Source organism: Cryptomeria japonica, chromosome 2 (genome assembly GCF_030272615.1).
Source record: "Cryptomeria japonica chromosome 2, Sugi_1.0, whole genome shotgun sequence".
NCBI classification, from domain to species: Eukaryota; Viridiplantae; Streptophyta; class Pinopsida; order Cupressales; family Cupressaceae; genus Cryptomeria; species Cryptomeria japonica.
Genome location: NC_081406.1, coordinates 203,505,978 through 203,578,066, shown reverse-complemented (window position 1 = coordinate 203,578,066; position 72,089 = coordinate 203,505,978). Strand labels below are relative to the sequence as shown.

Genomic DNA, 72,089 nt, shown 5'->3' with positions numbered 1-72,089 from the left:
GGGCCTAGTGCATGTGAAGTGCTCTAAAATCCACACCTGCAGAAGTGTGCATGTCATCAAACTGAACCCCTGTCCAAATACGTACTCCTCAAGGTCGTGATAGAGATGCGCAAGCATGCTCCGACCCCAAGCATACACTCTCCTGTGTCTCTCCATCGCTCTGATACACCATGTGAGACCCCCATGCATGTGTGTCCCTCGCCCATTAGGGCAGACGGCTAGTGCTATGATGGCTATCATAAGGCGTCTCAGAAGGGGTACCTCCCCTGTAGGATGTAAGAGCCAGCTGACCATGATGCGACCTCTCATCTCGCTCGGCATGACTCTCCCTATGCAATACACCTACTCTCTCTGATGATCCTCCACTGACCGATCGGTCGCGTATGTAACGGTCGCTCCTCTGATAGGAAGACGAAGTATACGGTACACATCTTCGAGTGTGACTGTCAGCTCTCCTACTGGAAGATGAAATGTGCATGTGTCAGGATCCCATCGCTCCATCAATGCCATCAGCATCGCAGGATGGAACCGAATGGCCGGCATGAGGATCACATACCATAATCCTACTATCGACAGTGTGTCTCTCTCTGACTGAGTAAGCCGCGGAATCTAATCTCGTAAACTGCAAAGAATATGTCCCGCTGTATGCTCTCTCATGTACGGAAGGCCCTGCAACACAAGAACATAACCGTAATCAGTACTCAATCATCAAAATCGCTAATGCAAACTGTCGAACATCGTGTGCTAGTCCTGAAACCCCTCGCCAAGCCCTGATTGGGGACCATAGTGTCCTGTCAGGGACCATGGCGCCCTGTCAGGGACCATGGCACCCTGAGGGGACCATGGTGCCCTGTCAGGGACCATGGCGCCCTGAAGGGACCATGGCGCCCTTGTTAGGGACCATGGTGCCCTGGGGGGACCAGGGCGCCCCATAGGGACCATGGCGCCCTGGGTGGGCCCCAATCAGCCTTCAGGGCCGCATACAATCACAGAAAAGTCAAACATGCGAAAAATCAAAAGTCAAACGTTCAGTCAACTCACCTCGTCTAGTGGCTCATTGTCAATCACGGCCTGGCGCAGGATCTCGATCCTCGTGGGACGCTCCGGTCGTCGTGAAGGCATGATGATGGCTATGTGGGCTCCGCTGCACTGAATAGTATTATGAAATCGACAAAGTGACAAATACAAGTGTCACTTTCGAGGTATATGCTCTTGTTTGTTTATTCTTACTTTTTGAAACCCTAATTTTCCTCTACCATTCATTTTATCATAACTTGGGTTTGGGAGATGCGATTTTCAAGCCGTTTGTTGCGTTGGAATCGTATTTTCCTTCCCCTACTCTCGGGATGTTCCAAAAAGTACTCTGATGAAGCCTATTTAGTGAACACCCCTCATCAATACTACCTTACACAATTTGTCGTAAGTAAACATGCTACCCTGTTTCACCTCCCTAATAAGCAAGTCGAAACAGGGGGGGGCATATAGCTACTCACAGATTTCATCACTTTCCCTAGTAAGCATTAGGTGATTTTGTGATCTAACGTGTGTTTTGTAGGGTGCGGTTCCTAACTGTGTACTGCAGATAGCGCTGGGGGCTTCGTCCGACAACTTATGGATATATCCTTTTTCAAATAATGTTTACTTTCTGTACTTTAGCTTGCATATGCACGTAGTACTCATATGACCGCTAAAGTGGGGGCTAAATGTAGCGTCATAAATTGTACGCACTTGCTAAAGCAGTACAATTTAACACCTAGTTTAGCACCCGCCTTGGCGCAGTTGCACTTTGCATTGCATTTCCCCTTTAGCACTTAATTAATCGAATTAATTAGGTCTAAAGGTCCTATTTCATCATTCTCTACATCATAAAGTTGGGCCCTTTCACTAAAGCGCGCCCTTCGCATTTTATTCCTCCAATACATCACTTAATCAAAAACCCTAATTAGGCCCTATTCTGAGCTTGGGGGCTTAATTTCGGGGGTCAAAACATCTCGAAATCACCTGTAACTTCGGGATTCTCTCTAAAATCATCATATCTGACGGCCCTGAAAATTTGGTGAAAAGTTGTCGGGACTGTGGCGCCCGGAGTGCACACGGTCCCGGACATTTTTCCCGAAATTTTACGAGCGCGATCCAATCATAAAATAAAGCTTAACCCCAAGAAATTGGCGGGATATTCAATCTCTAGGTCGGCCAAAAGACGAAATTGTGACCTAGGGTTTCATACATAAGAGCTCTCTTTCTTCATTTGAAAGGATCCGATTTTTGTTTTCAGGAACTTCATATGCAGCGAAAGAGCAAATCTTTGAAGACTTCAACATCTTACAACATCCCTCTATCAAGCATTTATCAATTCCATTCATCCATTTAGGGCTTGGAAGACATTGAAGAACAATAGGAGATTACCGACTGAAGATTGGCTTGTACCCCTCCCTTGAGGGTTGGGTATGATTTCATGTTGTTTTCATGTCTTTGCATAAGCTTCAATACATCATTTATTCATGCTTTAGGTCACTTTGCATCTTGATTTAGAGCATTTACGTTATCATTTACAAGCAATTAGGGTTTACTTTCTAGGTTGCTCTAGTTTGCTTTCTTGCATTTTAGGACCTTGCACACACACTAGGTCTGCACACACAATACATTTTACAAAACAACTTGGCTATTCGTGGAGGTGGAAATCACCGAAGCGGGGGTTTGACTAAGGCAAAACCCTATATAGCCGCCCATACACCCTTTTTCAGATATCATTGCAGGTTTCGAGATTCAGACGACGCCGCGGGATATAGATCCGGAGAGAGAAGGTTGAGACAACACTCTGTATCAAATTGCAGAGCAGAAGACTGGGACAGGGGCGCTGGGTGCCCTAGTCCCTGGGACAGAGGCGCTGGGCGCCCTGGTCCTCCGGACAGACAGCTTTCAGACAGCTTCCCGACAGTGTTTCAGAGTGCAGAACAACAGTTTCTGGTGCAGTTTTCAGGACAGTGGCGCCCGCGCCCCCGTCCCGAACATTTTCAGTCCGATTTTGACTCCGGGTACACATCTGCATTCTTATTTCATCCTTGTATTTACAGCTATTCATTGTTTAATCTCAATTCTGCAATCTTGTTATTAGTTCATACTTGCATTTTGGGATTAGGGTTTGAACTTGCATTACTTGATCTTACAATTTCAACAAGGGAATAGAAATCCTAATAGATATCCCGTGGCTCTCTCTTTCACAAAAAGAAGTAGCCAATTGTGCGATATCTCTAGGCTCTTTCGTATTTCGTAATGTGTGTCAAAAGGTAGGATTAGGGCATGATTAACCTAGTCTCGCTTTTTCTCCCACACACTTGTATTAGCTAATAATTATTTATTTAATTATTAGTCTATTATACTCTACACTTAAGCTAAACTTGGGCATTTAATAATATTGTAGGTATTTAATAATTATTAAATATGCATTATCGCTTTAGGGTTTCTTTAGGGTTGCACATATTTAGGGTTGCACACCTTTAGGGTTGCTATTATCCTTTTACAAGGATTGTATTGTACTTTTTCATTAATTGATTCCCTCTCTGAATGATAATCTTCTTCTTCAGAGCCATTATTGTGTTTTTGCCTCCAATCTTCTTTTGTGACAAGTATTTTGCTAACAGGTGTTCTTGGGATCTCTAAAGTTATATTTTCTCAACTTCTTCATGGTATCAGAGCCTACATCTGCTGCTACTTGTTTTTTATTTTTTCAGAAGATTTTTGGAGGTTAGGGTTTTGATTTTTTCAGAGCTTTTTTATTGGATCTAGGGTAGTTATTTTGTTTCTGATCATTTTGGGCTCAAACGAACTTCATTGTTGAGCTAAGAACGCCCCAAAACTCCCCATTTCCATATAAAACTTGTCAAATTTTGATAAATTTGGGTTTTGGACATTTTTTTGGTTTTGCCTTTTTTTTGTATGAATTTCGAGAAATTCGTTAGAAAAATCATAAAAATAATAATCTTAGAGCATTTTGGGCCAAAAAAGGCCTCATCGTTGGCTTCCAAAGGGCGTTTCCAATCATTTTGATATATAATTCGACCAATTTCAGTGACAAGGGCATCTGGGCCATGATTTTTCCATTGGCACGCTTTATGAGACACAAAAACCAATATGGTTGTACCTGCAAATGTGTCAGAAAATTTTTGTCAATTTTTTTCTTTACCCTCTTTACACCCTTAAAGAGGGGTTTTTTTTCTTTTTTTTCTTTTTTCTTTTGGTCATAACTTGGTCATACGAAGGCGTTTTTTCAAAAACTTCATATCATTGGAAAGCTCTTTTCGAGCTCTCTTCAGATCTAGAGGTTTGATTTTCTGATTTTTCTTTTTTGATGGTGCTTTTTGTTGTCAAAGCTAGAAGTTCCTTTTTGCACTCCAGGAGACATAACTTGATTATCCGAACTCCATTTTTCAAAAACTTTATATCATTGGAAAGATTGTTCTGTGCACTTTCCAATCATATGAGTTTTCTTTCTAGATTCTACTCGAGGTACATTTTATTCAGTTTTCTTCTTTTCAGCACGCTGGTGAATATCTTGGATGTTTCAGGTCTTGGGATCTCTTTCTTTGAGTAGGATGTCTTGTCTTTGGTTGTTCTTTCTGTATTTTCAGCCTTATGTCTCTTTTGATCATTATAGACATTTTTTTGTAAGCATTTTCTTTATACAAACATACTAAGATAAAGTGCCACTATGGTTCGTTGGATCAACTCTTCAGGCTTTGGTGTTTTATGCCATCTGTATCTTCGAGTTCAGTTGTTTGCCTCTGTTTGTCATTTGATTCTAGTAGTGTTATTTGAGGGCACTCATGCAGATTATAGTCTTCTCTACCTGATCATCTTCTATTTCAGTGGAGGTTCTTCAGATTGACAGTTATTCTTCGACAGTGTTTGCAGGTTCTTCATGCTTCAATGATTCTTCTGCTCTTCTCTTGTTCCTATCTTTTTGGAACATTCTTGTTTGGAGGCTTTTTCAATCCTTCACTTGCTTTTTCCATCTCTTTTTGGACTAGAGTTTTTTTCCCACGTTGTTTTCTCTATTTCTTTGGTTCAAAGAGATTTGGTTGTGATTGGGTACTTCATCAGGATTTGTTGTCGGGACCCAAATTTTTGCCTTCATCATGTAGTTGCATTTTTTGCTTCATGCATTTAGTATTTTAGCTACTCCCTAAGTTCATCTTAAGGGGGGGTGTTAGAGTTATCTTGTATTAGCTAATAATTATTTATTTAATTATTAGTCTATTATACTCTATGCTTAAGCTAAACTTAGGCATTTAATAATATTGTAGATATTTAATAATTATTAAATATACATTATCCCTTTAGGGTTTCTTTAGGGTTGCACATATTTAGGGTTGCACACCTTTAGGGTTGTTATTATCCTTTTATAAGGATTGTATTGTACTTTTTCATTAATTGATTCCCTCTCTGAATGATAATCTTCTTCTTTAGAGCCATTATTGTGTTTTTGCCTCCAATCTTCTCTTGTGACAGGTATTTTGCTAACAGGTGTTCTTGGGATCTCCAAAGTTGTATTTTCTCAACTTCTTCGCAAAGGATAAGGATACAATCAGTAAGAAAATCAATACTATCAATCTCTATTATCCCGTGTTTAGGAATTTGTGGAAAGTCTTCATGGAACATTGCCAGATGAAAAGTGGAGCTTGATAGTGTCTCAATCATTGGACAAGCCTTTAAGGATAATATGTACATAAATGTTTTTATCCATAAGCAATTGAAGAAATTATGGCTACAAGACAACATTTGGAGATTATAATAGCTAAACTTCCTCACTTAGAGGATACAAGGAAGTTTAAGACTTTAGTCAAGAACTTGATAATAAAATTAAAATATACAAAAACTCCAGATGTAGAAGAATTGCATTATGTAGTGGAAGTTTTGGACAGCACTTTTTGAATAAGATAGCAAATTTTTGAGGTGATAACACTTCAAATTTTGAATAGAATTACAGTGTAAAAATAGTTGACTGTTGGCTAGAAAATAAGTTATAATTTCAGTTATTGGTCAGATAAACTTTAGTTTTGGTAGGGGGTTAAATGTGGAAGTCAAGGCCATGTTCTTTTTTATTTATCACACCCAAAGGACTCTAGTAACTTTTGATTGAAGTGCAACAAACAAAAGTAATGAAAAACCCACATTTTTGTGCAAACCCATAGAGGAAGAAAACAACAGTTAGCAACAAATAAAAATGATGATGAAGGCTGTACTTTTCTCCAAATTTGGCCACCAAATCAATTGAAAACAACTTAGATGGATTTTGGGGAGCTATAGTTTTAGTTTAGAAGTAGTTTTATGCAATTTTTTGGTTATTTTTAATAAATTTCAAGCTCTTTTTTCGCCCAAAAACCCTAGTTTCGAGTTTGCAAAATTACATTTGTAAGCTCTATATAAACCTATCTTTTGATTGTAATAAGGATTGGATATTTTTTACAAACATTCTAATGATATATTAATGTAATTTTGATCTAAGAATTCTATCGAAGCTTGTGAAGTGTGGATAAATTTTATTCATATTTCAATATTTTAATTTGTATTAACTATCCAAATAGTTCAATAGATGATATTGTTGATTGTTTAATATTTTGAAAGTGAAGGATAACCAAATCACATTAAATTTCAAGGGACGTATTAAGAATTTCATCCTGCATGTGCACATGAGTAATCATGGTTGTGTAGTTTGATGAATTATAAAACTCATCATGATATTTCATTCCTTAATGATTCCATCATATTTTCATGGATTGTGTTGATCTAGTTTATGCAAATGCAATTTCTATCATCGTGGTTTAGTCATCCATGCTTTGAATTATTTATTGGTTGACATTGTCCAATAGATTTTTCTTTGAAGTTTTCTCTCTAAGCCTCATCTTTTTTAATTTATTCATGATCTTGAGTAATGCAGGATTTTAGAAAAGCTTTGTTGTTAAACTCCAAGTTGTAGATTGCAATAAGATAATTACTTCTGAGGAGATTATTACAGTGTAAACAAGACATTATTTTTATGCTCCCACCTTATAAGGTTGGAAATCTATAGGCCTCCTTAGATATTCCACATTTGTTCCCACTAATCTACCATACACAACTAAGACCTGACCTTCCAAAACCTTGGAGCCAAGTTTACTTCACTTAGCAAGAGAGGATTTCTGACAATATTTTTCTTGTCATTGTCTGTGCTAACACCTTGGTCAAATGAATCGGTGCTAGAATGAGGGCTTTCTACTTGAAAAGTTAGAAAACATTGTGTCATTAGCTTTTGAAAGATACATGAGGCTCTTATGACCTCCTGTTGAAAAAATAGAGTTCCTTGAACTCTCCTAGCATAAAAAAAATAAGGGCTGATGTAATGGAGTAAAAATTAGGGTTTCCACCACAAGAAGGATGAAAATCGCTAATTTTACTTAGAGACCATTAAATTGGGGAAAGATGGGAATTAGATAGATGTAAACCTAATAAATATAGATTCTGATCTAATTCCTGGGGAGTTTTTAAGTTTTACTCTTCTTTCCCTAGAGTTGAATTGAATTGTTGAAGATGCTAAAATTAGGGCAAATGGGTTGGAATTAAAGTAATTATGTGCAAATAGTGAGCTACAGTCATTGGATCGAGCCACAAACCTGGATTTGAGGAATATAAGAGTATTCAAACTTGTTCCCAGAAGGAGTTCCTGATTTGTCGAGATCAAGATGGTGGTTGGTCTAGTCCTCTGCACTTTTCGCACTCCAATGGGGGATTAGTTCATCACTGTAAATAAAGCCAATTCTAAAAATCGTAGCTTCGTACCTATTCCTGTGCACACTAGAGAAGGGAAATAGGATTTGGGTAAGTAAAACCCTGATTTAGGACTTAACCTTGAATGAAATATATCAAATACTAAAATAAACAATGGAAAGATATACCTCAAATCTGTAATGACTGATAATGATGCTTTGCTTTTTGAATGTAATCACATATGTTGTATGAAATGACACGAACATGAAAAAACCCTAATCACACATACATTCTTGCATATGAATGATGTAATTTTCTCTACAATGGTTGAATGAAGAATATGCAACCTTCAAGATCTCTGGAAATGCTTGAACACTTGAATACTTGATTGCTGGATGAAACTGCTAGGATATGGAGGCTTCCCCTTTTGAAATGAATTGATTAATCTCTTCATATATGAGATCCTAAGGAAATTTACTAATTAGGCCGATCTCCAATGGTCATATAGAGCCACCAATTTCATTTCACGCCAGAGAGATAGGTCCCATCCTCCACTTGAAAAATGGGCCCCATTGAGGGAGACCAGGTGCTAGTGCCCTAGTCCTCCTCAATCAAGGACCAAAATTTAGGCCCAAAGAGGAGGACTCCCCTCTAGAGATTCATTTGATAGATGTATATTGCATCAAAATTGGAGTTAAGTGTTAGACAGTTCAAATAATCAAAAGACAACTGAGAGTGGGGGGGGGTGAATCAGTTGTCATTGATTATAGGAACCATTATCAATTTAAACTTTAATACCGGAACCCAAAACATTAATACTGGAATAGTAGTTAAACCAATTAAGAATAAACAATAATCACAAAATAAAAGCCATCCACATAACACCAAGATTTGTACGTGGAAAACCATGGTGGGAAGCCTACCCACAGTCAGATAATACTTTTGCAATAAGTATGTGAATTACAATTGAGGGGCCTACACATGCAGGAAGGCCAATAGCCTAGAGCGCATTGCTCATCACAAAAGGAGCCTCATTGACTACATATAAATCCAAACTACAATCTGAAGAAGTGTTGAACTGCAAAAGATAGCATCTCCTATGCCTAAGTACAGTTTCGGTTAAACTCAATACCGGAGGACTAAATCCTCTAACATAAACCCAATTCGATTTCTAATGATCGACCAACTCCTTTGCCTACATGATATTACATTATTCGCACATTTCATTCCTTGACCATGACCTCTTACAATAACCATGATGATCTACAATGAGATCTTACATCTATATATACAAACCCTCGACCCTAAATAATCAGGTCGGCCACCAGATAATAAATCAATTACATAATTACAAGCCATGTTGGCCTTAGACCAAATGAATAATATCAACACATAAGACATCCTGGAAATACATCAATAGGTCCTATCCACATGTTTCAATAAAGTTGGTCCATAACCTAGATCAACCGGGACCAAGAATAGGTCCACACACCACAACAATGATTCTTCATCCACCAAGTCTTGAACATGATCACCAACAACATCCTAAAACTCCATCAGAAGCTACACCAACACCACTTATGAAATTTATCAAAGATCTCTATCAAAAGCTTTGTCGATGAAACCCTTGCCGGAACCAAAAACCAATCTCCTAAGAAAGCAGGATATCAACCGATCACCAGACCAAAACCAACTGACCAATTATGAGCATGAGTATCATGAACAAGCCAATTACATCACCAGACTATACCGGATCATCTCAGATAACCAGAAAGGTGTCGGTAAAGCATCCAAACAACTAGTGTGGAATTAATGACAAAACATCAATGCAACACATAATCAATTCCACCAAATGGTCAACAATCTCCCCCTTTGGCATTGATGGAAACACTAGATGTGAAAAATATCTAAGTACCAAGAAATGCCAAACAAGTCTCCCCCAATGGAAGACATGCAACAATCTCCCATAGATAGCTCTGAAAATCAATATCTCTCCCCCTTTATTTTTCTTTTTTCATATCAATATCACTCCCCCTTTGACATCAATGCCAGAAATTTGACAGAAATATCAAAGCAAAAACATAAGCCTCTGAATCACAAATTTGACTACTCCCCCTGAGCAGTAGCATCCCACATCAGTACCAGAATGAATAGTATCTTTGATAATGCATGCCAGACTGATGCCAAACCGCATCAATCGAGTCTCTACCGAAGGGGCAGAAACTCCCAATTTGTCTCTCAGGTACTCAAATTATTCCTTGTACAAAGGTTTAGTGAAAATATTTGCAATCTTCTCTTTAGTGTTCACATAAACTAGTCTAACTTCATTTTCTTCCACCTTCTCCTTCAAAAAGTTATACTTGCTAGATATGTGCTTTGTTTTGGAATCAAATACCGGTTTCTTTGATATATCAATAGAAGCAGAGTTGTCACAGTGAATAACTACCAGTGCATCACAATCCACCTTTATATCCTTCAACATTTGCTTCATCCATAAAACTTGTGTACAGTTAGTAGCAGCAGCAACATACTCAACTTCAGCGATAGATAAAGAAGTACATGACTGTTTCTTGTTGATCCATGAAACCAACTTCTTTCCAAGAAAGAAAGCTCCACCAGAAGCACTTTTTCGGTCATCAACATCTCTAGCCCAATCGACATCTATATATGAACATAAAGTAAAGTTATCATCCTTAGGGTACCACAAACCATATTCTAATGTACCTTGCAAGTATCTAAAAATCCTTTTCACCGCCATCCCATAATTTTCTCTAGGATCACTCTGAAATCTTGAAATAATACAAACAACATTCATAATGTCAGGCCTAGTCTGAGTCAAATAAAGCAGACCTCCAATCATAGATTTGTATCTTGTAGGATTTATTGGTGAAAAAACATCTTTTCTTGTCAATTTCTCACTGGTAACCATAGGAGTACTTACCGGTTTAGAATCTCCCATACAAAATTTCTTCAACAATTCCTTAGCATATTTAGTTTGACAAATGAAAATACCTTTGTCGGTCTGAGTAATCTGTAAACCTAAGAAAAAATTCATCTCACCAATCATAGACATCTCAAATTATTTCTCCATATTCTTAGAAAATTCTATGCATAACTTATCTTCACCTCCAAAAATAATGTCATCAACAAATACTTCAATAATTAATATATCATCATCAATGATTTAATAATATAAATTACTATCAGCATTGCCCTTAGTAAAACCAAGATTCAAAAGATATTTATCCAACCTTGCATACCAAGCTCTAGGTGCTTGTTTTAATCCATATAAAGCTTTCCTTAACCTGGAAACCATATATGTATCATCTGATAGTGAAAAACCATCAAGTTGCTCAATATAAACTTCCTCATCAAGATACCCATTAAAAAATGCACATTTAACATCCATCTAATAAACCTTATAGTTTTTATAAGCAACATAGACAAGAAATAATCTTACAGCTTCAATCCTAGCTACATGTGCAAAAGTCTCTCCATAATCAATTCCTTCCTTCTGAGAATATCCTTTACAAACCAATCTAGCCTTATTCCTTATAACTTGACCATCCTCATTCAATTTATTCCTAAAAACCCATTTAGTTCCAATAACATTTTTATTTTTAGGCCGGGGAACCAAGCTCCATGTGTTATTTTTCTCAATTTGATCTAATTCTTCTTCCATAACTTTCATTCAATATTCATCTTTACATGCCTCAATTACAGATACCGGTTCAACTTGTGAAATTAAACATACCTCATTAGTTACCAGTCTTCTTCTTATCATCACTCCATTTCTCTTATCCCCAATAATTTGATCTTCTGAATGATTCAATCTCACATACCTAGGAGTCTTCTGACTTTCTATTCCTCTTCCCTGTTCTTCAGTTACTGTAGAATTCTCTGATGTTGCTAGAGTAACTAGTTCAACTCTATATTCCGGTAAAGGTGCTACCGGTTTATATATAATCATTTCCACTACCGGTTCCTTCTCATAAACTTTGATTTGATTTATGTTAAGCTCATCTACTTTGACATTAGCACTCTCCACAATTCTATGCAATCTCTTGTTATAACATCTATATGCTTTGCTTTCATTAGAATAACCAAGAAATATTTCTTTATCACATCTAGGATCAAATTTTCCAATAATATCATCTCTCATGATATAACATTTACTACCAAAAATTCTGAAATACTTAACTGTAGGTGTATTGCCAAACCATAATTCATAAGGCGTCTTACCAGTTTCTCCTTTGATATGTACTTTGTTGAATGTATAAACCATTGTGATCACTGCTTCTCTCCAGTAGATATGAGGTAGACTAGCTTCCATCATCATTGTTCTAGCAACATCCAAGATAGTTCTGTTCTTCCTTTCCATAACTCCATTCTGCTGAGGTGTCTGGGGTGCAGAAAATTGTCTTCTTATACCATGTTTGTCACAAAATTTATTAAACTCATCGGATGTAAATTCTCCACCATGATCTGATCTCAAACATTTAATCTTCAATCCTATTTCAGTTTCCACTTTAGCCTTAAATATTTTAAACTTTTCAAATGATTTAGATTTTTCTCTTAGAAAAGTAACCCACATCATTCTAAAATAATCATCAATGATTAGCATGAAATATCTATCACCTTGAAAAACTTTTAACTCTAGCAGGTCCACACAAATCGGTATGAATAAGATCAAGAACATCATTTGATTTATCTTGTATACTCCTGTAATCACATAAATCTGTCCACTTAATTAAAATGAATATTTAGTATTTATTTGATTATTTAACCATCAATCAATAATTAATTAAATTAATATATTTAATTAATTCATCTTAACCCTCTTCTCCTTTTAATTAAATAAACTATTCAATTTATTTGATTTAATTCACTTAACCAAATTCAGACCATTAATTAAATAAATAAATCATATTTATTTAATTAAATCTTCTCTCACATTTAAATAAATTAATATTTATTTAAATTCTCCTAAAATCCCACCTCTCACATTTAAATAAATTAACATTTATTTAAATCACCTTTATCCTCTACCCACTTGCATTTTCCTACAAATGCAAGTTGCACAACTATTTTAAATAAATCATTTATTTAAATCACCTTTATCCTCCACCCACTTGCATTTTCTTACAAATGCAAGTTGCACAATTATTTTAAATAAATAATTTATTTAAATCATCTTTATCCTCCACCCACTTGTATTTTCCTACAAAAGCAAGTTGCACAACTATTTTAAATAAATTATTTATTTGAAATCCTATTTATCCTCACCCACTTGAAACCTTTAATGGTTTCCCTTAAAGTCTTCAAACTTGATGGCTTTAAAGTCTTCAAACTTGATGGCTTCCTTCTATAGTCTTCTTAAGCCTTTAATGGTTTCCCTTAAAGTCTTCAAACTTAATGGCTTCCCTTAAAGTCTTCTTAAGACTTTAATGGTTTTCCTCAAAGTCTTCAAGCATTTTAATGCTTTATCTTCCTTTTTCTCATTTAAATAAATTAATATTTATTTGAATATTTATCCAAATGCAAATTACACCATTTAATTGAAATAAATGATTTTATTTTAATTGAAAATACCAAAATTCCTCCCACTTGCATTTTCCTACAAAATCCACTTGCATGCCTAAACCCCTTCTAGATTCTTCTAAACCCTTCCTAATTAACCTAATCCATCCTCTAAATATTGTCACATTCCTAAGCAAATTGGAGTCACTTCTCAAAGACTCCAAAGTCTTTGAAAAACAATTAATGTTTTGTGTGTTCAACAAATTAACCTCTAAAGTCTTCCAAACCACTTATGGCTCTTACATGACCATTAATGGTTAATTCCACTTGCACCCATGGTTAAGGACTTTGACCCCTAACTTAACCCTCATGTAACCCATGTGTCTCTTCAAAGCATTTAATTCTTTGACTAGGGTAACCATCATGTCCCCTCAAGCATTTAATGCTCCTTATCACTCCTCTCAAGCCTCCTCATGGTGACACTTGTCAACATGGGATTGGGTTGAAAGTCTCACATGGATTGAATATCTTTCAATCCTAACCCTTGTTAAGATTACTCAATCTTAACCCTTCATTTCCCCATTTCTTCTATAAATAGAACCCTTCTCCTCAAGCAAAAAGAAGCATTAGAGTATTGTTGTTATACTGGCATTAGCATAGAGCTTTCTCATAGCATCACTATCTACACTTGCATAGCATTTGATTAGCATATTCAACTATCTTGAATCTCCATATGGCATCCATGCCTAGTGCTAAAAGCTGAGAGCTACACTCATTTGGGACTTGGAGAGGAGAGGAACAAGGGAGGAGCAACTATGAACATCTTGATTAGCTATTTTATTCTATGTTTATATGCTTTCTATTTCATGCTTAATATCTCTCTTGATATGCCTGTTTAGGATAATCTTTTGTTGCTAACACTAACATTTGTTTCTTGTGCTCTTGTGTGTGTTGCCATCAAACAGATTTTCTAATCCTTTTTGCAGAGCATCATTTGGTGAACCCGACGTGAATCCAAACACTAAAAAGATCAACTTTTTTTTTTAACCAATAACATGTTTGAATGTTGAAAATGTCACACAGGTTGTGCTTTTGACAATGTTTTGGCGCGTTTGACATTATTTTGGCGCTATTCACCCTGTTTCAGTGCTTTTGCCTTCTCTGTCTTTCCCTTTCTTTTAGTGCGTTTGTGTTAAATAGCGCCTCTGTTCAAACACAGACCAGCGCTATTGTAACAGAACGTTGTACAAATCACCTTGTAACAAAAAAAAAAACCAAAAAAAAAATTAGGCTTGTAGAAGCTCACCAAATAGGTGGATTTTACTAACTATTTTTCTCTTTTGTGCAGATTTAAATTAGATTAAAAAGTAGATTTATATTTTTTACTAACTTGTTTTTAAAAATGAATTCACTTTTTATTTTGGTTTAAAATTAACTTCACATTTCAAATTTGGGCTTTTAAAAAAAGAATCACACATTTGTTTGGGGCTCTGAAAAAGAATTTCATTGTTCCAAGGTAAAAAGAACCACAAACTTATACAAAACAACTTTATTTCTTGCAAGTTAGGAAACAAACTTCGTTTTGGTGCTTAAAATCAACAAAACAAAATTTATTTTCTTGCATCAACTTAAAACAAATTTACAATCAACACTTTGTTTTGGGCGATCTAAAAAGAACAAGCCATTTTTCCTTCAAGCTCAAAAACAATTTTACTTCAAGCAAGACGTGTTTTCAATTCAGTTGACTAGGATTTCAAAGTTCCTAGTTTACAAAATATTTTGCCTTTGAAGTTAAAAAGAACACCATGACTGTTGGAGCAACATCTCCAAATAGTTAGATCACATTGCAATGACAGATTAAAAAGAACAAGTGTTTTTCATGCTTGGCACACTTGTGCAAAGAGTTGGTCGAGTGGTCCTACTTCTAACACACACTATCCTCTCCCTTGGCTTTCGTGGTCCTAGGTGCAAGAGAAAAGTGTTAGTAACACTCAAAATTTTATCTTTTTAAGAGAGGCCTGCCAAGAGACACATCACTCTTGGGAACGACCTCACGCGGTAAATCCTTCGAGCCGCTATAGAAATCGGGTGAGAGCGAAAGCTGTAGCCTTGGGTATAGCTGTTCCTACAGTGTAACTGGCCGAAAGGACAAATGGGCCCCACCACCAGTTACAAGGCTCTTAAGTGAGTCACTGCAGAATGAACTTATGTCCAAAAACATCGAACATGTCTAAACACCTTTAAGTAGTAGCCCACCTGTTCTATTGATTGAGGATATTTGTGATATAATTTATTGCAAGAGCATAGATGGTTTTGCTCCCAAGATACTCACCATACATATTTCCTTGAGTAGAAACATAGCTTTTTGAAAAGTCACTGGTGGCTTGATAAAAGTGGTGACTCCCCCATCATAGGGATCATCTATTTGTTATGCTCGCGCAAGACTTAGTATATCACATCCTTACCTGCCACGACAGGATTCATAAGGTATGTAGTACCAAAGTCGAAGAAATATCAAGATGTGGGCTAAATTTATCACAACTGGCCATTTGACCTTAGGGATAAAAAGTGTTTGAAGTGTGTTCATTTTAAAGACCAAGTACAAATTAAGCCGACTTCAGGCTTTGAAAATACACCTTAAAATACATCTAAAGGAAGGGTCATATACAAGTCCAAGGATTGGGTTGATCTAGACCCATACTCATTTGTGCCTTTTAGGCAACATTCTTGTGTTTGTGTGCTTGCTTTGTTTTCTTGTCAAAGAAAAATCAGAAAATCACTTCCCAAAAACAAAGTATTCATCCAACCAAACATTTGTCAAAACAACCAAAAACATCAAAAACAAGGTACAAACAACAAAGAGTCAAATTTTATGACCATTCTTCACATCTTGCGAAAGAAGAAGCGTCATCAGAATATCAACTTGAAAAGAAGACCATTGAGCTCAAAGGCTTTGATCAAAAGGAGGAAATTCTTCTATATAAATAGACAAATCTTTGTCTCACATAGAGTCTTTCTGCGTCACATGCATCTCTACCTTCAAGGAAAAACAAACGAATTTGATTTTGAATCATTGAACCGTAGAGCTTTTATGCAATATAGAGCTCTGAGTTATCACAAAAACCAAGGAGGAAAGATTAATCCCAACTTCTTCCCAAATGTCTATATCACATACAACGCAGCTCGAGAAATACCACCAACACTCGAAAGGGAAGAGATAGAGTTTGTCCCATTTGTAACACAAAGTTTTTATTGAAGTTGAAAACATTTTCATCCATCATCTCACTCATACATCATCACTTCATCATCAATCCGTCCCAACTCTCAAAACATTAAGAGGTTCTTGTCCCAAGTTCTCTTTTAGATATTGCTTGAAATCAAACACATCACATCACTTTTTAGATTGTTTCTACATCTAGGATAAGCTCATCCTAAGAGACACATCTACGCAGGTTAAAACTAGTTCATGAGTGAATCCTCTCATTACTAGGTAGTTAAATCTATAACACATCTCAGATTTCTCTACACCTTATCACATCAAAACTTATCAAACAAACAAGCAATTCAAAGAAGGAATTTCGGTTACATCCACCTTAAAGGTGCTAGAGATCCACGTGCAACACAATTCACCAACCATCGATCTCTCATTTCATCAAAAACTCATCATCATTTTCACACAACTTCAACAAAAAACTTATAAACAAAATGGCCCAAACCCGATCACAGTCCAGGCAACGAGAAATAGAAAGGGAAGAAGAAGAAGAGGAAAATCTCAATGAATTTCAAGAAGCACTTGGAGGAAATGCAGATGACGAAAACCCAAGTACTCCCACTCCTGCAACAATAGAAAGGGCTCAACATAACCCTCTCTTTAATAGACTTTTTGACGAAATACTCAGGAGCAATGCGGATGCTCACTTCTTAAGACTCGCTCAAGAAGGAGCAAAACTCCCCTCTAACTTTGATCTTGCCCAATTAAGACAAGCATTAGAAAGACAAAGTCGCCATGAAGAGGAAAGAGGTAGAGATCCCATCAGATATAACATTCCTCGAAGTAACCCACCACCTCCTCCTCCAAATGAAATGGAGATGTTGCGGCAACAAGTCAAGAATCTCGCCCAACAGCTTCATAGTGGTGTTAAGACTAACCAATTCTCACTCAATGACATCTGTCCCTATCCTTTTGATAGGAATCTTTACATGCCACCATTTCCACGAGGATTTGAAACACCCAAATTTGAAAAATATAGAGGAAAGGGAGATCCCCGTGATCATGTCAGAGAATTTCATTCCGCTTGTCTCGAAGTAGCATATGAAGACACATACCTAATGCGCCTTTTTCCCCAAAGCTTGGGAGGAACAACCACATCATGGTTTTCCCGACTACCAGGTGGCATTAGAACATTTGAGGAACTTATCCAAAAATTCCTCGCTCATTACTCTCATAACATTGAACGCGACATCACCATGGCTGATCTGTGCAACACCAAACAAAAACCAGGTGAACTATTCTTAGTATTCCTGCAACGATGACACCAAATGTCTAGCAGATGTTCTCTTCAGTTACCTAAACAAGAACTAGTGGAAATATTCATTTCCAACTTAAACGAAGAAATGGAATTTCACCTGGATGTCAAAGACATAGACTCTTTTAATGATATGATCACCAAGGGTTTGAAATGTGAACGGGCACTCATCAAGAAAGGACTCATCAAAATCTTTAATGAACCAAAAGATGGTCCTCGCCCGCGCTTCAATAGTGATAAACCAAGCTTCTAGAACAAAAACAAGAATATCGTCAACAATGGGGTTGTGGATGCCCGGACTATCCAAAATGTACAACCTGTGGTTCGGTTTGCTAGACAAAATCCTCCACCTCAGAATAACATAAATATTCCTTCCAATCAAGGTCACATCACATCTCACGATGAACCTAGACCTCATTAGCAAAAACAGAAACACACATACACTCCCTTAGGGGAACCCATTGAAATTGTCATGCGACAACTCATTTCTCAAAATTTGGTCACTCTACCTAAACTATCAAACTATGAGCCTCAGGTCAAACCGGCATGGTGGAGAGATACTGAACACTGTGAATTCCATCAAGGGAGAGGACACAAGACAAGTAATTGTCACCGATTGAAAGATCTCATTCAGGATCTTATTGATCGAGGAGAAATTGAAATTGAAGGACATGACCCAAAAACAACCAATAATGATCATCTGATGTTCAAAAATCCACTTCCATCACAAGATCAAAGGGGTCCTTCCACTTCTAGGCGAGGCATTGATACCACTGATTATACACAGGCTACGTATAATTACACTGTAAATCATCTGTATGATGTCAATGAACAAGTTGCAACTATAACCTTCAAAAATCCCAACTCAAATTGAAATGTTGTTACGCGTCGTGACAAAGTTACCATAAAGGCAGCTCCACAAGGCACCACCTCCATCCCAAAGCAGTACAATCTTGTGGATCAATTAGACAAAACCCCTGCACTTATATCCATTTTAGAGCTTTTGCGTCTATCGCCATCTCATAAAACCATCTTGGATCAAGCACTCCAAGAGGCGTCAGTCCCTACAAACCTGAATATAGACCAATTTCAAGCAATGGTTGGAAGTCTAAAGTCATCACCTTGTCTCACTTTTTCTAAAAGTGACAACTCTTCCTTCCAGCAACCTCATAACGCTTCGCTACACATTGAAGGCTTTATCAACCAACACAGGATCAAGCGAGTCTTGATCGATAATGGAGCAGGCCTGAACATTTGTACACTACAGTTGGTCACAGCATTGGGCTATGCGGTAGAATCAGTGGATCCTCGTAAGAAGATCACAATCAAAGCCTGTGACGATGCAGAGCGTTCATCCAAAGGAGCTGTGGTACTACCAATCCGCGTGGGCCCTGCGGTAAAACACATCATCTGTCAGGTTCTGGACCTTCCTCTGCCATACAATCTATTATTAGGAAGACCTTGGATACATGCCATACAAACCATTCCATCTACCTACCATCAATGTATCAAGTTCCCACATAATGGTGTAGAGATCACAATTCTGGGCGATGCAAACCCCTTTGCATTTTGCCATAATATCAGCCATCAACCAGAGATTACTGTTCCTAATAATAGAGAAGCCATTTCCTCCACATCATATATAAGTCCAGCCTCTCGTGCCAGTTCGAACACCACTATACCAAAGCAAGAAAAGCTTAAGATGAAAATAGCAGAGGAAGGTCCCGGGGAATACAACTTGAGTCAACTCTTTTGTGTGGGACAGATGCCCACTTCTCGTAGAACACATGGTAAACCACAACAGTTACTCCAGCAACCACTAATCACGCCCGCATGTGCTTTGATACCTTTTATCCTTGGAAAGAGTCAAGAAGAAGAAACCCAAGATGAGGACTTAGCAAAATGGATCTATAAAGATCCCATCACCACTGATCTACCACAAGTTAAACTTCCTATGGATCAGTATGGCAAAGGTCTCCTCATTATGCAACGAATGGGATATGATGGTCAGAGTGCTTTGGGATATTGCAAACAAGGACGACATGAACCTCTGCTGCTAGAATTAAAGCCCAAAGGTAATACAGGCCTAGGCTTTGAGAAAGAAATCTTTCCTAAACTCAGATTCAAAGGAAAACCCAGCAAACCATTATGTCAACCTACTGCAAAAAGGACACCTTTCATCATTAAAGCAGCCTCAAGCACCATCCTGACTGCCCCATCGAGGCTCACAACCCCAACACAACCATCTACAATACCAATCATCCCACCAATCAAACCAGTAATCCCATTCGCAGCAGCCATTACATCCATAGTACCATTAGCAGCAATAATTGTATCAGAACCCGCAGCAACATCTATGGTACCAACAGTTCCCGTAGAAGCCACTGAGTCAACACTGCCGATACTTCCTGTGCCAGATTCTTTTATCCCCATCAAACTTCCTGTAGCACCGATCACTACAAAGGTACATCAACCAATCACACCTACGGTGTTTAACTCAAAAGACATCCCAGTATGGTATAGCAATCGGATGCTAGAAAGTGATTCAGAGATCGACTCACATGAATGGGAATTTGATTCGGTACAGCTTAATACTTCAGATGAGGAAGACACATCACCACCTCCACCACGCAAAGACATCCCTGTTTACGGAGAAGCACAGATAAAGACCACTTGGGTTCCTGAACTGGAAACATCTTCCACAAACCCTATGTCTCATCCTACGCCTAATTCTGACAGGGAGAGTACCATTAATGACCTTCACCATAATGTCTTGACCCTCACTGATACATCTAACACACTTAACCTAATCGATGAAGTAATGCCCATTATCCACCCTGAACTCATTGAATAGAACCAACCAATTCCTCCATGTCTTGACTTCTTCCAAAACGATGAGGCCATCATTGACTTTTTGGAATTAAGGGATAACCTACCAAGCGGGGATCACAAAGCTAGATTCGCCATTGAACTTAATAGCGCAACATACTTCGGGGTGGATGCCAAACCTTTCAGCTGCAAAAATATAACTATAAAACATGGATCTTCTAGTGAAAACCACACTGTGGCATTGTTTGATCCCACAAAAGTAAAAAGAAAGAGCGTATCCAATGGTGAAAACCTCTCTGAGGCGCCTGAGGATGAAGGGTTTGACATTCTCCCTGCTAATGCACAATAGGAACGATCAACGATTCTCATCAAGGAAACCAAAGAATACAATGTGGGTACTCCTGAAAATCCTCATATTGTACATCTAACATCTCTTCTCACTCCAGAGGAACAACCTAAGTTTTTAGAGTTCTTCCAGAAGCATCAGATCAACTTTGCATGGTCATATGCAGACATGCCTGGGCTTGATCCTGATTTAGTCATGCATCACCTCACAGTAGCAGAAGGAGCCAAACCTGTCAAGCAGAAGCTTCGCAAGATGCATCCCCAGATTGCAGTACTAGTCAAAATAGAACTAAAGAAACTCCTAGATGTTGGTTTCATTAGACCAATTGATTATGCAGAATGGATATCCAACATTGTTCCTGTCAGCAAACCAAAAGGGGGCATCCGCATTTGTACTGACTTCAGAGATCTGAATAAGGCATGTCCTAAGGATGACTTCCCCCTACCAAATATCGACATCATAGTGGATCTGACAATAGGACATGCCATGCTTTCACTCATGGATGGCTTTTCAGGATACAATCAAATAAAGATCGCACCAGAGGACCAACATAAGATAGCCTTCACATGTCCATGGGGCACATATTGCTGGAATGTAATGCCCTTCGGTCTAAAGAATGCAGGAGCAACCTATCAAAGAGCAATGACCACCATCTTCCATGACATGATGCATACCATGATGGAAGATTATGTTGATGACTTACTAGCAAAATCACTCACCAGAGAAGGGCATCTCCACATCTTAGATAAAATCTTTGATAGACTGGAACAATACTATGTTCGACTCAACCCAAAGAAATGTGTCTTTGGAGTGACCTCCGGGAAGCTTCTAGGATACATTGTCTCAAGCAAAGGTATTGAGGTCGACCCAGCAAAGGTAAAAGCAATCATGGACATGCCACCTCCAAAGAATATCAGTCAGCTAAGGACATTACAAGGACGACTTCAATCCATCCGAAGAGTCATTGCACAATTGGCTGATAAGTGTCACTCATTCACACACCTGCTACACAAGAACATCCACTTTCATTGGGATGCCCGATGCCAGCAAGCATTTCAGACACTTAAATACTATCTCATGAAACCACCATTGCTGATCCCACCAGATCCAAGTAGACTATTGTTACTCTATATCTCAGCAACAAGTACAACATTGGGTGTACTACTGGCACAACATAATGCAGAAGGAAAAGAGTGTGTTGTTTACTACATCTTTCGCATACTGGTGGGCTATGAACTCAATTACACACCTATTGAGCGAGCTTGCTTAGCAGTAATCTTAGCAGCCACTAAACTAAGGCACTATCTGTTAACACACAAAGTACAACTCATTGCAAGGATTGATCCACTCAAGTATTTACTTAACAAAGCAGCATTGACAGGCCGCTTGGCCAGATGGGTGATGATTCTAAGTGAATTTTACATTGAGTACGTGGACCGTAAAGCTATCAAAGGTCAAGTTATTGCAGATCAGTTGGCCGATGCACCACTCATAGGTGATCATCCTCTCATTTCCAATTTTTCAGATGAAGAGATATTCATGATCACAACAGCACAACCATGGAAACTATATTTTGATGGTTCATACACTAGGCACGGCTTGGGGGCAGGCATTCTATTTATCACACCTCAGGGTGATAGCATCCTGAAGTCTTATAGGCTCACATTTCCATGCACAAACAACATAGCAGAGTATGAGGCCTTGATCATAGGACTCAGGTTAGTCATACAATGGAAATTACAAGAATTGCAAGTATATGGCGATTCCCAACTAGTCATTCGACAAGCAATAGATGAATATCAGACCAAAGATGATAAACTCATGCCCTATAAGCAAATGGTGGACACTCTAAAGACATCATTTACTACTATCACTTTTGAGTAGATACCAAGAGATCAGAATCGAGCTGCTGACGCTATAGCTACCATCGCATCTCTCCTAGATCTTCCACAAAATTCAACATGCTACGAGTTCTTGGTAGAACAGCTTTGGATCCCTGCTTATGATATCCCTGAATCCAAGATGATATGTCGCCTTGTTGGTTCTGAATCCCCATGGTATGGTGAGTTCTACACCTATCTCCACGATCACACCCTTCCTCCCAACCAATCAAATCACCAACGTAAAACCTTCATTCGCCAAACTGCTCGATATACCATTATTGCTGAAACCCTATACCGATGCAGTCTTGATGGTACTCTCCTTCGATGTCTGGAACAAGATGAGATAACAAAGGCTTTGGAAGAGGTACATGAAGGAATTTGCGGGACTCACTCAAGTGGTCCGTCACTAGCCAATAAACTCATGCGAGTTGGATATTATTGGCCATCTATGGAAAAGGATTCCTACTACTTTGTCAGAAAATGCAAGAAATGTCAAGTTCATGGCGACCTGATACATGCACTGGCCCAGGAACTGCAACCAATCACGACACCATGGCCTTTCTGTCAATGGGGCCTTGACCTTGTGGGTAAGATTCATCCATCTTCATCCAATGGCCATAAATTCATTATTACCGCCACCGAATATTTCACAAAGTGGATCGAAGCTGTTCCACTTACCCAAGTCACCGGCAAGCAGATCACCTCATTCATCCTCAACTACATCATCTGCCGGTATGGTGTACCCATGTCCATCATCACAGATAACGATCTTCCTTTCAAAAATCAAGATGTCCGCGAACTCTATGAGAAATTTCATATCCAACACCGCTTTTCCACTCCTTATTACCCACAAGGCAATGGTCAAGCCGAAGCATCCAATAAAAACATATTAAGAATTCTAAAGAAGACAGTCAATGATGCCGGCCGTGACTGGCATGTTCAACTAAATCCGGTACTATGGGCATATCGAACTAGCATTCGAACCCCTACAGGTGCAACTCCTTATACATTGGTCTATGGTGCAGAAGCTATCTTGCCTATAGAGGTTGAGATACCATCATTACGGGTTTCCTTGCACAATCTCATCGATGACGAAGCCTACAGAGTATCCCATCTTCAGGACTTAGAGTTACTTGATGAGAAACGACAAGCTGCATACAATCACCTCAAAGCCTATCAACAACGCATGAGTAGAAGCTACAATCACCGAGTTAGATCTCGTACATTTGAGGTAGGTGATCTTGTTCTACGAGAGAATCCTCACAACCAACCACACAGAGAACATCAGGGAAAGTTTGAATCAAACTGGCTGGGCCCATATGTTGTCATTGTTGTATTCGGGTCCGGGGCATATCAGTTGGCTACATCAGAAGGAGAACCGCTCGCAGATCCAATTAACAACATGCACCTCAAATGGTTTTATACCTAAGCTGTACAGAGCATCAGGCTCCCCTGCATATCAGAAAATACCAAAAACATTCAGAAAAATGTCCTAAAGAAATACAAAAACATTCAAAAAGTAAAGAAAAATCATGCATCCAAATGGTGAACAACCACTCCGGTGGCACCTTGGGTAAGTGCGATGGTGAAAACCTGGCAAACAGATGCCACTCATAAAGACAATGGCTCTAGTATCTTTCAGGCTCATTGCGATCACATACATACACACATCCATCCATCCAAACCATGGCTTGTTATTTGATCTGTAATCAAAGATAGTACTTCATGCGTCTTGCATCCCACTTTTTCATAGTCATGTCTACACTTGGGGGCAATACCCTTAAAAAATCTAGATGATGGAAGTGGATTCTACATTATTGGTGATTCATTGACAAAAACATTCAAAAAGGTCTCACAAAATCCAAAAATATTCAAAAAACGTCTCACAAAATCCAAAAACATCAAAAAACATAAAAAATAAAACAAAAACATGGCAACACATTGTACATACTCCTCCGTGCAGATGCAAAACAAACATTGACACAATACTCACATAATGACCACTTATCAATTGACCACACAATCAACATCAACAATCAAACTGTCTTCAACAAGGATGTATCCTTCCTTACCAAAACAAAGACAAAAGTGACATTTTCTTTGACAAGAAAATTATGTTAAGCTATCAAATACTTGGTTGATTTGTGAGTACAATCATTCGTTTATCTGTATCAGGATTTTGCAGCATTGTTTTGTATTGTTTGTGCATTATTTTTGATGAAGTACTGGGGCATGTACTAATGGTGTCTACATGGGAAGTTCACCAAGCTACGTGATCTTATGCAAAATGCAGTCATAGATCACTACGGCTTGCTGACTACAGCGTATACCTCGACCATATGAGCATGAACTATTACCAAGGATCCTTATTCTTTATTCTTTATGTATATACTGTTTGTTTGCAGGTACAATGCTCTTTCTTTAGTTCCTCCTACCTCATCCAAACTAGATAAAGGTTTTATCTCTTATTACGGTATACACTTGTCTCAGGATATGATCAGCCTAAGATCAAGGAGGACGATCCAAGTCATGCATGAAAGGAGATAATCCTCGTCTGTTCTGCAAGCAATACTCAGGTCAACTTGATCCATTATATCAAGTTGCTTGTATTAACTTGCTATATCAAAATCCATGTAAGAAATACTCTGGTCATCTTGAATCTTTATGTCAAGTTGCTTGTATTTTCTTACAACATTTTAAAGCTCAATGATGAAAAATAAAGCACCATGGATCATCATTCCATCTCATTTGTATATATTGCATTCCGTTGCATTCCATCCATCCATACATTCATAAATAGCTGCATATCATTCATACATAGTAATGACAATGGATACTCTATTTTCCTCTTCTTCCATAGGAATGTAATAGGTCCTCCATTTCTTCTATCTAACATTGGACCCCCCCAACCCTCCCCATCTCGATAATCACCATCACATACCCTACATCATGTCCCAATCAACCTAATCAAGCCACGTTCATCACCATCCATCTCTAAATAGGAGGGATTATGTTTCCTATCCTAAGTCATCCAATAAGTCAAGAAAGTTACTCTATCTGCATAGGTACATCAACTCACGCACACCTAGACTATCAACAGATACTCTGATCAAGTATCTTTGGGTCTCAACAGGTAAATGATTATGGCAAACCTAGACTACAACAGGCATTTATCATAATGACCTAGTCTCAACGGGGCTGCTATGATTCACCACAATCATCCATCCCACGCACACACTATCAATTGATCAACCAATCAAACACAATCCAATGGACAATTACATCAATTGTCTAAGTCTCAACGAGTATTTTGCTTTAGATACCTTGACTTCATCGAGCAATTACATCAATTGTCTAAGTCACCAACAGGTCACTTTGATTCACTTACTCAGACTTTATCATGTCTAAGCAAACAACTGACATCAACTGTCACGCTTTGACTTGATCGGAGCAATTAAACCGATTGCATCAGATTGTCCAACCAATTTTGATCAATTGTATAGCATCAATCCAAACCCCACACTACAACTGCTATGTATCTCTTGCATGACCTCAGGGTACTTGCTGGCTTCTTGTTTCTTCATATTCACTCCATTTTCTCCCATTCTTTCATCATTAGTTCTAATTTCTTCTATTCTACCTCCCCTCCACTTTTCATTCTTTTTCGAGAGATCGCCCGATTTTTCAAAAAAATTTGGCCCATCTCTCGAGGGGGCATACCACCCATTAAATTTACATTTTATGGGGCATTTCTTCACACCTATTTTTCTTTCTTTGAAACGATGCGATAAACTGCACCGTCTCAAAGAGGGGCAAATGTAATCACATAAATCTGTCCACTTAATTAAAATGAATATTTAGTATTTATTTGATTATTTAACCATCAATCAATAATAAATTAAATTAATATATTAAATTAATTCATCTTAACCCTCTTCTCCTGTTAATTAAATAAACTATTCAATTTATTTGATTTAATTGACTTAACCAAATTCAGACCATTAATTAAATAAATAAATCATATTTATTTAATTAAATTTTCTCTCACATTTAAATAAATTAATATTTATTTAAATTCCCCCAAAATCCCACCTCTCACATTTAAATAAATTAACATTTATTTAAATCACCTTTATCCTCTACCCACTTGCATTTTCCTACAAATGCAAGTTGCACAACTATTTTAAATAAATCATTTATTTAAATCACCTTTATCCTCCACCCACTTGCATTTTCCTACAAATGCAAGTTGCACAATTATTTTAAATAAATAATTTATTTAAATCACCTTTATCCTCCACCCACTTGTATTTTCCTACAAAAGCAAGTTGCACAACTATTTTAAATAAAATTTAAAATCCTATTTATCCTCACCCACTTGAAACCTTTAATGGTTTCCCTTAAAGTCTTCAAACTTGATGGCTTCCTTCTATAGTCTTCTTAAGCCTTTAATGGTTTCCCTTAAAGTCTTCAAACTTAATGGTTTCCCTTAAAGTCTTCTTAAGACTTTAATGGTTTTCCTTAAAGTCTTCAAGTCTTTAATGGTTTCCCTCAAAGTCTTCAAGCATTTTAATGCTTTATCTTCCTTTTTCTCATTTAAATAAATTAATATTTATTTGAATATTTATCCAAATGCAAATTACACCATTTAATTGAAATAAATGATTTTATTTTAATTGAAAATACCAAAATTCCTCCCACTTGCATTTTCCTACAAAATCCACTTGCATGCCTAAACCCCTTCTAGATTCTTCTAAACCCTTCCTAATTAACCTAATCCATCCCCTAAATATTGTCACATTCCTAAGCAAATTGGATTCACTTCTCAAAGACTCCAAAGTCTTTGAAAAATAATTAATACTTTGTGTGTTCAACAAATTAACCTCTAAAGTCTTCCAAACCACTTATGGCTCTTACACGACCATTAATGGTTAATTCCACTTGCACCCATGGTTAAGGACTTTGACCCCTAACTTAACCCTCATGTAACCCATGTGTCTCTTCAAAGCATTTATTTCTTTGACTAGGGTAACCATCATGTCCCCTCAAGCATTTAATGCTCCTTATCACTCCTCTCGAGCCTCCTCATGGTGACACTTGTCAACATGGGATTGGGTTGAAAGTCTCACATGGATTGAATATCTTTCAATCCTAACCCTTGTTAAGATTACTCAATCTTAACCCTTCATTTCCCCATTTCTTCTATAAATAGAACCCTTCTCCTCAAGCAAAAAGAAGCATTAGAGTATTGTTGTTATACTGGCATTAGCATAGAGCTTCTCATAGCATCACTATCTACACTTGCATAGCATTTGCTTATCATATTCAACTATCTTGAATCTCCATATGGCATCCATGGCTAGTGCTAAAAGCTGAGAGCTACACTCATTTGGGACTTGGAGAGGAGAGGAACAAGGGAGGAGCAACTATGAGCATCTTGATTAGCTATTTTATTCTATGTTTATATGCTTTCTATTTCATGCTTAATATCTCTCTTGATATGCCTGTTTAGGATAATCTTTTGTTGCTAACACTAACATTTGTTTCTTGTGCTCTTGTGTGTGTTGCCATCAAATAGATTTTCTAATCCTTTTTGCAGAGCATCAACTCCTAAAAGAGGTTTTGACCTGTTTACCCATTTGACATTCTTTACATACCGAATTATAGGGCTTCATAATCTTAAGTATATCCCTAACTTTCTTAGTTGAACCGATCTTCACAATGTAATCAAAATTCATATGACACAACCTTTTATACCATAGACAACTCTCATCAATCTATGTAATCAAACATGTCTTCTCACCAGAGTTCAAATTAAATATATTACCTTTTGTCTGTGTACTGGATGCAATGTCTAAGCCAGATCTGTTAATGATTTTGCATTTTCCATCCTTGAACTGTAATTTAAATCCCTTGTCTACCAATTGTCCTACACTCAAAAGATTGTCCCTCAAACCTTCAACACAATAAACATTGTCAGTATTGTTCTTACCATCCAATGATATAGTTCCTTTTCCTTTGATCATACATGCTTTGTCATCTCCAAATCTAACTAGACCACCATCAAATTCTTGTAAAGACAGAAACTTCCCTTTATCTCCAGTCATATGATGTGAACAACCACTATCAATTACCCATTCATCCTTGTCTTCAATTTTAGCAGCAAGTGCCTTCTCTTTAGGTAAATTCTCTTCCAGTGCCGGATCATCTTCCTCGATAGTCAGGAATACCCATTCCATCCCATTGTTGGTCCACTAGCAGAGTCTTCTGTCGGTTCATCATCAGAATCAATAATGCCTTCCTCATCCGTTATGTAGCATGATTTGTCTCCATTTTTCTTGTACTTGTACTTGTTCTGATATCTATGGTTAGGCTTAAATGATCTTCTAACTCTTTCTTCAAATCTTGAATTCCTTTTAGGACATCTAGATACAAAATGACCAATTTTATTACATGCAAAACATTTAAAAGGTGCTTTTCCTTCATACTTACTTCCTCTCGATCCTTTAGGTACTCTTCTAGAAAATAGCGCTTCAAGTTTCTCAAACTCATCATCTTCTCTTTTCATATCTTCTAATTTCTTTGCATATAAAGCTTTCCAGTCTTGCTTACCGATTGTAGATGTAGATGCATGAAAAGCAGGTCTAGTCTTCACAACTCCAGGAGGTCCAAATTATTCAAGCTCAAAAGCAGATAGTTTCCCAACCAAAGTATCTTTGTTGATAGATGTATTAGCCATTGTTCTCAACTCATTAATAACAATAGCCTTCATTTTGTAAATCGGTGGTAGGGCTCTGAGGACTTTAGAAACAATTTCATCTTCGCTCAGAGTTCCATCACAACATTGAATTCCCATAACAATCTCATTTACCCTTTCCATGAATGCAGTAATCCTTTCATCTTCTTCCATCTATAGGTTTTCATATCTCACCCGGTAACCATAAAGTTTAGCAATTTTCACTGTAGGGTCACCTTCATTAAGAGTCTCCAACTTATCCCATATAGCCTTTCCAAATGATTTGTTTGTTAATCCCATTATTTGTTGATCAAAAAGTGCACACAAGAGGGCTTCTCTTGCTCTACAATCATTCTCAAGCTCCTTGTCCAGGTTTTCCAGAGGAGGATTTCCAGATCCTAGATTATAGGGTGTGACACCATTCTGTGTGATCTCCCAAATCTCATTGCCAAGACATCTCAGATGAGTATCCATCTGAATCTTCCATATTGTGTAATTTGTTCCATCAAGCCTCGGAATATCCCTTTGAAAGATAGCTCCAAAAGAACTAGATGAAATTGAACTGTTAGTCGCCATAGGATCTTCCTCAAGTGGTTAAGCTTTCTGTAGAGAGGACCAAAGCTCTGATACCAATTGTTAGACAGTTCAAATAACCGGAAGACAACTGAGAGGGTGGGGGGGTGAATCAGTTATCACAGATTACAAGAACCATTAGCAATTTAAACTTTAATATCGGAACCCAAAACATTAATACCAGAATATCAGTTAAACTAATTAAGCATAAACAATAATCACAAAATAAAAGCCATCTACATAACACCAAGATTTGTACGTGGAAAACCCGGTAAAGGGAAAAACCACAGTGGGAAGCCTACCCACAGTCATATAATACTTATGCAGTAAGTATGTGAATTACAATTGAGTGGCCTGCACATGCAGGAATGCCAATAGCCTAGAGTGCATAGCTCATCACAAAAGGAACCTCATTGACTACATATAAATCCAGACTACAATCCAGAGAAGTGTTGAACTACAAAAGATAACATCTCCCATGCCTGAGTATAGTTTCAGTTAAGCTCAATACCAGAGGAATAAATCCTCTAACATAAACCCAATTCTATCTCCAATGATCGACCAACTCCTCTGCCCAAATGATATTACATTATTCACACATTACATTCCTTGACCATGACCTCTTACAATAACCATGACGATCTACAATGAGATCTTACATCTATATATACAAACCCTCGACCCTAAACAATCAAGTCGACCACCAGATAATAAATCAATTACATAATTACAAGCCATGTCGGCCTTAGACCAAATGAATAATATCAACACATAAGACATCCCATTAATACATTAATAAGTCCTATCCACACATTTCAATAAAGTTGGTCCATAACCTAGATCAATCGGGACCAAGAATAGGTCCACACGCCACAACAATGATTCTCCATCCGCCAAGTCTCGAACATGATCACCAACAACATCCTAAAACTCCATCAGAAGATGCACCAACACCACTTATGCAATTCATCAAAGATCTCTATCAAAAGCTCTACCAGAGAAACCCTCGCCAAAACCAGAAACCAATCTCCTAAGCAAGCAGGATATCAACCGATCACCAGACCAAAACCAACTGACCAAATATGAGCACGAGTATCATGAACAAGACAATTCCATCACCAGACTATACTAGAGCCTACCAGGCCATTCTGGATCCAAGTTAACTAGAAACCACTTAACCTACCGAGACCAAAAAGGTGTTGATAAAGCATCCAAACAACTAGTGTTGGCATCAATGACAAAACATCAATGCAACACATAATCAATTCCACCAAATGGCCAACATTAAGACACTGAACGAACCTAGATAGGAGATGAGAGGGAGACATGCTAAAGTAGGGACACAAACATAAGGTTTAAATTGGCCCGATGACAATTTACAATGCTACATTTGATAAAATCCAAAGATGAAAGTTCGTCTACACCAATCCCTCTACCTCATAATCATAGGCAAGCTATCATAGTTCCTTCGGTTATTGTTGGCTTGATGATGATGGTATAATTGTAATAGGTTGTTTGATGACTTTATTTGTATTGTCATTGATGGCAACCATATTTGTTTAGTCATATAGGTCATCTAGACCAACCGGTATAGCCTAACTGGTAAAGGAATCAGTTAGACAACAAAATAGCTAAGTTGATGTCAACAAGTAAACATGAACAAAGCAATGATCAAGCGACTAGTATGAATGATTGGTGAAGAGTTAGACGTTGCGGTTTTATAGGAGTGTTGGAGATAGGAACATGCACGTATGTTCCAAACCGCATCAATAAATTCGATTTATTGAGCGAGATGATGGATTTGTTAGTCATGGTCAAGAAGAACAGGGACCGCTATAGCAAAGTTAGTTTGATCAGTAACTGGTAGACTTATTGTTATGTTTTTAAGTTATGAATTGTTTTTCCGACAAGAGAAAAGTGTAATGATCGGTAAAATGTAAAAGGTGACTAGATTCAATGAACCTAGGGAATTGTTCCAATGTTCTTAACTGACCTAACAAAGTTATTTATAAGGAGGTGTAAGTTGTATAATTTCATGTATCAAGAGTGAGAATTTGATCATGTGGTTGAAGGAGAAGTTAGGTATTGATGTTTAGCCAGTGATAGAAGCTAAGGAGAAGTTGATCTAATTAGGCACAGAGGTGCTAACTTTAGATCAGTTGAACTTGTTGTCTTCCTAACAACTGCAACAAGAAAATCCTCTAACAAGGTCACTCCTAACAGGGTGCGGTAGGATCCTAGCAGGTCCAAAGGTGAAATCCTCTAACCAGGTGACACATTAGCTTATGTCTATAAATCCTAGTAATGTGGGTAGCTCCTAACATGCTTTATTGTATATCTCTTAACCGGGTTAAAAAAATCTTAACAGGGTGTGCCCTTAACAGGGTGATTGTATGGCCTTAACCGATCAGATCTCTATACTGTAGTTAGAAGATCCTTGTGGGTACTAATTCCCACCTTTGTTGGGTGTTTGATTACATGGTTATATTTCTTGCATGCTTATTGATTTTCAAGTTGGTGAAAGTAGTTATCAGATTTATTAAGTTTTTGCTTGCACTGACTCTCACCCCCTCTCAATGCCTTATAAGTTTATCAATTGGTATCAGAGCCTAATTCTCTTAAGGCTTAACAACTTGGGAAGGATCTCTAAAGCTAACATGGGGAAGTTTCAATGAGTTATAGAGAGCTTTCAAACAGGCTTGCAGAATTTGAAGAAGCCCTTGATGAATTAAAGGTCAAGTACAAAGCTTCATTGGCGAAGAAGGAGAGTTGGTTGAGTAGTTGTTGGAACTCAGTGAAAGCAGTTCATTTGAGGAAGCAACCATTGATGCCTTGTCTAATGAGGTGGAAAAGGTGAATGATAAAAAGAAAACTATGAGATGAGTGTTGGAAGCCCTTACCATCAGGATGAGCCAAGAGTTGGAAGCCAGGAGGGAAACTGAAGACAAAATAAGAGATAAGGAGCATGATCTTTAAGATGAACTGGGAGATCGGTACCCTGCATGCACATCTTCATGAGACCAGAGAGGAAAAAAGAGGAAATACAAGCTGATCTAGACATGGCTATGTCTCTTAGAGAAAGTCTCACAAAGAAGAATGAGGAGCTTACCAAGGAGCTGGTTGATGCAAATGAGTTACTAGCTAAATTCAACAAGAGCACTGTTGGTCTTGATGAGCAGATTCAGACACAAAGGCATAAAGGAGATACACATGGCTTGGGATATACAACCTTTAAACAAGGAGAGCCATTTGGTACCAAGGACACCATGCATGAAGCCAAATCTGCACTAAAGACCAAGAAGAACACTGGTAAGAGAACCTACAAATCAGTATGGTTTAACAATCATAAGGTAGGTCATACTGCAAATGCTTGTAGAAGTAGATCCAATACTTTTGATGGAGATAGACCTAATGCATATGAAGGGTATAAATTGAGTGCTTTTGATAGATATTGCTTCAATTACAACAAGTATGGGCATAGAGCTATTGAGTGCAGGTCAAGAGTGAACAATCAGAGATCTTACATGGATCAAAGGTCTAATGGTGAATGGCAGAGATCTTACAATGACTGGAGGAACCCTACTTGGCAGAGACCTTATGTGAATCGGTCTAGTCCATATGAAATGGAGAATAGATGAAATGCTGGACCCTAGAGAGCATCTGGAATGGCATGTTTCCACTATCACAAACCGAGACACAATGCAAGGTTTTGTAGAGATAGAATGAACCAACTGGTTAATCAGTCTGTTGGCCATAAAGGAAAGAAGAAGGTAGATGTGGAAGAAACTAGAAGTGAGATGAATAAGATATGGAGGAGGAAAAGTGAAGAGAAACCATCAGAGGACTCCAATTCTTCACCTGGTGTGGAGAATCCCTCACCAGAAAACTAAGCTATGTATGAAGCTTAGGGGGAGCATATTGTCAGATCCATTTCCAGGCTCCCTAAATGGTGTGAGGTAAGTCAAATTTGTATGTTTGGATGCAAAATGATGTTATAAAGTGATTTTGAGATGTAACAGGTAAATTGAATGTAATATGTGAACCGGTAGCAAGTTCTAGGATTGAACAGTGATTAGGGTATGTTCAACCGGTTTAGCATTAAATGCAGTTGGTAAAAGGTAAATAAAAAGGTGTTTTATAGTCTCATTTTTCACTTAGCATTTTTGAGAGCATATTTGGAGAGCGATAGAAACATAGAAGAGCATTTGATTGCTACTTTGGCGAAGTTGATAGCGGATTGTGAAGATTTATGGAAAAGTGAATCGATGGAAGAGCATTCAGACCAAAAACCATAGTTGCGAAGAAGTCTAAAGGTATTTCTCCGTGAATCTGAATTTATGTTTGATTTTTCACAATGGCTACACCACATATTGTTGATATTACCGAAAGACCTCGACTGGACTTTAAGAGACATCCTCACAAGTCCACAGAGACAGATCCAGTTGGAGGCCTATCCAGCGTGCCCTACGGAGTTTTGCATGTTGAGGATATTTGATCATACATCCATTGCAAACTGGAGGATTTGGGCATATTTGCCATCTTTGATCAATACTTAACACTGTGTGATGAACAAGGATTGATGAAGGATGAATTCAGAAGGGTATTCGATAAGGGTTTTCACCATGCTGTAAAATTTCTAGATGATTTTGAAGAAGAGCACGTGAGATATGTTCTAAGCACGATCCACAATTAGTTTATGTGGTTGGATAGATTGCACAAGATCACAAAAGAGGCCATCCATGTTGTCACCAGATTATGGGCCACCGGTGAAGTCCCTATTTTGAGAACAATCCCGAAGGATGAGGTTATCCGACTGAAAAAGTTGAAGTGGGATGGTCGTGCCATGACAATGAATGATATAGAAGATCTAGAAGTGAAGTTTGCATTTATGGTCATTGGCTACAGAGTATACCATTCGAGCCAGATGAATAAAATTCCCAAAGCTGCTATCCACACAACATACCAGATGTTGAAAGATAATGCTGATTATGACCTAGCAGAGGACTTGAGAGCCCATTTGGTATTGAATCTTGAATCAATCAAGAAGGAAAAGTGACAAAAGTTCAAGTTTGGTCAGTTGATTATTGGATTGTTTTTCTATTTCCAAAATTACCTTCCCGGTATAGGTGATATCTAGTGGTCTGTGGATACACCAACAACCTTGCAAATCAAGAACAACATTAAGATGCTTGGCAATAAGTTCACTAAGACTATCTGGGAATACTTCAAGGAATTCTAGAAGAAAATGCATGCCATAGAGAGGATACCGGAGCATGTGGTGAAAAGTTATGAAGACTCCATTTGTTTTATGGTTGATACTGATGCTTGTCAAATGGAGGTTGCAGATCCAAGGATTTCATGGGTCATGCCTATGGGGTATGAGGTAGAAAAAGATATCTTTATTATTCATGTTGATAACCTTCTATCTAGACTAGTAGATCTAGGTGTACTTAGGTTTGACACATTCAAAGAGAAATCAATAAAGGTACATGTTGAATTGGCCAAACTAGTAGTGACCAAAAAAATTAGGAAAGAGGTTGAGGAATTTGTTGTTGCACAAGGCTTCACCAAGGAAATGATTGATGAAGCAAGAACTAGATTTGAAGCAAGGAAAGAAGGAACCTCTAGTGTCTCCACCGATAGACAAACTAGGAGTGAAAATGTCAAGAAGGAGAATCCCCCTCCTCCTCCAAAGATATAAATCAGGAGAAAAGCAAAGGAAGATAAGCCTCAAGCACCTAAAGTCTCAGAAGCTACAAGAAAAAGAAAGAAAGAATGAGCACAAAGAGTTTTTAAGGTTGTAGCAAAGGAAGAGGCAAAGGAAACAAAATCAGAAGGTGGTAAGAAAGGATTGAGGGCAAGTGGCAAGAAGTCTAGAGTAGTTGGTTCACCCACTGTCAAATTAGTTAAGCCATAGCTAACTAAACTTGCTTCTCTTGAGAACTTATTGAGGAATATAAGGAAGTATTGTATATTGATTGGTGTAAATAAGCACTATAACAATTTTGGTGAGGAAGAGTAGAAACAAGTTGAGGATTCAGTTGTTTGGTTTATGAATCAATATAACAAAGCATTGATTGAATTACAAGGACATATACTTGATTCTTTGTATAGAAAATTATAAGCTAAATGGAAGACTGCAATTAAGTACGATAAATAAATGATAGTATGTATTTATTTATTTACAACCGGAGACCTCCAAGGAGGAAATGTGGGAAATTCTTTCAGAATCAAAACCATTATTTTGTACCAAAAAGAGGTTAACGAGATTGCTTGTTGGTGAGTCCCAGTCTATGCAAGCTGAGACTGAGGAAATTTTGAAAAAAAATTTAGGACTTGAAAAAGAGGAACCAGAGAAGATAGATTCTTCTTCTGAAGAAGATCTCTCTGAAGCACTAGTAATTGAAGGTGAACTACTGGATGTGATTGAAATTGATGAGACACCGAGTGTTACTCAAACAGAGAAAGAACCAAAAGGTGGTGCCACATCAGTTCCTATTGTCATAGAAGAACAACCAGTGCTACCAGAAGTTATTCCAACTGGAAAAGATGAAGAGAAGATAGAGACACAAGATAATGCACAAATAGATGATGTGCAAACCACAGAGCCATTGGAGAAGGCAAAAGAGATGCAGAAAGATACACAAGAGAGTGTACAAATAGATGTTGTGCAAACTACAAAGCCATTGGAGAAGGCATAAGAGAAGCATAAAGAAGAAGCACAAGAGCAAAAAGTGACCCACTGGTCACTTACTTCAAAGAAAATCATTGATGATGACGAGGATGATGATCCATTAGCTATCCAAGGGCCAATAAATATGGATATGTTGAGCCCAACAAAACTGATGGAGATTGCATCTGCAATGCAATCCAAGGCCAAGACAAAGATAATAAGATCTCAGAGGAGAGAAGCTCAAACTATACAGACTGCAGTTGACATATTTTCCAGTCTATTACCAGAGACTGATATTGATAGTCTCACAACTCCCATTGAAAAACTGGACCACTTGGTCACAACAGCAGGGGAGCAAATGAAAATTCTTGGAGAGGCTTCTCTACATAATGTAGAGAAAGAATATGAAAATAAAAGAATTGAGACATTGATCAAGCCAATTGACAAAGATGGAGAAGGTCTTACTGTGAATATGGACCAAATAAAAGAAGCCTTGATGAATGGAGGTAAAATTATTTCTACAATTTGCAACTTTTCATTGTTCTTTGATGATCTTGATAAGAAGAGAAAGGAATCTCAATAGGAGCTAAAGAGTTTGAGTGAATCATTTGATCCATTAAATGATTCAGCAACAATTTTTGGTAGATCTATCATAGTAATACAACTTAAGCTTAAGGCATATGAGACAAAATAGATTAAGAGGACTACACCATTGCAGGAGTTACAAACTCATCTAGTCCCCAAAATAGAAATTTTGCAGAGAGGATACAAAGAGACAGAGGCAATTTTGACTACACCTAAAATGAGTACACTTGATGCTATGGAAGAGCTTGCATACTAGGTCCGAACATACATTGAGATTACATCTACTCTTTTGGAGACATGGGAGAATGATTTGAAAGTATTGAAGACTAATTTTGCTAATATTTTTCTCAAAATGTAATTGTAAACTTTTGAACTCTTATACATTTGGTAATGCAAATTTTGGTGGGTTGTATTCATTTGTTTCAAATGTATTTGCTTACCTTTATCATTGTTGTCAAAGGGGGAGTAGTATAAGTCACTCAAAATTTTGTAACAGCATGTAATTTCTAAGGGGGAGTTTGGCATTATGTATTTGAGTTAAGTCATGATTGTTGTAATGTGACACTAGACAAAAATTTTCGTAAGTGTTGCCATCAATACCGAAGGGGGAGATTGTTGGCTTGATGATGATGATACAGTTGTAATAGGTTGTTTGATGGCTTTATTTGTGTTTTTATTGATGAAAACCATATTTTTTTGGTCATTTAGGTCATCTAGACCAATCGGTATAGGGGTAAGTGCAAGAAGTTGTGTCCACTTTTTGGCCAAAAAGTGGAAGTTTTTTCCCTTTTTTTTAAATTTTTTTTTTTTTTGTTCCATTTGACCTAAATATTTGAGGCACATAAAGAATGAATCTTAAAAAAATTCAGTAATAGAAAATGTAGTACTCGAAGTCTACTTTCCAAATATATAATTTATTTTAATACCTAGATCTTAAAAATGAAGTTTGAATAGGCATTACTAAAACCTATAGTTTAAAAGTCACTTTTCAGGACCATACCATGCCCGTGTACGACAAGCATAATTTGACCTAAATGAATTTTTTTTTATAAATCCTTTTGGGAAAAGATCTATAACTCACTCACCTTTGATGAGAATATTTTTTTGTAATTTTTTTCTGCATATTTTTTTTTTTGTTAATTTTTTATTGGGTATAATCATTGTTTTGAAAAAATCTTGTGTAGGGCAAGCATAATTTGACCTAAACTTAACATTTTTTGATTTTTTTTTTTAAAACTGTATAGAGTTGTCTCTAGTTTGATGCCATGTAAATTTTTTTTCAAAAAACTTAGAAACAAAAAAGTTATTAAAAAATAAAAAAACCATGTTATTTCGAGTTTATAGACCTCTTTCATTAGTAATTATTTTAAAAATAAAAATATTGATCAATTTTTTTTTAAAATTACATATTTAGAATCTAGACAGTCTCTACTATAATGGGTTTTTATTGTTTAAAAAAAATCTGAAAATTTGGTGTTCAAATATATTTTTGAAGTCATTATTTTATATGAAGATTGATTTGGCCTTCAAGTTGCAAGTCTAAGCCTAAGGGTCGGTTCTCCAAGCCATTTCCCAAGCCAAAACTGAAGCTACAACTGAAGCAAAGTTGAATTTTTTAGAAAAACAGGATCTCGTTTCATTTTTAAAAATAATTAAAAAAATGTTTAGCAAACGGGATCCCGTTTTGAAAGGGGATCCTGTTTCAAAAACAAAACGGGATCCTGTTTCCCTTTTAAATTTTTTTTTTTTTTAATTTAAAAAAAACAAAACAAACAAAAAACAAACTATATATACATGAAATATGAAATTTAAGTTTAAGTCATATTTCCCTTTGTCTTTTTCATTTCTTATACTTTAAGTTATATTTTATGTATATATTAGCAGGATGTTTGAGAATGGTTTCAGATGTCTAGGAGTTATAATATATAGATTCTAGATTTTAGAAGATCTTATAAATTGTGACGTAATAGGACCTATAATGTCATAATACAACCTATTATGTCATAATAAGTCCCATTGGTACATAATAGGTCCTAATGTGTCATAATAGGTCATATTGTGTCATAATAGGTCTTATTGTGACATAATACGATCTATTACGTCATAATAGGTCCTATTGTGACATAATACGACCTATTACGTCATAATAGGTCCTATTATGTCATAAGACCCCTCAAAAGGACCTATTATGACATTATACCTCTTAATAGGAACTATTATGACTTAAGACCCCTTAGTAAGACCTATTATGTCATAATAGGTCCTATAATGTCATAAGACCCCTTAAGAGGACATGACATGTCATAATAGGTCCTATTATGTCATAAGACCCCTTAAGAGGATGCATTATTATATTATACCCCTTAGTAGGACCTATTGAAGGGTATTATGTCATAATAGGACTGATTATGACATAATAGGACCTATGATGACATAATAGGTCATATTATGTTATCATAGGTCCTATTATGACATCATAGGTCATATTATGTCATAAAATCCCTTAAGAGGAACTATTATGACTTTATACCACTTAGTAGGACTTGTTAAGAGGTATTATGTCATAATAAGACCTACTGTGACATAATAAGACCTATAATGTCATAATAAGACCTATAATGTCATAATACGACCTATTATGTCATAATAGGTCCTTTTGTTACATAATAGGTCCTTTTGTGTCATAATACCCCTTAAGAGGACCTATCATGACATTATACCTCTTACTAGGACCTATTATGACATAAGACCCCTTAGTAGGACCTATTATGACATAATAAAATCGATTATCATATAATATGACCTATTATGTCATATAAGATCCCTTAAGAGAACCTATTATGTCATAATTGGTCCTATTATGTTATAAGACCCCTTAAGAGGACCTATTATAACATTATGCCCCTCAGTAGGACCTGTTAAAGGGTATTATGTCATAAAAGGACCAATTATGACATAATATGATCTATGATGATGTAATAGGTCCTACTATGTCATCGTAGGTCCTATTATGACATCATAGGTCATATTATGTCATAAAACCCCTTAAGAGGACCTATTCTGACTTTATACCCCTTACTAGGACATGTTAAGGGGTATTATGTCGTCATAGGACCTATTGCGATATAATAGGACCTATAATGTCATAATACAACCTATTATGTCATAATAGATCTCATTGTGACATAATAGGTCCTATTATGACATAATATAACTTATTATATCATAATACGACCTATTATGTCATAATACGACCTATTATATCATAAGACCCCTTAAGATGACCTATTATGACATAAGACCTTTTAGTAGGACCTATTATGACATATGTAGAGAAATAAGTTGGTTGGAAGAGAGACATGGTATGTTTAGATAGAGTTGAGGGATATTATGTCACAACAGGACTTATTGTGACATAATAGAACCTATAATGTCATAATATGACCTATTGTGACATAATAGGTCCTATTGTGACATAATACGACCTATTATGTCATAATTGGTCCTATTATGTCATAAGACCCCTTAAGAAGACCTATTATGACATTATACCTCTTACTGGGACCTATTATGACACAAGACCCCTTAGTAGAACCTATTATGACATAATATGACAGATTATCATATAATAGGACCTATTATGTCATAATAGGTCCTATTATGTCATAATAGGTCCTATTATGTCATAAGACCCCTTAAGAGGACCTATTATGACATTATACCTCTTACTAGGACCTATTATGACATAATATCACATAATAGAACCTATTATGACATAATATCACATAATAGAACCTATTATGACATAATATCACATAATAGAACCTATTATGTCATAAGACCCCTTAAGAGGACATGTCATGTCATAATAGGTCCTATTATGTCATAAGACCCCTTAAGGGGACCTATTATGACATTATACCCCTTACTAGGACCCGTTAAAGGGTATTATGTCATAATAGGACTAATAATGACATAATAGGATCTATGATGATATAAGAGGTCCTATTATGTCATCATAGGTCCTATTATGACATCATAGGTCATATTATGTCATAATAGGACCTATGATGACATAATAGGACCTATTCTGACTTTATACCCCTTACTAGGACTTGTTAATAGGTATTATGTCATAATAGGACCTATTGTGATACAATAGGACCTATAATGTCATAATATGATCTATTATGTCATAATAGGTCCCATTGTGACATAATAGGTCCCATTATGACATAATACGACCTATTATGTCATAATACGACTTGTTATGTCACAAGACCCCCTTAAGAGGACCTATTATGACATTATACCTCTTACTAGGACCTATTATGACATAAGACCCCTTAGTAGGACCTATTATGACATATGTAGAGAAAGATAAGTTGGTTGAGAGAGAGATATGGTACTTTTAGAGAGATTTATTATGTCATAATAGGACCTATTATGACATAATATGACCTATAATGTCATAATACGATATGTTATGTCATAATAGGTCACATTGTGACATAATATAACCTATAATGTCATAATATGATTTATTATGTCATAATAGGTCACACTGTGACATAAGAGGATCTATTGTGACATAATAGGTCCTATTGTGACATAATACGACCTATTATGTCATAATAGTGTCCTATTATGTCATAAGACCCCTTAATAGGACCTATTATGACATAAGACCCCTCAGTAGGATCTATTATGACACAATAAGATTGATTATCACATATTAGGACCTATTATGTCATAATAGGTCCTATAATGTCATAAGAACCCTTAAGAGGGTCTAACATTACACCCCTTTGTAGGACCCGTTAAAGGGTATTATGTCATAATAGGACTAATAATGACATAATAAGACCTATGGTGATGTAATAGGTCCCATTATGTCATCATAGGTCTTATTATGACATCATAGGTCATATTATACCATAAAACCCCTTAAGAAGACCTATTATGACTTTATACCCCTTACTAAGACTTGTTAAGGTGTATTATGTCATAATAGGACCTATGTTATGTAGGTAGGGGGTAAGGGGAGGTGTATAGAGATAGCGAAGATAAAGAGTAAAGAGTTAAGGATGTGAGAGAGAGGTAGAGACATAGTTTTAGATTTTGGGAGAGAGGGGACAAAGTGAGATAGAAAGGAAAAAAAAGACGAAGAGAAATGTGACTTATATATAAATTTTATATTTCATGTATATAGAGCTTGTATTTTTTAGTTAAATTTTTTAAAATTTTTTTTATTTATAAAAAAATGGGATCCCGTTTTGTTTTTGAAACGGGATCCCTTTTTTTAGATCTAGGCTCGAGATCCCGAAGCTAAACGGGATCCCGTTTCAAATTTTGGCTTAGGATCCCGACGGGAAATGGGATCCCGTTTCATTTTTCATGCGTTCCGTGAGATTTGCCTTTTTTTCTAAGTGTAAAACTTCCACACTAAGTGGACACAACTTTGTGCACTTACCCATAGCCTAACCGGTAGTGGAATCAGTTAGACAACAAAACTGCTAAGTTGCTGTCAACCGGTAAACAAGAACAAAGCAATGATTAAGCAATTGGTACGAACAATTGGTGAAGAGTTAGACATTGTGGTTTTACAAGAGTGTTGGAGACATGAACATGCACCTATTTTCCAAACTGTATCAGTAGATTCGGTGTATTGAGCGAGTTATGATGAATTTTCCAGTCATAGTTTGGAAGAACAAAGAACTGGTATAGTAGAGTTAGTTTGATTGGTAACCGGTAGACTTATTGTTATGTTTTTAAGTTATTAATTGTTTTACCAATAAGAGAAAAGTGTAATGAGTGGGAAAGTGTAAAAGGTGACTAGATTCAATGAACCTAGGGAATTGTTCCAAGGTTCTTAACTGACCTAACAGAGTTCTTTATAAGGAGGTGTAAGTTGTATAATTTCATGTATCAAGAGTCAGAATTTGATCATGCAGTTGAAGGAGAAGTTAGGTATTGATGTCTAGTTGGTGATAGAAGCCGAGTAGAAGCAGATCTAATCAGGCACAAAGGTGCCAACTTCATATTAGTTGAACTTGTTGTCTTCCTAATAGTTGCAGCAAGAAAATCCTCTAACAAGGTCACTCCTAACAGGGTGCGGTAGGATCCTAGCAGGTCCGAAGGTGAAATCCTCTAGCCAGGTGACACATTAGCTTGTGTTTGTAAATCCCAATAATGTGGGTAGCTCTTAACAGGGTCAGGTCCTAATAGGCCTTATTATATAGCTCTTAACCAGGCTAAAACACTCTTAATCGGGTGTGCCCCTAATAGGGTGGTTGTATGACCTTAATAGGTCAGATCTCTATACTGTAGTTAGAAGATCCTTGTGGGTACTAATTCCCACCATGGTTTTTCCTTGTTGGGCTTCCATGATAAAAATAATTGTGTTATGGTTTGCATGCTTTATTGGGTGTTTGCTTATGTGGTTATATTTCTTGCATGCTTATTGATTTTCAGGTTGGTGAAAGTAGTTATCAGATTTATTAAGTTTTGGCTTGCACTGATTCACCACCCCTCTCAGTGCCTTATAAGTTCATTAGTTATTCCTACAACAAGAAACATTTCTCATCTGATAGCTCACATGGTCTTCTTTACCAATGCTGAGAGCTCGCCTCTCGATTTAACGTATTATCAATTATTACATGACTTATGTAAGAATGCAGAGATATTTTGCACCAATTAAATCTATGGTGAATCTTAGACAACTGAAGAACATCATAAGATGTTCAAAGAAATCTGCAATCAAAAACAAATTTAACACCAAGATGTGTATGCAGATTATTCCCATTCTCAGGGAAATTCACATATAGTTGGTATGTCAACTTGCCTCAAAATGCTATAACTAAATGGTAACACTTGGAAGATTAAATATTAAGCCAATTTAAAATCTATGTTCACCCAATTGTCATGTATCACCAATTTGTTTTTGCAAAAAGGGAGTGCTTGAAGATAGTTCATCTTGATCTCCTTTCTTCTGTTTCATTTTCTTACGTACCTTAGATGGAATTTGATCCACAAATGGTCTTGAATGTCTAGTTGGATTTATAGAAGGAGTTGGCCCTTTTGAAGAAGATGGCCATGAGATTCTCTTATCTTTTTCGATTCCTTCTTGCGACTTACTTTCAAGTAGTGGAATAGGGTCTATAGGAAATGGTTTATCCAACCATTGCCTTGTCTAATGCAATACATGCTTTTCTCTTTCTTGCATATCTTATTTATCTGAATAATGAGGGTCAACATTATAAATTGAAATATAAAATAATCTCTTTTGATTATACTATGGATGAAACACATTCTCACTATCTTTCTTCCTGACTTCATCAAAGACCCACAAATTTTCAGCCTACGAAGCTAGATCGAGGTCTAACCTGCAATAATTCCTGATAAGGACCTTATGGTCATCAACACAATTGGCTTAGTGGTCTTCAATATGTGGCACATGCTTAAAATGAGAACCTAAAACTATGTCGAATGTGCCAACTGAATCAAACCTATCCCGCTCTATCTATAAAAGTTCCGAAGAAAATTATAATAACTCTACCTCTATATTTTTGATAACTTTTATATCCATGCATGAATGTGCTCCTATCCTCACAAGAAGCTAGAAGAAAGGATTATGTTTACTCTTTATTTACTTATGAGTGTTTGCAATCTATATTGATAAATCCAAGACAATTAGTTTTTCACATGGATACCGAGCTAGCTTGTGTGGGAAAAGAGTAAGCCTAGCAACTCGAATATAGGTGAAAGCTTTGAATTGAATAAAATAGCTACCAAAATGATAAAGGGAAAAAGAACAAACCTGTGTCGCACTTGGGGCTAACTGGACACATTCTAGATGAACTTAGTTCAGCCGGACTAAGTTTGGCTGAATTAAGTCCAGTCAGACTATTCCCCTACCACGTGGCACCTAGTGGCGCGGGCATGGCGACTAAATGGCACCAAAAGTTCGATCGAACTATTAGTTACATTATCCCAATTTTGTGATTGCTTGCACTTATAATAGTTCAAAATAATTCAAAATAGTTCGACCGAACTCACATATGTGGCAGGTGATGTGGCAGCCAAATAACCTATTTTATCTGCATTTCTGAAACTTTTCACTTTTGCTCAATTTTTCTTCACGTAGAATATTTTTTTACAAAAATAAAAAAAATACACTTTTGTAGAGCTCGAAGTCACGAATCTAGATATATAATTTTTTTAGTATTTTCATTAATTTTAATATTTTTAATTAATTAAACTTTGTGAGTAGGTTTTTTAAGTTAAAAAAGAAGCTGATTAGAAATTTAAAAAAATATTAAATGATATTAAAAAATAAAAAAAATATACTTTTCACTAGATGAGAGAAACTTCTCCAAAAGGGTATAATTGTTTTTTGATAATGATAAATTTAGTAGACAAAAGGTGATGCCTAATGAAAACTACCAAATTCAGCTATGTTGGACTTCAAAATATTATTACGAGAAAAATATAAATCAATTTTTTTAAAAAAATTTTTTAGTACTGCATATTTATGTCCTCAATTTGGAAAATTAAAATAAAAATAAAAAAGTTCATTTTCATTTTGTTTTGGTGACGCCAACTAGAACCCCTAATTTTATGCATTTTTCAACAATAAAAAAATTGTCTTTGAATACATTAAAAAATGTCAGTTTTTTTTGAAAAAATTAAAAAATAATTGTAGACACATAAATCTATCCACTATTTAAATGAATATTTAGTATTTATTTAATGCACTAATATTCTTCTATTAATTAAATTTACATTTAATTAATTCATTTCAGCCTATTCTTCTATTCTGGTTAAATAAATTTCATACATTTCTTTAATTACTAACTATAGTCCAAATTATTAAATAAATTAATAAATTTATTTAATCCCCCTTTCCTCTTATTTAAATAAATTAAACATTTATTTAAAGACCCAAATCAAATCCCTATTTAAATAAATCAATATTTATTTAAAACTCCCCATCCACTTGCATTCTCCATGGATGCCAAACCCACTTGCATACTAACCTCCTTCTAGATTTTTGTAAACCCTTCTAAATTAGCCTAAACCCCCTTCTAATCACTTGCATAATTCTAATCCAAGATTAACCCTTAACCCATCATCTCAACCATTTAAGATTCTTACAAAGTCTTAATGGCTTTGCTTTTTCAACACACTAACCCACATGGGTTTTCTCCCTTTGGTCAAAACTTAACCATGGGTAAAATTTGCACAAGAGTTTACCCATTGGATAATAAGCTTACTGTTCGATAATGGATTTATCCAATAAACCAACCCACATGAGGTTACCCTCATGTCTTCTCAGGTATTAAATGCTCCTTCCCTCTCCTCTCAAGCCATCTCATGTGACACTTTTCATCATGGTATTGGGTTGAAAACCATCACATGGATCATGAATTATGCAATCTTATCCCTCCACAAACCAGATCAATCTTGACCATCCAATATCCTATTTTGCCTATAAATAGAGCCTCATTCCTCAAGCAATAGAGGAAGCATTAGAGCATTGTTACTATATTGGCATTAGCATAGATACCTAAGCTTTCTCATAGAAATACTAGTTAAGCATTGGCATAGCATTAGTATTTTATTTTCAACCATTTGAATCTCCATTTGGCATCCATGGTTAGTGCTACAAACTGAGATCTACACTCATTTGGATCTTGGAGAGGAGAGAAATAAGGGAGAGTTATCAAGCAACATGGGAGCATCTTAGGGGTTTTTCTTCCCTCTTTTCTTTTGTTTATGCTTCATTTGTGTGCTTAATCTCTTTTGATGTGCATCATAGAGGTTTTTAGTTTATTTGTTTTAGTTTTGGTTAGAAACTAACAGACTAACATTTGAGCTTTTGTTTTGTGACTATGTCCCTTTTTTCATGCATCATTTTGGTGAACCCGATGTGAATCCAACACTATGAAGTTAAAATTTTAGATAATCCTTTTGAAACTTGCAGATTTTCACGCACAGGTTGCACTTTAGTGCCTTTGTCACCTAGATTAGCACCTTTGTCACACGTTCTAGCACCTTTGTAACCTATCTTTTTTCTTAATATTTAGTGCTTTTGTTGAATATTCTAGCGCTTTTGATCTACTTTAGCACTTTTGTAGCTTGGTTTAGCACTTTTAGGTTATTATAGCGCTTATGTTCTCTATCTGGCACTTTTGTTTCCATTCTCAGTTTAGCACTTTTGTAACAAACATGGAGCTAATTTTGTAACCTCAAATAAGTTTTTAGGCTTGTGAGCCCACCATATTTGGACTAATATTTCACGGGTTTTTGCAGATACCAACGTTTGTTGCAGGGTCCAAGGAGGTAGTCTAAAATCTTAGATTTATTTCTCTTAAGTTTTCTTTTACAAAGGGGCTTAAAAAGAATTCATCTTTTATTTTTTTACAAAGGCTTAAAAAGGAACCTCACTTATCAATTGGTGCTTATAAAGAATTTCACTTGTTCTTTTGTGTTTTAAAAAGAATTCCATTTTCTTTCTTGCAAAGGGTTAAAAAAGAACCACAATCCAAACTTTCCTTTTTGCAAGTAAATCAGACTTTGGTGCATTCTAAAAGGAACAAACAACTTTTCCTTTTTCTTGCAAAAAGTTAAAAAGGAACCTCACTTATCAATTGGTGCTTAAAAATAATTTCACTTGTTCTTTGGTGTTTTAAAAAGAATCTCATCTTTGCCTTTTTGTTACAAAGGGGTTAAAAAAGAACATTTCACATCTCATTGGCAAGGTAAAAAGAACAAATCACATTGATACTTTTGCTACACGATTTTATTTTGTTGACCAAGTTTTTGCTTTCCAAAGTTTGTCAAATGAATTTTTTATGCTATATTGATTAAAAAGAACACCATGTTTGTTGGAGCAACATCTCCAAATAGCAATTAGATCACATTGCAATCAGGGATGAAAAATAACAACTTGTACATTGTGATTCAAAGGTGATAGGTATATGCTCTCCTCTTAATTGGGTGATCAAAAATCCAAACTCACTATTTACTTGCTTTCTTTCATACTTGCAATAAGATAAATCCTTTAGCAGGCCTACCCTCTCGAGAAGCCCATAAGGCCAGTGAGAGGGGAATGACCTAAGTGGCAACGACTAAAGCTAAGTAAATCCAAGCCACTATAAATAAATGTGTTTGTAAATGAAAGTTGCTAGCGACGAGTGCTACATGTTGTCATAATGATGTCACATCTTCCTTAGTGCCTATATGGTACATGAAAACTTGTAGAGCGCAACCTCTACAAGTTGGGAGACCTCCTTTAATGGAGTGGAAAACGTTGTTGATTATGACCACTCGAACAAAACCCTTACTATAAGTTACTATAAGTAATTTAGAAATAGAGGTCACACCGAGTCAATTATCCAAACATTTGTGATATCATAACTGCAAGGGTGGGGAATAATCCGTCCCCAAGACAATTACCATATATCTCCCAAGAAAATGATCCAATTGAGGAGAAATTCTCTTTGGTTCAAATTCTGGAAAAAGGCAAAAAATGGGCACACCTTAGGATTTGTCAGGGCTGTCTGAGATGACGAAGTATCAAGTGTGGGCTATTGATATTAGGAATGACCTTTTTGACAATAGTAGTCTATTTGATTTGTCTTTCGTTTGTTAAAAAAATTGTGAAAACAAAAGGGGATTTGAAAATATCCTTGAGTGGATTTGTAAAGATCCTAAACATACACATTTCATCAACAATTATCCAAAGAAAAAGAAGTGCTTATATGTACTTGTGTGCTTGTCATGTCTTCTTGTCAAAGAGATTATCAAAACAAACTAACACAAACAATTTCACACATTCTTGGGAAAGCTACTCATGCTTCGTGTTTTTAATCCTCTCAAACATGCCAAGAATTCAATCTATTAGAAAACCAAGAAGAAGCAAAGTGCAAAGAAAATCCAAAAGAGACGAAACTTCTTGTACAAAAACCGTAAGCTTTTGTTAAAACATCACACTTTCATCCATCGATATCATGATTTTGGTCATGGTTTTACCGATGACTTTGAACTAGAACCACTTGCATCCCAAGGTTTCTTTCAAAGAAGAGCTTTGTCATATCCTCACAACATCGGTCAATGTATTTCGCCATCATACATTCCACAACCTGCAATCACCTATTAGGATTTTTCAAACACCAGCTCATTTTCATCTTCCAAATCCTTCCAAATTGAACATCATCAGACATTTCGTTTCATCCTTCTCATTTCAAAAATCATCTCCAAAGTCAAATTCATAGCCCCCTAGTAGAAATTCCAAGATTCACATCCACTTCAAAATTCACATTCCAACAACATCAAAAATCCATTACTCTCAACATACAAAGGTCTTGTCCTTAGTTCTTTCAAGATATTGCTAATCATACCAACAAAATTACTCTCTAGTGTGTCTCTACATCTAGGATAAATCATCTTAAAAGACATTACTAAGCATCTAGATAGGTTAAAAATAGCTTTCAAGTGCATTCTCTCAAAGATATGTAGCTTGTGATTTGTAAAGCATACACCTTGCTACACCTCATCTCTCAATTGTTGAAACACCAAACAAGAAATTATAAAGAGGACTTTGTTGATACTCAACCTTTAGTGTAGGAGATCAAACATCCACAAAATACTTCAAACTCATCATCATCATCATCATCATCATATCATATTGAAACTAAAAAGGGGATCAACCACCCACTTTTCACCCACCTCACTTTTGCTAATGCGTGCTTCAAACATGGCTAGGACTAGGTCTCAAAGTCAGAGACAACCTCAAAATGAAATATGGGAAGAAGAAGAGGAAGACGTTAACCCTTTTTCTGAAAGAGAAGGCCCAAATACCCCTACACAAGCACAAATAGAGGAATCCAGTAGTAATCCTAGATTTAACAGACTCTTTGAGGAAATTTTCGGTGGAAATGTTGACGCCCATTTCCTAAGACTTGCTCAAGAAGGGCCAAAAATGCACCAGACTTTGACGTATTGTAACTTAGGGAGGCACCAGAACAAGCCCAACATAGCCATCGACAAGAACCAAATCAAGATGATAGGAGGGAAAGGAATACCCACAACTACGATGATAACTATCAACAAGGGAATATCTCGCCTCCTCCCACATAAATGGATATGTTAAGACAACAGATACAAGACCTCTCCCAACAAGTGAATTTAGGAAGATCACAAAAGCAATATGCTCTCGAAGATATTTGTCCCTATCCATTTGATAGGAACATGATCATGCCTCCTTTCCCACACAATTTCAAAACACAAAAATTAACAAATACAAAGGGAAAGGAGATCCAAGGGACAATGTAAGAGAATTTTACTCCGCATGCTTAGAGGTGGCATATGCCAAAATATATTTAATGCGCCTTTTCCCTCAAAGTTTAGGCAGATTGGCCATGCAATGGTTTTCACATTTGCTTGACGGAATACGAATATTTGAGGACCTAATACAAAAATTTATCACTCACCATTCACATAACATAGAATGAGATGTCTCCATGGCTGATCTATGCAATACAAAACAAAAGAATGGAAAGTTATTCTTAACATTCTTACAAAGACAAAGACAAATTTCTAGTAGACGTTCCTTCCCCATTCTAGAGGAACAATTAGTTGAAATTTCCATTTCAAACTTAAATGAAGAGATGGAATTCTACTTAGACATCGAATGTTTGGACACTTTCCAAGACATGATAGCCCGAGGTCTTAAAATCAAGAAATCCCTTATAAAAAAGAGACTTGTCAAAATCTACAAAGACAACAAGGATGGTCCATGACCAGCCTACAACAATGACAAACCCAAAATTTGGGCCAAGAACAAAAATATTGTTAACGATGGTGTTGTAGATGGAAGAACTCTCAAAATCACACAACCCATAGTCAAAATTGTAGGACAAGTAGATAATCGTAACAAGCCCACTACCAACCAAGGCAATCTCCAAAAAAATAAAGGCAATCAAGCTCCCAACACGCAACAAGAGGCACGTAAAAATAGGTACCCTACCTACAAACCCAATAAAACATACACATGCTTGAGAGAACCCCTTGAAAAGATATTACGACAACTCATATCTTTTGATCTCATCATGTTGCCTAAAACACCAAACTATGAACCACAAGGTTAAACTTTCATGGTGGAGAGATAACGAGTATTGTGAATTTCACAAGGGAAAAGGACAAAAAACAAATAGCTGCCATCGGTTAAAATATATTGTTCAAGACCTTGTTGATCGAGGTGGCATGGAGGTCGATGGCCATAATGCAAAAACTTCAAATACAAATTATACCATGTTCAAAAATCCACTCCCATCATATGAAAAAGGAGGTCCCTCCCATCAATGTAAGAACCAAGATAACATGACGAACTATACACACGCACCATATACCTATACTGTCAACAACCTTTATGAGGCCAATGAACAAGTTGAAACCATTATAATAAAAGGCAAAGATCCCGCATGCAACATTGTTACTCGCCATAGAAAGATTACCGTACAAGTGCACCATCTAGAGTGGTATACGTGCCCCAACAATATAGCCCCGTGGACCAATTAGATAAGATACTAGCACTCATTTCCATACTAGAGATTTTGCGCCTATCACCCTCACATAAAACCATCTTGGACCAATCTCTCCAAGAAGTGTCAGTTCCATCCAACCTCAATGCGGATCAATTTCAAGCCATGGTTGGAAGTCTCAAATCATCACCATGTCTCACTTTTTTTGAGAATGATGATGTGTCCTTTCAACAACCGCATAATGCCCATCTCCACATTGAGGGATTCATACATAAACACAAAATCAAGAGAGTCTTGATTGACAATGGAGATGGCGTTAACATTTGCACATTATAGTTAATCACAACATTGGGATATGCACCAAAAGTAGTAGATGCCAGAATGCAAATCATCATCAAAGCCTATGATGATGCAAAATGCTCCTCTAAAGGGTGTGTTACTCTACCAGTACGTGTAGAACTTGTGGTGAAGAATGTGGTTTGTCAAGTCTTAGACCTCCCTCTTCCATATAATCTCCTATTAGGCAGATCATGGATCCATTCCATGCAAGCAGTACCATCCACCTACCATCAATAAATCAAATTTCCACATAATGGAGTAGAGATTACTATCCTTGGTGATGCCAACCCATTCGCCTTTTGCAACAATATAAGGCATCAACCGGATATCACAGTACATAGCAAAAGAGAAGCTACCACATCATCATCCTACATCTACCCAACTTCTCTCACTAGTACACCGATCCCTACACCCAAACAGGAGAAGCTAAAAATGAAAGTAAAGGATAAAGGCCCATGAGAGTATAATATTAGTTAACTTTTATGTGTTGGCCAACTACCCCTCTCACCTAGAACTCATGGAAAACCACAAATGTCACTCAAGCCACCTGTTGTAGCTAATACTAGTACACTTGATGGATTCATCCCTGGTAGATCACAAGAACAAGAAACTATTGATGAAGACTTGGCAGGATGGATCTACATAGACCCTTCCGATACAGATAGACAACAAATCAAGATACCCACAGAGAGGTATGGTAAAGGTTTTACCATGATGCAAAAGATGGGCTATGATGACCATTATGCATTGGGATCCCACAAACAAGGTGTACAAGAGGCATTACAATCCTTGTTACAACTAAGGGATAAAAGTGGACTCGGTTTCAACCTTGGTCTAGGAGGCTCTTCTAAGCTCAATATTACAAGCAAAGAAAAGTAGACAACTTCCAAATTCATCCCTTCTAGAAGTAGGATATTGTCCATTGTAGATCAACCTACAAGATCAAAAAATCTAAGTCATGAAAGCACTTCTCAGTTGAAGTCCACACATACAACAAATAAGAAAAAGAGTTATGTTGCATGACAACCCATCACTCCAAGGATAAAAATCTTGTCCACTTCTGACACCCAAGCAACATCAACAACCCCACCAGATAAAACCCCTACAGTAGCTGTCGACAAATCTTTCACACCTGCCGACATCCCTATAATATATAGTGACAAAGTTCTACCAAGTGATTATGAGATAGATTCACATGAATACGAATGGGGTTCTTTGGCTTCACATGAATCTGAAAATGATTCTCTTGATACTCTTGTAGACAAAGGCATTGCAGGAGAGGCATGGATCAAAACCTTTTGGGATTAAGATACTTAAGATACTTCAAGGACATATAGGTCACCCCTCGAGCCCGATTATGAAGAGGATAGTACCGATGATGACCTTGATTCCTCCATCCTAACCGTAACCGACGCATCCTATGAACTCAACCTTATTAATGAGGTAATGTCGATAATCCACCTTGAACTCATTAATTGGGATCAACTCGATCCTCCGTACCTTGACACCTTCCAAAACAATGAGGCGATCGTAGACTTTCTTGAATTACGAGATAACATACCAAGTGGTGATCACAAATTTGGGTATGCTATTGAAATTAGTAGCATGACTTTCAATAGCATGACTTACTTTGGAGAGAATGCAAAACCTTTCAGTCACAAAAATATTACAATAAAAAAAGGATTCTCAAGTGAAAACCACACTGTGGCACTTTTGGATCCCAAAACATTAAAAACAAAGGATGCAAACAAAGGTGAAAACCTCTCTGAGGTTCCTGAAGATGGAAGGTTTGACATTCTCCCCTTCAGCACTAATCAGGAGAGTTGTCCATTCTTATAGAAGAGACAAAGGAAGTCAATCTGGGGGTACCAAAAAATCCACACATAATACATCTAGAAAAATCATTGACTCCAGTCGAAGATCCTGATTTTATAGAGTTCCTTCAAAAGCGACAAATCAATTTTGTATAGTCCTATACAAACATTGCAAGACTAGATCCAAAGCTAGTAATGCATCATTTGACTGTAGCAGAAGGAGATAAACTAGTAAAACAAAATCTCAATAAGATGCATCCTTAGATTGCATTGTTAGTAAAAGAAAAACTCAAAAAGCTATTAGATGTGTGTTTCATAAGACTCATTGATTATGCAGAATGGATCTCCAACATTGTACTAGTGGCAAAACCAACTGGGGGCATCCGTATTTGTATGGATTTTAAAGATCTAAACAAAGTATGTCCTAAGGATGACTTCCCTCTTCCAAACATTGATATGATCGTGGACCTCACAACAGGACATGCAATGCTATCACTCATGGATGGCTTTTCAGGATACAACAAGATCAAGATCACCTTAGAGGATCAACACAAAACAACTTTTACATGCCCATGTGGTACATACTGTTGGAATGTGATGCCACTCGGTCTCAAGAATACAGGTGCCACATATCAACAGGAAATGACTACTATATTCCATGACATGATACATACACTAATGGAAGACTATGTGGACGATTTACTAGCTAAATAATTAACAAGAGAGGGTCACCTCACTGTGCTGGACAAAATTTTCACCAGACTAGAAAAATACAATGCCCGCCTCAATCCAAAGAAGTGTGTCTTTGGAGTGACTTCCGAGAAGCTCCTAGAATATATTGTTTCAAATAAAGGAATTGAGGTTGATCCCGCAAAGGTAAAAGCAATCATGAAAATGCCACCACTTAAGAACATTGGTCAGTTGAGGACATTACAAGGGAGGCTACAATCAGTGTGTCGGTTCATTGCACAGTTGGCCGAAAAATGTCATCCCTTCACACATCTGCTCCATAAGAATGTTTGTTTTAAATGGGAAGAGAATTGTCAGCAAGCATTCCATCAGCTTAAGGACTACTTGATGACGCCACCATTATTGACACCACCATCTCTAGATAGGCCTTTTTTACTATACATATCAACTACAACTACAACCTTAGGCATATTACTAGCACAACATAATGCAAAAGGCAAAGAATGTGCAGTATACTACATCTCCAGGACACTAGTAGGGTATGAAATCAATTATACCCTTATTGGACGAGCTTTCTTATTAGTGATTTTGGTAGCCACCAAACTGAGGCATTACATGTTGACACACAAGATACAACTCATTGCCAAGATAGATCCATTCAAGTACCTACTCAATAAAGCAACATTAATAGGCCATTTGGAAAAGTGGGTTATGCTCCTCAATGAATTTGACATAGAGTATGTGGATTGAAAAGAAATTAAAGGACATGTCATTGCAGATCAGTTGGCCGAAGTGCCACTCGTAGGAGACCATCCTCTTATTTCAAATTTTCTAGATCTGGAAATCTTCACGATTATGCCAGCACAACAATGGAAGCTATATTTTGATGGGTCATACACAAGACATGGTTCAAGTGCTGACATTATTTTTATTATACCTCAAGGGGATAGCATTCCAAAATCATACATACTAAATTGTCTTGCACAAACAACATAGTAGAGTATGAAACCTTGATCACATGACTAAGAATGGTCGTACAATAGAACTTAAAGGAGCTACAAGTATATGGTGATTCACAGCTGGTCATCTGACAGGTCAATGATGAATACCAAACTAAAGATGATAAGTTCATGCCTTACAAGAAAATGGTTGATAGCTTCAAATAATTATTCATAGCTATCACCTTTGAGTAGATTCCTCAAGATGCAGATGTAATGGCTACAATAGGCTCTCTCCCCGATCTTCCACATAACTCAACACACTATGAGTTCTTAGTCAAACAACTTTGGATCCCCGCTTATGATATCCTCAAATCTGAGATGGTATGTCAGCTTATCGGTCCTGATTCCCCATGGTATGGTGAATTTTATGCTTACCTACGTGACCAAATCCTTCCACCAAACCAATTGAACAATCAATGAAAAAACTTCATATGCCAATCCGTCTGCTACACTATCTTGCCGAAACCCTATACCGATGAAGTCTCAATGGTACTCTCCTCTGATGTTTAGAGTAAGGTGAGGTGACCACAACTTTAGAAGAAGTATATGAAGGTATCTATGGGGCTCATTCAAGTGGCCCTTCATTGGCTACAAAGATTATGAGGATAGGATACTATTGACCCTCAGTAGAAGAAGATTCCTATTACTTTGTCAGGAAATGAAAGAAGTGCCAAGTACATGGATATTTGATACACACCAATGCAAGAACTGCAACCCATCGCAACACCATGGCCCTTTTGTCAGTGGGGACTTGACCTTGTGGGTAAAATCCATCCATCTTTATCCAATGGTAACAACTTCATCATTACCACCACATAATACTTCACTAAGTGGATTGAATCCATTCCACTTACCCAAGTAACCGACAAGCAGATCGCTTCATTCATCTTAAACTATATCATTTTTTTGGTATGGTGTACCCATGTCCATCATCATAGATTAACAGGCTTCCTTTCAAAAATCAGGATGTTCGCGAACTCTGTGAGAAGTTTCATATCCCACACCTGTTTCTCCACCCCATATTACCCATAAGGAAGTGGTCAAGCAAATGCCTCAAACAAGAATATCCTGAGAATCTTAAAGAAGACAAACAATGATGTTGGTCGTGATTGGCACATTTGTCTGAATCCTACACTATGGTGATATCAAACTAGCATTCAAACCCCTACAAGCGTAATCCCATACTCACTTCTATATGGAGTAGAGGCCATCCTACCTATTGAGGTTGAATTACCCTCACTACGGGTTTCCTTGCACAATTTGATTATTGATGAAGAGTATCGAGTCTCCCATCTTTAGGACTTGGGACTACTTGATGAGAAGCGACAAGCTGCCTACAATCACCTAAAAACATATCGGCAGTGCATGAGAAAAAGATACAATCCTAGTGTTAGACCTCACACATTTGGGTAGGATATCTTGTCCTCAGAGATAATCCTTGCAATCAACCAAATAGAGAACATCGAGGCAAATTTGAATCCAATTGAGTGGGTCCATATGTCATCACTGTAGTCTTCGGGTCTGGGGCATATCAGTTGGAAACTTTATAAGGAGAACCACTGGCAGATCCAATCAACAACATGCATCTCACAAAGTTTCATACATAACCTGTGCAAAGCATTGGGCTCGAAAAATCTTAGAAAATACCAAAAACATTCAGAAAAAGTCCTGAAAAAAGTACAAAAAAAGAGAAAAAAATCTAGAAAATCGTAAAGAAAAATCATTCATCCAGGTAGTGAAAACCACTTCAGTGGCGCCTTGGATAAGTACGGTGGTGAAAACCTGGCAAACAATGCCATTTGCAAAGGCTATGGATCCATTGTCTTTTAGAATTATTGCAACCACATCCATTGCATCCACTCATACATCATATCTATCATGGGTTGTTATTGATCTGCAATCAGTGTTATTGATATGCAATCAGGGTTATTACCTCATGTATCTCACATCATGCTTTCACACTAACACCTAAATGGGGGAAAATTGTCTAACCTAATTATGGGAGTGGATTCTCAATATTGGTGATTTGTCGAGTTACTCATTCGAAAAATGTCCTGAAATAATCCAAAAAAATTCATAAAACATTCAAAAATACCAAAAAAATTCAAAAAATATCCTGAAATAATGTGGAAATAATCCAAAAACATTCATAAAACATTCAAAAATACCAAAAAAATTCAAAAAATGTCATGAAATAATCCAAAAACATTCAAAAAATGTCTTGAAATAATCCAAAAATATTCATAAAACATTTAAATCAAAACAAACATCCAAAAACATCCAAAAAACATCAAAATCAATCAAAACATTGCAATAGACTTGTTCATTGTACATAAACATCGAGCTAGACACAAACAACATTTGAACTTCCTAAAAGATGACCAACTATCAGACAAACAAGCAAACATATGAGCAACACATACACAAGACTGTCTTAAACAAGGTTGCATCTTTCCTTCAAAACAAGACATGGTGACATATCTCTTTGACAAGAAGATTTTGTTTGGCTGGTAGGAATTTGGTCAGATTATTGCTTTTTGTATCAGGTTCCTATGGTGCTCTAGGATATCCACAAGTGATTAGAGTGGCCAAGATGGTTCCTGATATCTTTTCTTTGTTTTCTATTTGTGGATTGTTCCAATGAAGTTCTGGGGCACATACTAATGGTGTCTACATGGGAAGTTCACTATGCTACGAGATCCTATGGAAAAATACAAGTCATGGATCACTATGCCTTATTGACTATGGTGTATACCTCGACCATGTGTATATGACCCAGAATGGAGGGGAACTTTTCTTGTATGCCAAGATCGGTACTACCACGCTCGATGAGGAAATAAAGCATTATGAATAGCCCATGGATCACCATTTCATCTCATCTATATATATTAAATTCCAGTACATATCACACATACATTTGTTCATTCACACATTGTAAATATTTCATGTGCATGCATACACAAGGAATAGGGTTGCTATGAGAAAGCTAAGTGTCAAGACCTATCTTTTCAAAACATGACCGAGTACAATGACTAGGTACTAGGTCTCCAAACCTTCTCTCTACAAATAACCCCCCTATCCTCCCCATCCAGATCATCCACATCACATACCCTATATCATGTTCCACAAGCTGATCAAGCCAAGAACATTATAGTCCATCTAACAGAAAGGGGTTACATAGCCTATGTCACCTTGGTCATCTTGTATGCAATACTGTGTCTACCTTTAAACCCAACTATTAATTGATCAACCAATCAAACACAATCACAACAGACAATTACATCAATTGTCTAAGTCTCAACAAGTATTTTGCTTCAGATACCTTGACTTCATTAGGCAATTACATCAATTGTCTAAGTCTCATCAGGTCAATTTGACTCACTTACTAAAACTTTATCATGTCCAAGCACCCATCTGACATCAACTATCACTCTTTGACTAAACTGAGGCAATTCAATTAATTGCACCAGACTGTCCAACCAATATTGATCAATTGTATAGCATCAATCAAATGCACCACACAACATTTACATAGTATCTCTTTCATGACCTAAGGGTACTCACCGACTCATCCTTCTCGCCCAAATATACACTGCCCAACCCTACCCCTGCTTCACCCCACTCATTGTAGTGGACCTCAGGAACTTCAGAGGCTCGTCATTTCTCCATTTTAATCCCGTTTTCTTCCATTCTTTCGCCATTTAATCCAATTTCTTCTTATCTATCATCCCCCACTTCTTTCTATTTTTTGAGATATTGCCGAATTTTTCACAATTTTTTGCCCATCTCTCGAGGGGGCATACCAACCCACAAACTAATATCCCTAGGGTATTTTTCCTCATGCCTATCAGTTTTTCTTTGAAATGACACAATAAACGACACTATCTCAAAGAGGGGAAAATGTAGACACATAAATTTGTCCACTAACTAAATGAATATTTAATATTTATTTAATGCACTAATATTCCTCTATTAATTCAATTTATATTTTACTTAATTCATCTCAGCCTATTCTTCTATTCTAGTAAAATAAATTTATTTAATTACTAACTATAGTCAAAATTATTAAATAAATTAATAAATTTATTTAATCCCCCTTTCCTCTTATTTAAATAAATTAAACATTTATTTAAAGACCCAAATCAAATTCATATTTAAATAAATCAATATTTATTTAAAACTCCCCATCCACTTGCATTCTCTGACAAATGCTAGTTGCACTCACTATTTTAATTAGATAAAATATTTAATCAAAAGAGCTATTATCCTAACCCACTTGCCAAACCCACTTGCATACTAACCTCCTTCTATATTCTTCTAAGCCCTTCTAAATTAGCCTAAACCCCCTTCTAATCACTTGCATAATCCTAATCCAAGATTAACCCCCAACCCATCATCTCAACCATTTAAGACTTACAAAGTCTTAATGACTTTGCTTCTTCAACACACAAAGCCACATGGGTTTTGTCCCTTTGGTCAAAGCTTAACCATGGGTAAACTTTGCACAAGAGTTTACCCTTGGATAATAACCTTACTCTTGGATAATGGCTTTATCCAATAACCCAACCCACATGAGGTTACCCTCATGTTTTTTCAGGCATGAAATGCTCCTTCCCTTTCCTCTCAAGCCATTTCATGTTGACACTTGTCATCATGGGATTGGGTTGAAAACCATCACATGGATCATCAATCATGCAATCTTATCCCTCCACAAACCAGACCAATCTTGACCATCCAATCTTATATTTTGTCTATAAATAGAGCCTCATTCCTCAAGCAATAGAGGAAGCATTAGAGAATTGTTACTATACTGGCATTAGCACAGATACCTAAGGTTTCTCATAGAAACACTATTTAAGCATTGGTATAGCATTAGTGTTTTATTTTCAACCATATTGAATCTCCATTCAACATCCATGGTTAGTGCTAAAAATTGAGAGCTACACTCGTTTGGATCTTGGAGAGGAGAGAAACAAGGGAGAGTTATCAAGCAACATGGGAGCATCTTAGGGGGTTTTCTTCCCTCTTTTCTTTTTTTTATGCTTCATTTGTGTGCTTACTCTCTTTTGATGTGTATCTTAGAGGTTTTTAGTTCATTTGTTTTAGTTTTGGTTGGAAACTAACATACTAGCATTTGAGCTTTTATCTTGTGACTATGTCCCCTTTTCCATACATCAATAACAAACATAAATTTCATTAATATTCTTATATTTGATCAGTTTACATCATTTTAAAATTTAATTTATAAGTGTCACTTTTATGCAGTTGAAGTTAAATAGTTTTAGTTGCATTGGCCACTTCCTTTATAAAAGTGTGACACAACATTGTGCTTTTACCCCAAAACTCCTTGGCTACCTCAAGTGACAACCTCATACTAAACTCCCCTTCTAGAGACCTTATCATTTCAAACATAAAGAAGTTAGTAACAATGCAATGATCTTTCCTTCTCCTCTTCAACTGCAACTGAGGATAGTGGTTGTTTATGTGTGTCCTTGGGTTAGCAAGGGACCCTTCTCTTCTCAACCCCAGGTAAATATCCTAGACTACAAGTAAACCGCATATGAAGTCATGTAGAGTTTGGGGTCTATCTTGACTTTCTGCAATTGCTTGGCCAAATTATCGCTTATCATTCTTCCACAATCTATAAAATGCGTTCTTGCAAGAATGGTTTTCAGAAACAACAACATCAATGGGTGGAATTATTTGGCATCTAGAAGTCATTCCACTCAGTTGAGAAGAGTGACATAGTCTTGTGCATGAACATGCAAGTATGCTTGATGGATGACTTTGATTAACCCAAGTTGACTTTGCTTCTTAGATTTTTCCATCAAGATTTTATTTTTGTATTCCATGGTGTCCTTTTCAGCTTTGTAGTACTGTTCTCCTTGCTCGATAATCACATGTGCATATGAATCATGCTTTTGTATATGAAATGTATCTTCGATGGTGTAAGGAGAAATGTCTAGAACAACATCCTTCAAAGGACTATATATACTCCTTTCATATGAATTGTAAATTGTGTTAGACAGTTCAAATAACCGAAAGACAACTGAGAGGGGGGGGGGGAGGTGAATCAGTTGTCACCAGATTACTGGAACCTTAAGTAATTTAAACTTTAATACCAGAACCCAAAAGATCAATATCAGAATTCTTAAACCAAATACTGAAATAGCAGATAAACCAATTAAGCATAAACAATAATCAGAGAATAAATACCATCCACATGACACCAAGATTTATACGTGGAAAACTTGGTAAAGGGAAAAACCACGGTGGGAAGCCTACCCACAGTCAGATAATACTTCTGCAGTAAGTATGTGAATTACAATTGAGGGGTTTGCAATGGCAAGAAGGCCAACAACCTAGAGCGCACAACTCATCACAAAAGGAGTCTCACCGACTACATAGAAATCCAAACTACAATCCAAAGAAATGAATGAACTGCAAAGATAACATCTCCTATGCCTGAATACAGTTTCGGTTGAACTCAATACCGGAGGACTAAATCCTCTTACATAAACCCAACTTGATCACAAATGATCAACCAAATCCTCTGCCTAAATGATTATTACATTATTCACTCCTTACATATCCATATCCCATACCATGATTCTCCTATATGATCTACAATGAGATCTTACATCATATATATACAAACTCTCGACCATAAACAATCAGGTCGACCACCTGACAATAAAACAATTACATAATTACAAAACATGTCGGCCTAAGACCAAACAAATAATATCCAACCCATAAGACATCCCGAAAACACATCGAGAGGTCCAATCCACACATTACATTAAGTTGGTCCATAACCTAGATACACTGGGACCTAATATAGGTCCGTACACGCCATAGCAAGAATCCCAATCAACTAAGTCTCGAACACGATCACCATCAACATCCTAAATCTTCACCAGAAGCCACACCAATACCACTTACGCATATAATCAAAGATCTTCATCAAAGCTCTGCTAGTGAAACCCTCGCCGAAACAACAAACCAAGCTTCCAAGCAAATAGGATAGTATCCAATCACCAGAACAAAACCAACTGACTGAACATGAATCTGAATAAGCCAATTCCATAACCCAAACATAACAGAGCATACTGGATCATACCGAATCTAAACCAACCAGAAACCAAACATCCTACCGGGACCAGAAGGGTGCCGGTAAAGCATCCCAAACAACTAGTGTTGACATCAATGACAAAACATCAATGCAACACATAATCAATTCCTCCAAATGGACAACAAATTGATGCACATGTCATAATAAAATTTGGAGATTGGAGTGCTAGTGGGAATCTTGTATCTTGAACTAATCTGGACTACATTAATGAGGTAGCCCAAGTGGTTCTTCCATATGACCTATCCATTCTCTACAAAAAATCATTAAGGTCAACATTGCCAATATTTGTATCTATAATTTCCCTATCTATGCAGTAAGTTACCATTGAATTTGTACTTCATCAGAACCACTGTTGGTTGTGACATCTCTAAATCTACAATCAAAATAACCTCTATAAGGAACCTTATTGAAAAAGACCAATAAAATTTGATGAGACACCTTATTGAAAACAACAAAACCTTAATAAACATTTTACAAACATCGGGGGTTGGGGGTAGTGGAATCCCCAATCCTTGCAAAATAAGATCCTACCACTCTTTCAGGGTTTAGAGATTCTATTATTTCAAATCCCCATTCATCTCTAAAAAAAAGAGAGCGGGGATTGGGGGTATCAATATCCTTGATCTTCTCTTAGTGCATGTTAATCAGGGGTTGGGGATAGTGACATCCCCGATCCCCACTTGCTCCCGACTCGCTCAATGTTTAGAGCTTGGGGTTCATTCCACTCTAGTCTCCTTGTTGGGAATTGGGTACAAAACAATCCCCGATCCCCAACAAGATCACACAAATAAGAACTACGGTCTCAAAATTAGTTGGGGATTCAAACTTTTGGATCACCGACTAGGGCATCCATTAAACCAATTAGTATGCAAAATAACTTCTAGAGTTGGTTTAATGGATGCCCTAGTCAGTGGATATGGCAATGTCTCTTAGAGAGACTCTCATGAAAAGGAATGAAGACCTTACAAAAGAACTTGTTGATGCTAATGAGAAGCTTGAAAAGTTTAACAAAAGTTTTACCATGCTTGATGAACAGATCCAATCTCAAAGGATGGACACTGATACAATTGGATTGGGTTACAATACATTTGAGAAAGGTGAGTCTTCTGGTACTAAGGACAACATGCATGAAGGTAAACCTGCTCCTAAGACTCATAAACCCATCGGTAATAAATCCTATAAGCTTGTTTGTTTCAATTGTCATAAGCCAGGACATACTGCTAATGTTTGTAGAAGCAGATCTGATGTTGGTAATGGTTATAGACCCAATGCTTATCAAGGATATAAGCCTAGAACCTTTAATGGTTATTGTTTCACTTGCAAAATGCTATTGAGTGCAGCTATGGAGCAAATAATCCTACTCCTCACATGAGTGAGAAGTCTTGTGGTGGTTGGCAAAGAACCTTTCATGACCAGAGAAGTCTTAACTGGCAAAGACCCTATGCTAACCGGTCTAGTCCCTATGAGATGGAAAAGAGGATGAATGTGGTTTACACAATTTGTCATAACTATGGTCATGTAGCTATGAACTGCAGAAGAAGGATTGGTACAGGCAATGCTAGACCTTGGAGAGCATCTGGTATGGCTTGTTATCATTTTCATAAACCGAGACATATTGCAAAGTTTTGCAGAGCAAAGGTGAATCAATTTGCTGATCGGAAAGGGAAGATAAAAGTTGATTTTGAGGAGACCAGAGTTGAAATGAACAAAATTTGGAAAAAGTAGGATAATGAGATAACTGAATTCAAACCATTTGAAATCCTATTTCTTCACCTAGTGTGGAGAACCCTTCACCAATAAATAGATTTCAGAACCCCCCGAAGTACTGTAAGGTATGTTAAATCTACATACTTTGATGTATTATGATATTGTAAAGAGATTTTGTGATCAAACCGGTAGGTTTGATGAGTTATGAGAATTGGTAGAGTGTTAAAAGATATTTTAGGGTTTTACCGGTAATGACATTTAATGCAGTAGGTAATAGGCAAATAAAAAGAACTTTTTGAATGTTATTTATCACATTGCATTATTGTGAGCACATGAAGAGAAAATAGAGCGGAGAAGAGTTTGTGTTCACTACATTGACAAAGATTTGAAGTGATCTAGTGTAATCGGGAATCGATGAGAAATATTTGATGGTGTTTGGAACCCTAGTGCAGAAGCGGTAAAAGGTATTTATTCAGAAATCTTGATTTCTGCTTATCTTTCTGAATCATTGAAGATGGACACCCCACATTTAGTTGATGTTACCAATAGACCACGTCCTGAATTTAAGAGGCATCCGTTTAAGTCTGAGGAAATTGATCCCACCAGATCTCTATCTGGAGTTCCTTATGGTGTCTTACATGTTGAAGATGTTAGATCTTTCTATCATTGCAAACTAGAGGATCTTGGTGTTGCTGCTATTTTTTATCAGTATAAAGCATTGTGTGATAAGAATGGTATTTTGAAGGATCGGTTCAAAAGGGTTACTAAGAAAGGGTTTCACCATGCCCTGAATTTCATTAATGATTTTGATGATGAACTTGTGAGATATGTGTTTAGTAGGATTCATGACCAGTTTATGTGGCTTGACTGACCACATCAAATTTCTAAGGAAGCTATTCATGTAGTCACCAGATTTTGTACCACCGGTGAGGTTCCGGTTTTGAGATCCATTCCTAAGAATGATGTAGAAAAGTTAACAGGATTTAAATGGGATGGAAGAGCAATGACAGTGAATAATATCAATGATTCGGCAGTAAAGTATGCTTCTATGGTGATCGATTACCAGATCTATTATTCTAGCAAGATGAATAGCATCCCTGCTATTGCTATTCACACTGCCCACCAGATGATCAAAGAAGATGTTGATTATGACTTGTTAGAGGCATTGAGGAGTCAACTTGTGATGAACCTGGAAGCCATAAAAAAGGATAAGAGGTTGAGGTTTAAATTTGGTCAATTAATTCTACGTCTATTCTTTTATTTTCAGAAATGTTTCCTCGGTATTGGTGATATCCAATGGATAGATGGCACTCCTACATTGATGTAGATGAAGTACAACATTGGAATGCTTGGTAATGATTTTGGCAAAATTTCATGGGGATATTTTAAGGACTTTCAGAAGAAAATGCATGCAAGGGAAAGGACACCGACAAAGGTTGTCAATCAGTATGAAAGCACAATTTGCTTTATGGTTGATACATATACTTGCATGATGGAGGTAGTTGTGCCTCAGACTACATGGGTTATGCCCATGGGATATGAAGTGGACAAAGATCTTTTGATTGCATATGCTGATCATTTGCTTGCCTAATCAGTAGATACAACAATAGAACAATTTGGCACTTACAAGGAGAAATCCCTTCAAGTGCACTCTAAACTTCAAAGACCGGTAATTGCAAAGAAAGTTAGAAAGGAAGTTGAAGCATTTGCAGAGCAAGTAGGATTCACAAAGGAAGGCATTGTTGAAGCAAGAGCAAAGCATGCTGCTCAATAGCCCGAAATATCAAGTGCACCAACCAATACCCCCACCGATGTAAAGACAAGAGCTAGAAAGGAGAAGGTTGTAGAGAAAGAAAATCCGATAGCTATTAAGAAGGAGAAACTAGTAGAAACAAAGAAGGAAAAAACTTCTAAGATTCAGTTTTGGAGGAAAGGTAAGATTGTTGAACCTCCTACTGCATCGGTTAAGACTGGTAAAAGGAAAAAGCAACAAGCACAAAAACTGGTAGATACTGATGAAGAAGTGACTGAGTCCGAAGGAGAAAAGAAATCCCTAAGGGACAGTGGAAAAAGGTCAAAGGGTCTTGGTACTTATATTATGAAATCTTTGCAGAAACCGATAACAAAGCTCACACCTCTTGAAAATTTAATGATAAACATTAAAGAGTATGGTTTATTGACTGGTGTGAAGAAACTGTATGATAAGTTTAATGAAGATGAATAAATACAGATAGAAGATGTGATTGTTTATATGATGAATAAATACAACAAGGCCCTAATTGAGTTGCAAGGGCAAATTCCAAATTCATTGTATAATATAATTGATGCTAGATGGTAGGCAACCATAAAAAAAGATAGGGAATTCATTTAATATGTTCTAAAAAACTTGCAACATGAAGCTACTAAGGAAGAGCTAGATGAAACTCTTGCTAAGGCAAAGTCATCTTTCAGGTTGAAGAAAAGGTTGACAAGAATGTTAATCAAAGAGACCCAATCAGTCCATGAGGAGACTGAACAAATCTTGAAGAAGGTATTGGGTTCGATTCAGGATGAAGAGGAAGAAGTTAAGGAAGTTGAACCAGGGAAGTTTGAGGCTGAAGATCTTCCTGATGGTTTTAAGATAATTGATTTTAAGCCTGATGAAATTGTGCTAGATAATCAACCAGTGTACACACAAACTGAACCTGAGATTATCCCTAATGATGATGATACCGGTAATAATAATGATGATGCTAATGCTACTAATAATGTAAATGTATAGGATATTGATACTCAAATGTTTGAGCAACACGAATAGGAACAGGGACAGGGAGAAAAGAAGAATGAAGAAGAAAATAAGGATGAGGAGCCATCGGTAGTAACTCAAACTGTTGATACACAAACCCCATCAATACAAGAAACTGCAAAGGATAAGGGAAGTGAAAAGAAAGAGGAGAAGAAGACAGTGAAGACAGAACCTAAAGTGACACCTTTGTCACTTGATTCTAAAAAGAAAATTGTGGATGAAGATGACGACAATGCAATAAGTATTCAAGGACCCATTAATATGGATATAATGAGCTCAACTGAGTTGATGGAGATTGCAACTGCCATGCAATCCCAGGCCAGGAAGAAGAGAATGAAAGAACAACAGAAGGAGGAAGAAACAATAAGAAGCACTGTTGAGATTTTGTCAAGTCTCCTACCAGGGACTGATACTGATAAATTTGTTATTCCTATTGACAAGCTTGGACAACATGTTAATGATGTCGAAGAACTGATGAAATCTTTTGAGGATGCAACTTATGTTAGCGTTGAGAAGGATTACAAGAAGAAGATAACATAGCACTTAATGACTAATATTGATAAAGGAAAAGTTGCTCTTACTGTCAATAAGGACTATTTGAACGAAGCACTTGAGACTGGAGGTAAACTACTCTCCGCTGTTGCCAAATTTTCATTATTTTGTGCTGATTTGAAGAAGGAGGAAGCCGAGCAAGAACTTGAAGTTCTTACTGAGTCATTCAAGCTCTTTAATGACTAAGGTATCAATTTTGGAAAATTGGTTGTTGAAATTCAACATAAGCTGAAAGCTTATGAGAATGCACATGTTAAGAGGATCAGATCACTGCAGAAATTACAGACACAACTGATATCGAAGGTGGAAGTCTTGCACAGAGCCTATAAAGAATCTGAAGCTATTCTTGCAACCCTAGAGATGAGTACCATAGATGCCATGGAGGAGTTTGCTGGACAAATCAATATACTTGTGGAGATTACCGACACTATTTTGGAAACCTGGCATAATGATCTGAACCAGTTGAAATCACATTTTAGTGATGCTTTTTCTAAGATTGCATTGTAAAAATATTTTGAACTCTTACATCTATATATATGCTATGCAATTTTGATATATTTTTGATGTAACCGTATGTATTTACTTTCCTTTGCCATTGCTGTCAAAGGGGGAGTAGTTGTAGAGTCAAAATTTTGATGTAATTATATTGGGGAGTAGTAGTATAAGTCTTAAATTTTTTTTTTCTAATATCATGTAATTGCTAAGGGGGAGTATATGTCATGGAGTCAATTTTTGTTTTGCACACTTAGTTACAAATTTTTTCCTAAGTGTTGCCATGAATGCCAAAGGGGGAGAATGTTGGCATTTGACTGAACCAATAAAGACTATTGGTGATATACAACCGTTAAATGATTGATTGGTGAATGTGATGAAGAGATTGAGATTCATGTTTGATGACTAAGTCTTGTGTTGTCATTGATGGGAACAATGTTTTTGTGGTCATCTAAGTCTTCGAAGCCAACTGATAAGGTCTAACCAGTACAGAAGTCAGTTTAGCAGAGAATCGGTAATTAGGATCTCAACCGGTAAACTATGAACAAAGTTGCATTTTGACAACCAGTACAGGCAATTTATGAAGAGTTGGATGATGCGGTTTTACAATGATGATGGAGACTGATATTTGGAGCTATGTTCATAACCGCATTGGTAGATTCAAGTGGACAAGTGAGATTTGATGTACAGAGCAGACATTCTAATGAACACTCAACTGATAGTGATATAGTCACTTAAATCGGTAAAACGACACAGGTTTTTATTTGTTATGTCGGTGGCCGACATAATTTCGGTGTGTAATATTATTTTGTCTACATTCTTTGAATGTAGGAAATTGTTCCAAGGCTGTAGCTGACTAAAATTGATGTTTATAAAAAGTGTGATGAGATATCAAGTCGGTGTGTGTATGAATGCGTATGTGTGTAAGATTGAAGGCGAATTAGGCAAAGTTGATTGTGCGGTGTTTTGTAAAGCTCTATATTGATGTGTTATTGATGTTTTGAGGATTTGAAGTAGATCTTATCAGACACAAAGGTGTTACATGAAGATCATTTGAACTGTTGTTATCCTAATAGTTACAACAGTAAAATCCCCTAACCGGGTAGATCCTAACATGCCTTACATTGTAAATCCCCTAACATGGTAGGTCTATATTAGAGTGTTAAATCCTCTTGCAAGGTTGATCCTAATAGGTCAAATCTCCTAACATGGATAATCATTTAAATCCCTTAACCAGGTGACTCCTAACCAAGTTTTCTCCTAACAGGGCATGTTTGTAAGACCTTAACCGGTCAAGATTTCTATTATGCAGATAGTGAATCTTGTGGGTATTAACTCCCACCGTATTTTTTCCCTTTTGGGTTTCCACGTATAAATCTCTTATGTTATGTGGAATTTGTTTTATTGGGCATTAGCTTATGTGGTGATATTCCTCTTATGCTTGTTAAGTTTTAAGTTGTTTAAGTTGGTGATCAGATTCATATTATTTTTGCTTGCACTGATTCACCCTCCTTTATCAAAATGAAGGGAAAAAACAAAAACCAACCTAAGCACTAGTAAAAATTGAGACCACCATGTGCTATCCACGTACTAATCATTCGATAATCATGTCCCACTCACCCATTTTCACAACAAGACTTCCCTAAGAATATGCTCAATGCTCATATGAAATGAGAAAATGAGGGAGGCAATGTGATATATAAAGCTTCAAAGGATCACATTAAATGTGTCTAGCTAAGTTGGTTAAATTTTAAAGGTTAGGGGTTGGGAGTATCATAGGTCATCAGGATGACAACTTATGTCATTCCCAATCCTCGATCTTTGAAGGAAGTTTTGGGGGTTAGGGGTATCGCTACACCTGATCCTCAAAAAGATTGGTTTTACACAAACATAGAGTGAAGGTTAGGGGTCAAGGTTTTTGACCCTCTAATGAGGAATGCAAAACTCCGATCCCCAATTTCCACAAGCTTGAAAAGGGGGGAATCCCAAAAAGGAAAGAAGGAAAAAGAAAAAGAAAAATGAAAGAAAGAAAGAAGGTATAGAAAGGGGGAGGGGACAACAAACAAAGAAAAGAAAAACAAGGGGCAAGAAAGAAAAATTGCATCCCCTATTTTCTTGGAAGAGAAGACAAGGGTGTGAGTTGTGGAGACACAATATATCTCTACATAGCTTTATGGATCTTCCCACTACCTTTGCCATTATTACAAATAGGAATGGTGAATTGGGTCACCTTGTCTTATTCCATTGATTATGCTGAAGAATCCACATAAGGATCCATTAATCATCACTAAATATCTGATCATAGTAACACAATACTAAATCATGTCAATCCATTGAGGGATGAAACCAAAATTCTTCATAATTTTAATTAAAATTTCCCAAACAACATTGTTATATGCTTTCAAAACATCAAGCTTTACCATCATTTTCACCAAAACCTTGGTGTGAACTATCTCACTTGCAATAATAATACTATTTGTAATCTCTCTGCTTGGTGTGGAACCATTTCGTTCTTCTGAAATAACTACCTCAAGAACGTCTTTTAATATATTTGACATTACTTTTGTTATGATTTTGTAAATAGTGTTAGATAATGAAATGGGATTGTAATCTCCAAAGGATTCACAATTATCCTTCTTTGGTTTATAGTGCTATAGCTGTGTTATTGATCTCTTTAACAATTCTTCTTATGATTCTATAATCCTTAGCCAATTTTCAAACCTTCGTTCCAATAAAAGACCAACACTTTTAGTAGATTTTTTTTGGAAATACATTAGGTACCGGTGATTTATTCAATATTAATTGGAATACCTCCTGTAGACGTATAAATCTGACCACTTTCCTAAATGAATATTTAATATTTATTTTAAAGCCATTCCTCCTATTAATTAAATTCTATTTAATTAATTTCTTCACATTCATCTATTTAATTAAATGAATTACTCAATTTATTTAATTAAGTTCACCTAAACCTTTTCTAGCCTTTAATTAAATAAATTACTTTATTTAATTAATTCCTCTTTCTCCCCTTTTAATTAAATTTACATTTAATTAAATTGATCCTTGCAAATAAATAAATCTAATTTATTTATTTAAATTTCCCATTTGTATTTATGCAAGTTGCATCTATTTGATTGAAATAAAGTAATTTTATTTTAATTAAAATCCTTTTTCCTCCACTTGCATTTTCCTACATCTCCCACTTGCCTCCTAAACCCCCTTCTATATTCTTCTAATCACTTCCAATTTAGCCTAACTCATCTTCTAATTATTCTCACAATCCTAAGCAAAGAGAAGTCACTTCTCAAAGCCTCCAAAGTCTTCAATAACCATTAAAGGCTTCATGTCCTCAACAAGCTAACCCTCAAAGTCTTCCAAACCATTTAAGGCTCTTACATAACCATTAATGGTTAAATCAAGCTTCTTGCATGATTAGAGAATTTCTCTTTAACTCAACTCCCATATAACCCAAGGGTCTTATCAAATATGCATGGCTTTAACCTTGGTTATCTCTTTAACCCTTGCACAAGAGTTTATCCCTTGGGTAAAAGCTTTATCCAATGGATGACCCTAACTCAAGCCTAACCAAACCCTCCCAAGGTAACCTTCATTTC

General features: G+C 36.7%; 1 protein-coding gene across 1 annotated transcript; it reads left to right on the top strand.

The window, feature by feature from the left end:
- Window positions 1–36,974: 36,974 nt before the first annotated feature.
- Window positions 36,975–67,971, top strand: LOC131859785 (uncharacterized). The gene is made up of 3 exons (XM_059213845.1): window positions 36,975–37,335; window positions 67,046–67,395; window positions 67,444–67,971. Exons 1-3 carry the CDS (start codon window positions 36,975–36,977, stop codon window positions 67,969–67,971), a joined length of 1,239 nt encoding a protein of 412 aa, XP_059069828.1.
- The last annotated feature ends 4,118 nt before the right edge of the window (window positions 67,972–72,089 follow it).

Coding starts and splice junctions, on each gene's coding strand:
- LOC131859785 (XM_059213845.1), top strand. CDS start 36,975: ATGGATATGTTGAGCCCAACAAAACTGATGGAGATTGCATCTGCAATG. Junction 37,336..67,045: donor AGAAGCCTTGATGAATGGAG/GTAAAATTATTT, acceptor TGCAACATGAAG/CTACTAAGGAAGAGCTAGAT. Junction 67,396..67,443: donor ATGCTAATGCTACTAATAAT/GTAAATGTATAG, acceptor CAACACGAATAG/GAACAGGGACAGGGAGAAAA.